The sequence below is a fragment of the Rhinolophus ferrumequinum genome, chromosome 22 (assembly GCF_004115265.2).
Source record: "Rhinolophus ferrumequinum isolate MPI-CBG mRhiFer1 chromosome 22, mRhiFer1_v1.p, whole genome shotgun sequence".
In the NCBI taxonomy this organism is placed as follows: domain Eukaryota; kingdom Metazoa; phylum Chordata; class Mammalia; order Chiroptera; family Rhinolophidae; genus Rhinolophus; species Rhinolophus ferrumequinum.
The window spans coordinates 28,754,260-28,826,348 of NC_046305.1; the positions used below are offsets into that span (position 1 = coordinate 28,754,260).

Genomic DNA, 72,089 nt, shown 5'->3' on the forward strand with positions numbered 1-72,089 from the left:
ATTGCAGGAGGCAGAGCTGGGCTGCTGCAGATAGGAGCTCACCAGAAAGAACCTGAGAAATTTTCTTAGATGTGGCTGCAGGAGTAACTGGCCTCTGAATCAGCCATGAAGTCAGAGGCCTGAGGTTTCTGGAACCCACTTCTCCCAGCTCCCAGGACTCAGGATACCTTTCTAGGGCTTTGTTGGGGGGGAGGCAGGGCAGAGAGCCAGTGTCAGGTGTACTCACCATACACCTTGAGTTGCAGGATCTGGGTCCAGGTCCGATCGCCCGTGTCCACCAGCAACACAGAGAAGTTGCCGCTGTCTCCAGACTCCAGTGGTCAGAGGTCCAGACTCAGGTTGCTGTGCAGTTGGGCTCGGCCCAGGAAACGGGAGTGGTACAGAGTCTCCAGGGAACCCTGGAAATATGTGGCCAGGAGCTCCTCTGAAGGCCATAGAGATCTCCAGGTCACTTTGTGGACGTGGAAGCCAGAGAGGCACTCTGCCACTAGCAGCAATGAGCCCCCTACCTGTCCCTGCACTTGGGCACCAGTATTTGCAATGGGAAGGAAAGCTGCAAGAACAGAGCCCCATCATTTTGCCTGCCCTGAGCTCTTCCTTTGTCTTCTGTACGCAGCTGAGCTGCTATGAAGCAAATTAGAGCCCCCCTCCCCACACTCCCTCCATCCAAGTTGAGGGTGCACTGTGCCAGGGGCTGGGAATAAAACAGTAAGAAAGATAATTTGGTACCTGTACTCATGGAGCTCACAGAAAAAGCCAGCTTCTTAAGCAAGCAATTAAAATATACTAAGTACCATGATGGGGAAAAAGGGGTGCCCTAGTAGAACATAGGCAGGCAGGGTGATAGGGTGACTTCACCTGCCCTTGAGGGGCTTAGAGAAGACATGGTTAATCTGAAGCCCAAAGGAGGAATGGAATCAGCCAGGCCAAGCAAAAAGCTGCCTGGAGCGGGAATGGGAAGTGTTACAAGCAGAGGGAACAGTGCCTATAAAGGCCTGGAGGGTGAGAAAGCATGGTGCACAGGGAACTGAAAGTAGTTCTCGCAGGCGGAGTAAGAAATTGCTACTGCAGAGTTGGAGGGAGCCAGATCATGCAGGGCCCTGAAAGTGACATTGGAGTTTGGGCTTTATCCTTAAAGCAATGGGGACCTTTGGATAGGTTTTAAGTAAGAGAGTAACAAGATTAGATGCATGTTAGAAAGATCAGTCCAGCAAAGGGGCAGAGGATGCATTGTAGGTGGGGCAAGACTGAGGCTGCTTCTATTAATCCAAAGGAGAGTGATGGAAACTTGTGTGGAGGGGGAGTAACTGGGATGGGGAGAGGTGGCAGGAACCGAGAGAGATTAAGATGCATGATCAGTGGGATCTGGTAACAGACTGGATCTGAGGAGTGAAGGAGAAAGGAGTCAAGGATGGCTACCAGGTCCTTGGGACCTACTGGGTGGCATTCCCTGTGATCCAGAACAGAAAGAGAAACAGAATTTTGGGGGGGGGGGGAAGATGGCAGGATGCTGAGTTTTGCTGAAAACATATTGGGTTTGAGGTTATGTGGGTGACATCTCTGCTTGAAGTGTCCCCTCCCTCCTTCTCTGGCAAATTTCTGCTCATCCTTGAAGCATTAAGTTCCCCTGACCTCCCCCATTCATCTTCAGAGGTTACACACTTGTTCTCTGTTTTCTCACAGGGGCCTGGGATCACTGCTGTGAATGCCTTACTCTATTGTTAGCGCCTGTTTAAGAGTCAGCATCTCCCACTAGGCTGTGAGTTTCTCTTTTCATCTTTGCACTCCCTTTGCCCACCACCATTCAGGAGGAGGATATAGGAGAAGCTCAGTAAATTTTACTGAATGAATGGCAGAATTTACTGACTTACCGTGTGCCTGGCACAGTGGTGGTCACAGGTATACAGAGCAAAATAAAAGCAGACATGGAACATACTCAAGTGCTGGGAGTTTGGTTAAGGAGACGTGTTCTGGATGGTCACTTAGCCAGCCACTGATAACTCCAGCCCCTCATCTGCTTCATTGCCCTCCCTAGCCCAAATCAACTCAGGCCTGACTGGAGATGGCTTCAGGGTAAATGCAGAGTGGAGATACAACATAGAGAGGAAATAGCACTGGATGTCAGTCAAGGCTATGTTCTATTCTGTCCTGCTCTGCCCCAATGAGCTATATCATCTTTATCTATCACCCTCCCTGTATGGACTTCCAATGTCCCATTAGTAAAACAAAGGGATGCCCCAAATCAGTTGCACTCATCTCATTTACCATTAAGAGCCTTTTAGAAAAATTATTTTTGCTTCCCATGTCCAAAGATTTGAAAAATTTGTGAATCGAACAGATTCCTTTTTTTGAGAGATTTCCTTCACATGTTTAGGAATGTTGAAATCTGCAGAGCCTTTGGAGCCCTGAAGGCCAGGGACCCAGAAGAGACACTGGACAAAGTCATCTCAGAGTCACTGTGAGTCTGATGTAAACAAAGGTGTCTTTGTCTTTGCCACACCCCACCACTCCTATCCCCTGGTTTTGTAGTGTTGACGCCTGTCACACTGAGCACTTGTTAATCATGGAAGGGAAATCAGACACAGGCAGGATGGAGGGACCGCCTAGTGCTGAAGAGACCGGATGGGTCTGCATCCCAACATCACACCATTATCAGCTACGCCACATCCACATGTGCTATATTTAACTTTCTCTTGCCTCTTCTCTCTACTCAGTATCCACCTCCCCTTACACAGACTTCAGGAAGGATGTCAGCTTTCCCACAGGCTGTTGGAAAAACATCCTTAGATTGTAAGAGCCCTACTCTGCCCTGCCCTTTCCTTCTCTCCCCAGACTGTATTTAGAATTCCCATGTGTTAACATTGCCAGATCCTTACCATTCTCACTACCATCTCTTTCCAAACCACTGTTTTAACTGCCCTGGGCCACAAAACAGCTTGAGTCTCATGGACATGGATACTCCCAGTGCTGCTGCCTCCTTCCACCCAGGACACCCTGCATCTCTTTGCCTCTGCCTAGCTTTCAAAGTTGCTCCAAAACTTGCTTCAGTCTTTCCTACCCCTCCTCAGCTCCTGGGTTCTCACTTGGTATGGGGAGCCCTGCCTAGATGTCTAGTGAGAGGCACGAGGTGAGGTTTCAGTTTTCTGAGGACAGGCCACTCACCTGCTCCACTTACCTGCCCAGAGATACAGACTCCACAGGGACCACATGGTCATCCTTCTCTGGAGAGGCAGGCAAACTCCCTGGACAACCTAAATCTTAAACATCCCATGTCAAGTGGATGCATGGAAGGAGCTGTGGTCCTTCTGGACAGTCCCATGTTCAGAATGAGGAATCTTGACTCCGAACAAGATGCCCTGAAAGTGAAAATATTCAGACTAAAGTGGAAGTTGGCTGCAGGCCTTTCTGGCTTTTTCAGGAGCTATTTCTTGTAAGTCAGCCTCTTTCACATGCCTTTGGTTGGCCATGAAATCACAGGCAACAAGGGCCTCCACACAAGCCCACATCCTCCCCTCTGACTCTCGCCAGGTGTTCCTGCATCCCACCCACACACCATAGCTGTCTGTCTTTCCAGTTGCAGCCACAGAGAGCCCTCTAAATTGCAGTTTCCATTGTCATTTCTTCTCTGCTTTTTTTTTTTTTGACATATAATATTATATTACTCTCAGGTATACAACATAGTGATTAGACATATGCATACCTTACAAAGGGATTATCCATAAATCTAGATCCCATCTGACTCCTGATACATAGTTATTACAATATTATTGACAATATTCCCTATGCTGTACTTTACATCCCTGTGACAATTATTATATGTGGAAATTTGTACTTCTTTCTTTTTTTATTAAATTTATTGGGGTGACATTGTTAATAAAATTATATAGGTTTCAAGTGTATAGTTCTATAACACATCATCCATCATCCAGACCACTTGACATCTGACTATGGTGGTGAGCATTTTGTGTTCACTACCCAAAGTCAAATCTCCTACTGTCACCATATATTTGACCCTCTTTACCCTCTTCTACCTCACTCTCTGTTTAAAATTCCTCCATGGCTTTCTGCTGCCCTCGGGATAAAGACTAAACTCTTGGCTCAGCACAAAAGGCTGAGTCCTATTCCAGCCTGCTTCTCCAGGCTGATCTCCCATGTCCATTGTACAGCCATACCGAGCCAGAACTGCCTCTTTTTACAACTATCAATTTTACACTGTAGGTGTTGCACTTGTTCCTCCACCAGGCATGCTGGTCCATTTACTCTTCTGGACTTGGAATGGTCATGTAGCCAACCAGTCTCCCATGCATGCCTTCCCTACCACAGGCAGAGTGAGGAACCTCCTCTTCTTAGTACATTGTTTCGTAACAGTTTTCCATCTCACAGACTATTGGCTCGCAAGGTCTTCTACTAATTTTTATGCTCCCTTTGGTGTTCTGCACATCATGGACAACATTCGTCAAATGAGTGCATGAATTCTAGACATGGTTACATATTTTGCTTCCTGGAAGCCCTACAACTCTTCTCCCAGAGGATCTTGTTATTGCCCCCTTACAGAAGGAGAATTTGAAAACCAGAGCAAGGACAGCACCTCGTGGAGATCATGGTGTGGCAGAGCTGGGACTTGAGCTTCAACCTTCAGAGTGTGGTCCATTTTGCCACAGTCGCACCCTGCTCACCCCTTTTCTCACTTTGAGTTACTTGGTTTCTGGAGTCAGGAAAGGCTTTGTGAGAAGATGAGGAAAATCCCCATGTGTCCCTAGTGTGGCTTGCAGTGCCTAGTCTGGCACAGCTTCTGATCAGTTAGATATGCTGACTGGTGAGAAGGAGGACTCTACAATGGGGTTCCTGAACTTCAGGGACCCATAATCACATGTGGAAACAAGATCCGCCTGGAAAGTGAAGGCCCAGAGTAGAAAGGCACACCTTTGTGCTGATGGCACCACAGGCTGTCCATGTTGCTGTAGGGCATGGGGAAGAGGGCTCTGTGGATGTGGCTAGGGAATGCTTCTTTAAAAGATGGCGTTTGAGGGGCTGGCCTAGTGGCTCAGCTGGTTGGAGCGCCGTGCTCCTAACGCCACCGGAGGTTGGCGTGAGCTGCTGCGGGCTGCTGTGTGCTGCCATGGGCTACTGTGTGCTGCCACGAGCAGCCAGTGGCCAGCGTGAGTGGCCGGCAGCCACCGTGAGTGGCTGGCAGCCAGAGTGAGCACCGGCGAGAGCTGCTGTGAGCTGCTGTGAGCTGCCGACCAATTGCCTCAGTCAGGGGAAGCACAAGGCTCATAAAACCTGCATGGGCCAGGGAGCTGTGTCCTACACAACTAGACTGAGAAACAACAGCTTGAACCAGAGTTGTGGGGGAGAGGAGGTAGAAGGGGGAAAAAACAGATGCTGTTTGAGCTAAACTTTGAAGATGGGCGTGATTTGGATAGGCTGAGAAAATGGTTTGGGGTGGGCTCTGAGCATGAGAGGAGACCTGAGTGTTTAAGGCTTGGCAGTGGGAAGTCCTGAGTGGGCTGCAGGGACAGCGAAAGAACTCGGGAAGGATGCTTCAGGACTGAAGTGAATAAGAATGCAGAGGGAGATTGGGGGTCAGATTTTGGAGGCCTTGAATACTGGGTTAAGTATTAGGCTTTATTCTGGAGACCAGGGGCTCTCAACCTTGTAGAATACTTGGATTGTCAGGGATTCTGGTTCAATGGGGCTGCGAGGGAGCCCAGGAACTAGTAGTTTAACAAGCTCTTCACCCCAGGTGATTCTGCAGCTGGTGGGGTCAAGGGAAGGCTCTGAGCAGTACTGCTTGGAGGGAGGCAGCTGCTGCCATTTTAAGCTGGGATTGACTGGCTGGTGGGAAGCCCCCATGCAGGGCAGGTTCGGGGACAAAGAAGAGGCAGGGAAGCCTGGGGAGCAGCTGTTGTGATAGTCCTGACTGAAATAGGAAGGAAATCTCTAGAGAGAAAGGGGCAGAGCAGGAGTCCTGACAGAAGCTGCCTGGCTCTGGTGCAGAGAGGCCAAGGGAGGGCAATCATTATGGCTCCATTGCCATTTCCATCACTCATATGTCAAATATTTATTGAGCATCTACTTATGAGCCATGTGCTGGGGACACAGAGATGAAAGGCATAGCCCTTCCCATCAAGGAGTCTGCAGTTTTGATGAGAAGAGGGGATATGTAACCCAGTAATTACAATCAGTGTGGCACGAGTGGCACATGTAAGGGTTCAGGATGGGGTCTAGTGCATAGTCAGCGCTCAAAATATATTAACCATTGGTACTAAATGGCCAGAGAGAGAGAAGAGGGGAGAGCCGGATAGAGGCAAGTAAGGCATGTTGCCGTGTGAGCAGCTCCTGCTCCCACTCTTTCCTCCCAGGCTGGGGGCTCTGTGAGGTGGAGATTAGGGCCCTTTATTTCTGCCCCCTTATATTGCTAAGGACAGGCTTTCTCTGAGGTGGTACCCTCCAAGTGTGTGTCAAAGTGAACTGAATGAATCTGAGTTGTTAGCTTTGGGACTGGGAGGCCATGAGAAGGCTGGAAGTATGTATGCTGCATTTCTTGGGGGGAGAGAGTGGGCAGCCACACTCTCTCTTAGCAGAATGAATGTGGGGACAGAGCCCCCAAAAGCAGTTTCCAGGCTCTCGGCCTCACATAGAAAGGTGCTGGCTCAGGTAGTAAATGGCCATCGACTGTGATCAAATGGCCAGCAGCTGTGGCTAGTTGGCCGTCAGCTGTAACCAGTGAGCCATTGGCCACAAATATAACTGCTGTGGTTACGCTAGCAGAAAATGGGGGCTAGCAAGAAGGTGGTGGCTGAGTCTGCAAGCGGCACCATGAAGGTTGAGAATTGTGTTGCTCCTGTTTCCTGTTTCTCCAACCCAGCCGCCAGCGAGAGTATAGAGATATGACTCCCCTATTTATGACTCCGTGGGTCTTCCTTTTTGGCCTCACCATGTCCTGCGTTCTTGTGTGGGGAGTGGGACCAGAGACCCCGCCGGACACCCCGCACGATACTTGGCGTAGTCGGCAGGATCCCCTGCACTACACATGGCGCAGCAAGCAGGGTCCCCCGCACGACAAATGGCGCAGCGAGCAGGGTACGGTGCTGGCCAAAGCTCTCCAAAGGACGGTGGAGCAGTTTGTGCATATGAACACTCAGTTGCAGGAAGACCAGGAGGAGCAGCTGCCTGAGAGCTGGAACCCCGTGGAGGGGTGGAAAGACATGGACGGTTCCCCAACCAGCAGAGGGTGGAGAAAGCGAGGGTCCTTGCGGCCCTGTGAGCTGGGAAGTGCTTGCTGAGGCAGCCCGGATGCAGGACTTGTAGTCCCAGGAGGAATGGCTTGCTGAGTCCTCCATGGGAGCTGAGGGTGAGGTCAAGGTCATCCTTCACCCCCAGGACAGCCCTGGTGAATGACTATGGACTATGGGGAATTGCCTTCCATCACTAATTTAATGGACCACTTGACTGTTTGGGAACATACCACAATGTAGTGGAACTGGCGGATGTTTGCTTTTGTGTCTTGACCGGCCACCATTGAGAATATGTAAGCACCTTGACTGTGAGCCACTGTTGTTCCAGCACGGTACCCTGAGAGGCCCAGAGAGAGTAGCAGTGCCCTGAGAGCCCTGGCTGTGTCCAGGAAGTCTGGCTGTGCCCAGAGAGAGTGGCAGTGCCCTGAGAGCCCTGGCTGTGTCCAGGAAGTCTGGCTGAGCCCAGAGAGAGTGGCAGTGCCCTGAGAGCCCTGGCTGTGTCCAGGAAGTCTGGCTGTGTCCAGAGAGAGTGGCAGTGCCCTGAGAGCCCTGGCTGTGCCCAGGAAGTCTGGCTGTGTCCAGAGAGAGTGGCAGTGCCCTGAGAGCCCTGGCTGTGTCCAGGAAGTCTGGCTGTGTCCAGAGAGAGTGGCAGTGCCCTGAGAGCCCTGGCTGAGCCCAGGAAGTCTGGCTGTGTCCAGAGAGAGTGGCAGTGCCCTGAGAGCCCTGGCTGTGCCTAGGAAGTCTGGCTGTGTCCAGAGAGAGTGGCAGTGCCCTGAGAGCCCTGGCTGTGTCCAGGAAGTCTGGCTGTGTCCAGAGAGAGTGGCAGTGCCCTGAGAGCCCTGGCTGTGTCCAGGAAGTCTGGCTGTGCCCAGAAGTACTGGTGGTGTCCTGAGAAACCCTGGCTGTGCCCGGGGAGACTAGTGGTACCCTAAGAAGTCCAGGAAATCTGGCTGTGCCCAGAAGTACTGGTGGTGCCCTGAGAAACCCTGGCTGTGCCCGGGGAGACTAGTGGTGCCCTAAGAAGTCCAGGAAGTCTGGCTGTGCCCAGAAGTACTGGTGGTGCCCTGAGAAACCCTGGCTGTGACCAGAGAGCTTGGCTGTGTCCAGGAAATAGCATTCACCTCCAGGCTCCTCGCACAGGGCCCCTCACGGAAGACGCTTGTCGCGTAGATTGTGAGGTGAGACCCTGTAGGGGTGGAGTGTGGGGACAGAGCCCCAAAAAGCAGTTTCCAGGCTCTCGGCCTCACATAGAAAGGTGCTGGCTCAGGTAGTAAATGGCCATCGACTGTGATCAAATGGCCATCAGCTGTGGCTAGTTGGCCGTCAGCTGTAACCAGTGAGCCATTGGCCACAAATATAACTGCTGTGGTTACGCTAGCAGAAAATGGGGGCTAGCAAGAAGGTGGTGGCTGAGTCTGCAAGCGGCACCGTGAGGATTGAGAATTGTGTTGCTCCTGTTTCCTGTTTCTCCAACCCAGCTGCCAGTGAGAGTATAGAGATATGGCTCCCCTACTTATGACTCCGTGGGTGTTCCTTTTTGGCCTCACCATGTCCTGCGTTCTTGTGTGGGGAGTGGGACCAGAGACCCCGCCGGACGCCCTGCACGACAATGCATGTCCAGAGTGGTCCACTCAAGAAAGAAATGGGTTGCAGTCTTCCTTGCTCTTTTCCTTGAGGGGAATTTCATGGAAGCTGAGGAAGGGGGAGGAGGTGGTCAGGGAGAATGGAAAAGCATCCCACCTCCCCAAACGAAAAAACTTCAGTGTGTGACAACTGGAGAAAATGGGCTAAGGAAGGTGCAGGAAGGGTTAAGGCAGGTTTCCCCCCCATTGCTAATCACTCATTCAAGCTGCAGTAATTATTGGAGGGGTGGAAGTGTTTGCACTGGAGTAAATTAGCTGGTGAGTTCAAAGGGGCCCCTCCTGCATTCCTTATTTAAGAGAGCAGCTGGCAGCCCCGCTGCTCCCCAGCCTCCCATCTGCCAGGGGGAAGGGCCTGCACAGCCTTCAGCCCATTTTCACTGAGGGCTGCCGGTGAGGAGCAGGTGTTAACTGTGCCAAATAGCCTCCTGAGCTCACAATAATCCCCAAAGCTGCTTGGTGCAGAGATTCAGGGCCCAGCGAAATTTGGGTGGGGTGTGAAAGATGTGCCCTGTGATGCCCTGTCCCTGCCTGATCACACTTGACCTCGCTCCTTGGACTGGCTTGAGGGCAGAATGGGGCCACACTTCTCCCAGGGGGAGAGGTAGAGAAGGGACAAAAAGGTGGGGTGCTTGAGGAGAGAATGGAGCCAGGCAGGGAAGGAGTCAGAGGCAGAGTCCCAGACAAAAAGGAGGTGCACTCAGCAGGCTTTTCAGGAGCCCAGGGTGAGGGAGCCAAGGGTGAGGGTGGGCTTCTGGGCACCACTTCAAGGAACTGGTGTGAGATGGGGGCTGAGAGGGCAGGAAGAACCCCACCTAAGCCCTGTTTTCTTCACCTAGATGGTTCCCACAGAGTGGACTAGCTGCCTGCATGATCTGCCAGCCAACATCATGCCACCAGACACTGGCCAGGCAGTCCTGGGCAAAGTAGCTCTTGCCCATCCCCTCCCTTACTAGCCAGCATGCAGCAGTGCTGTGAGGTGGCAGAAAGATTGGGTTTGAGGCAGTGCCTGCACTTGTGGATTGAATGTACCTAACCTCATCTGAGACGGCACTCTCACTCATACATGGCCCTGAGGGTGATGACTCCTTATATTTGTGCCTAAGGTGACTCCCTTACCTCCTCCTCCTCCTGGCTCTGTTGGGTATAGGTAAAGGGAATGGAATCTTTGGTGGACCAGTGGCATGATGCATACAACTGGAGAGGGAGAAACTGAGGAAAGGAGAGTAAGCCCTTTGGTAGGTAGTAAGCTCCTGGTAGGAGCCTGGGTGGGAGGGGTCTGAGGCTCACATAGGGTCTGCTTTTCAGGCAAAGGCATACCCTCCCAGAGAGTTGAAGGAAGGCTGCGTAAAAAAAAGAAACAAAACCGAGATTGTGCTTTGAGAGGGGAGAGCTGGAAACTCATTCATTCCTTCACTCATTCACCTAACATTTGCTGGCTTCCCATCTTGTGCACACTAACGCTTTAAACATTTATAGAGGCTCTTGCATGTGTAAACCCCATAAGGGCAGGAGTTCATGCTGATGATGACAGTGATCAAGACACTGACAATAAAAGGAAGAGTCACTGTTGATCTGTACCCCACGTGGGAAAGAATTCTGGAAACACATACAACATAGGCTGTTCTTTTTTTTTTTTAATTTTTATTAGGGAATACTGGGGAACAGCATGTTTTTTTCCAGGACCCATCAGCCCCATGTCAAGTTGTTGTATTCAATCTAGTTGTGGAGAGCGAAGCTCACTGGCACATGTGGGAATTGAACCGGCGACCTTGGTATTATAGGCATTGCACTCCAACCACTGAGCCAACCGGCACTCCAGGCTGTTCTTTAAAAGAGCTTGAGAGAAGAATCTGTCTGAACAAAGGTACAGCAAGTGATGGAGGCTGGAGAAGCAGACTTGCTGACCACTCCAGGTCCTGTCAACAGCAGCTTCTTCCAGCAGTGCAGAAGGAGATAGAAACGTGTGCAGGGTAGAAAATTTCCCACTATTGGAAGAAAAAGCCTGGGTTTTTCCCATCATGTGAACTCTGTCTATAGTTAGAGTCATCACAGTAGATACAAAGATGAAAGACACAGACGTGTTTAGTGGATGCTCGTTTAAATAAAAATGTAGAAGGCCCTATGTCCTAGCCAAACCTAATACAAACAAACAAAACAACAACAATAACAACAAAAAACCCTGGAATTGAAAGAAATCCCAATATGTGAAACCTGCCTAGTTCATGGAAAGAATCGTGCTCCATTTTCATTGTTCACATCTAAATTATATAGCCACATACAAGACAAGGACCAAGTATCTAATGATATCTTACAATGAAGTTGTCCAATGAATGGAGCAGAGCCCAGTTGAGGCTGGTGTGTTAAGTCCTTGACTACCCAAGAGGGCAGCACAAGGCTCCCAGCTGTCTGTCCACTTTCTCCCTAAAGGGGCAGCTGTGGGCTGCCTCTCCACCCTAAATCCAGCAATGGAGTTTTTCCCTCTCTTTTTACACCATAGGTGATGTGACCTCTTATAGTCCACATCCCTCTTATAGCCCAGGTCCCTAGAGCAGACACAGCCAACTCACCCCTGCTGAATAAGAGTTTGCATTTAGTTCTGACTTGGAGAAAAAGAACGTTTCATAATGCAGAGTCTTGAGACTGTATGGAGGTGGCTCATGGGCAGTCTTGTGGTCAGTAGTGCTGTGGTAGTTGGGGTGTTGGTGGGGGGCGGGCAGCATCCTTCCTCATTGTCTGCAGGGCCTGTCTTTGAAGAACTGTGAAAGTACCATTCCCCCTTCTGCCCCTGTTCACCAGTGTCCTCTAGGGACAGAAGTAGGTTCCTGCTTTGAGGACTGGAAGTAGAACATCTGGGCTGGCTGTGCTGACGCCAGGTAAACCATTGAGCATCTGGGCTGAAGACCATGGGTCTCCTCTGAAAGCTCTACTCTCCCTATGTTCTTTATGGGGATTTTCTTTTTCTTCAGTTTTTTAAATAATTGTTCATTTTGAAAAATTTCAGCTCATTCTTCTCTAAACTAAAGGAAAAGGATGTTTTCAGCTGTGCAAATAGAGCTGGGAGGTAGGGAGGGGTTCTGGGGAGAAAGCAAAGTGTCTGAGAGGCCAGGCCAGTAGTGTGTGTGTGTGTGTGTGTGTGTGTAGTATAGGATTTGTTGAAGAAACTCAAAAGGAGTCTGGAGGCTTTATGAGAAATAAATGATAAAGATTTATTCAAGAGTCTTAAGAGTTTGCAAATGGGAATAGAGCTAGGCAAAAATCCAGAAGTGTTCCAAAGAAGAAAGAAAAGTTAAAAGTTCTCACAGTAAAGAGTGCATTCTTAAGAATAATCAGTCCTGCATTCTTAGCCATAGGATTGGTCCAGGATGGGTATTGGTCAGATGTCAAGTGGTCTGGATGATGGATGCCAGGTGGTCTGGGTACATGAGTCCTTCAGGACATAATCAGAGGGTTACCTGCAGGTCCAGTGTATGTCCAGGTATTGGCATATAACTAACTGATGTACATCCAGGCATTAACACAGGATTGGATAGTTCAAAAGTTTAAGTTCCCAGGTTGTTAAAACAAGAGTAGAATTGTTTACTCATGCCTCAACCTACTTGATTTTAGTAATTTAGCAGCTTCACTATAGTCACTCCTTTTTATTTCTTCACTCTATTCCGCATTTCCCCCTTTCGATCAAGATTTTTCTATCAGAAAACATCATAGATCAAACAAAACATTTTAAGTCCCTCAATGCCAAGGTGGCAATGCCTTCCTTGGGTCCATCATGTCCCTTGGAGGGAGGACATGGGCTAGAGACATGTGTGCCATATGCGAGTTTATAGTCAGCTCAATATTTGTGCCAATTTTTAGGTTGAAGCATCAGGAAAGGACTAATTAAGACATTGTTATTATACATCAGTTTCAGAAACCAGTCTCAGTCCTCAGAATAGGGTAAATTCAGTTAAACAGTTGCCTCTCATTTCAGGAAGTGGGGGTGCTGGTGGGCTCCTAAAGTTAGGCTTATGCTGCAAGCAATCAAGTATTTAATAAGAGGCATCTCTATGGAAACTAAAGAAAAACAATTGTTAATGATTAAAGCAGATTATAATCCCAGTTTCTGAGTTCTGAAGGCAATCAGTCAAGATGTCTGGCTTGAAGCATCTTCAGATGGAGTGAAGGCAGACAGTTACAGTCTGATAGATTCCCCTGGCCTGCAGTTTGAATGTCTGGTGATCTTTCTGTAGCAGGCACGAAGACTGTCCATAGATGAGCGGTTGTGTTAATTTCTCTAAAGTTTATATCAAGCTGTCTAACTTTAGCTTGCATTGCCTTGGAAAAGGGCAGTTTTAGTACTCAATGATTCTAAATCAAAAGATGGGAGAAAACTTGGAAATGTTACTTTGGAGAGTCATAGCCAGACAGTGGAGGAAACTAGAAGAATTCAGGACCCAGTTCAATTTATAGGTGGGAACAAAACCTCAAAAGATAATAAACAGCACTAGAATCTAATATCCACAAAGGTATATTACTGAAACATAATTTTCCTCTCTAAAATCACCCTCAATTTTGCCAAAGTTAGCAAGTTAAAACTAGTTTGTTTGCAAAATAAGTCTAATTTCAATAAACTTGGCCTGTTATTTACATAGAAGCAGCAAGTATAGTAATTAACCATATAGGCTTTTTAAAATATGCTTTTCTGGAATTTTTCATAAGGAATTTTCAGATTGAACTTTAAAAGGCCTCTTGAGACTAGAAAAGCCAAGGCAAGGACTTGCCATGAGACGTTGCCTGCAATACCTATAGATTTGAGTGTGTTCCTTTCTTCTCAAGGTCCCTCAGATATCCTATATCTGCCAGGAAGTGACCTTCCTTACTTACCTGGTAAGGCTGCTGGAATCCTGTAAAAAGGTACAAGGCTGATATTTCCAGGGGTCTTATTGGTTCCATAAGTCAATCTTAATTCTTTAAAGCTGTTTGGTCATATCTGAGTCTATGCATATTTCTCCCAAATAACGACATTCCAGTAAAAGCCTTGGTAATATAACCAGTTTTCAATTGTGGCCTGTTACAAGGAGAACAGATTCTTATTGGAATTAGGCAAATGAAAATATTGCCGTGAAAATAAGAATGCTCACTAAGAGTTTCCAAATTCTAGAGGGAACAGGTAGGGAGAAAAAGGCAAATGTCTGAATTTTGCTTACAGAGGTATAATTTACCAAATTGTTTTAAATCATAGTAGTTTAAGAGAAAAAGTTTCCTTATATCTGGAAAAACAAATGATTAAAGAACCAGTAGTATTTCAAATAAAAAATCATAAAAATTATAATTATCCTCATTATTTAGTCATGTTATTAATTTTTGTTGATCATTTGTTAGCAGTTTTATGAATTTAGTTTTTCCTAAGTGCTGCAAATTTTCATCTAGTTTAATAGAATGATTGAAAGTTGATTAGAGGGGTGGACAGGTGGCTCAGTTGGTTAGAGTGCAAGCTCTGGGCAATGGGGCTACTGGTTCGATTCCCACATGGGCCAGCGAGCTGCGCCCTCCACACCTAGAATGGAGTCAATGAGCTGCTGCTCAGCTCCCAGATGGCCAGATAGCTCAGTTGGTTGGAGCGAATGCTTTCAACCACAAGGTTGCGGAAAAACGCCCCCTGCGACTAATAACGGAAATTGGACCTGGAGCTGAGCTGCGCCCTCCACAACTAAGATTGAAAGGACAACAACTTGACTTGGAAAAGTCCCAGAAGTACACACTGTTCCCCAATAAAGTTCTGTACCCCTTCCCCAATTAAAAAAAAAAAAAAGAAAGTTGATCAGAAACCTGTATTTTAGAGTAAGTGTGAGATTTCTGTTCATGAATCTCTCAGAGGATGATACAAATGTATTTGCAAAAAGTATGAGTAAGACAGTGATCTCTGTAATCACAAAGACTTCAAATGACAAGGTTAAAGATTACAAAGCATTTAACAAAGAAGTTTGCTTTTCTTGCGACACAAAACATTTTATGATAACAACTAGAATTGCAAATGAAAACATATCAAGACATCGTAGATTCTTATAATTTTTAAATAATTTTTAGAACATTTATTTTAAAAACAATAATATATCCATACAAATACAACATAATTATTGTTTCTTACTTGACAATGCTTCCCATGTAATTTTAGCATATAAAAATGGCCTAATTAGTGTATTAGGTTGGTACAAAAGTAATTGCGGTTTAAAAGGTTAAAAATAATTGCAAAAACTGCAATCACTCTTGCACCAACCTAATAATATCCCTTTTTTACAAAGAGAGATTTCTTGTTTTGAGATCCTTATGAAAAACATCTGAAAGTTATTTTCAGGTTAAGAAAAAGGCTCTATTTAATTTTTGAATTTTGGAAACACCAAAAGTTTTAAAACATTTGGTCACATAGGACCATAGTTCTCCGTGATTAGTTATCTAATTATTGTGACAATAATTATTCAATTGTTATCTAATTAATTATTGTGACAATAAAGACTTCGTAGGCAAATACAAAAAGTTAAATAGTTGTGTGGGGACAGAGTCCCGGAGAGCAGTTTCCAGACTCTGGGCCTCCATGGGGAGGTGCTGGCTCGTGTAGTGAATGGCCATCAGCTGTGATTGGTTGGCCGTCGGCTGTGACCGGTTAGCCAATTGGCTACTGATGTAACTGTGGGCTGCGTTGATTGGTTGGTTGGTTGGCAGGCAGAGAAGTGAATGGCAGACAGCAGATCGTGTGGCTACTACTACTGCGTGTGTCTCGCCCAGCCTCCAGTGAGACTATAGTGGTATGACTCCCCTATCTATGGCTCCATGGGTGTTCCTTTTTGGCCTAGCCACATCCTGCGTTCTTATGTGGGGAGCAGGAGCTGAGACCCCACAGGCCGCCCCGCACAACACGGCGCAGCAAGCAGGGTCTCTCGCAGGACAAATGGAGCAATGAGTTTTGGTGCCAGCCAAAACCTACCGAAGCATGGTGGAGCAGTTTGTGCGTGTAAAAGTTCAGTTTCAGAAGGCCCGAGAGGAGTTTCGCCGGGGATGGGAGGCGCGGTCTGCCTGGGAGACTCCAGCCTCCAGATGGTACACCTCCCTCCTGGCCACAGAAGGCGTCACCTTCCTTTTAGTAATGTGCTGCTGCTGTAGGCTCTGAGGGTTGCAGACATCTTGCACTGAGGCCTCCACCCAATTGGACGCCTGGCATGGCGAGCAAGATTCCAGCCAGGTAGGAATGGAGTCTGACTCTGGGCAGGAGGACGTGTGGCCCCCACACAGTGTGTGGTGTCCGGTGGCCACTGTTCTCAGGTGTTGGACCCCCAAGGAGGGGTGGGAGGACATCGATTGCTCTCCAGCCAGCGTGGAGAGGGCCCTGCGGGCTCTGGCTGAGTGGTTGCCGGAGGAGGCGAAGGCTACAGCCTGCCGCGCGGGCCGGAAGTTCCTCACCGCCTTGAGTCTCAATACGGAAAATGCGCTTAATGAAATGGCCCAGGTGCCAGACCAGGTGTCCTGGTTGGAAGCGCTGGAAGCTTGGGTCCGCCTGTTGGAAGAGGGGCCCCACAATGGAGACTCTGAGGCAGAGGCGGAGGAAGCCAGTGAAGACAATGTAGCTCCCAACCCCCAAGCCTGGCTGTGGGGACAGAGCCCCAAAAAGCAGTTTCCGGGCTCTCGGCCTCACGTGGAAGGGTGCTGGCTCGGGTAGTAGATGGCCATCGACTGTGATCAAATGGCCATCAGCTATGGCTGGTTGTCTGTCAGCTATAACCGGTGAGCCGTTGGCCATGAATATGACTGCCGTGGCTAGGCTAGCAGAAAAAAGGGGGGAGCTAGCAAGAAGATGGTGGCTGAGCCTGCAAGCGGCACAGTGAGGGTTGAGAATTGTGTTGCTCCTGGTTCCTGTGTCTCCAACCCAGCCGCCAGTGAGAGTATAGTGGTATGACTCCCCTACTTATGGCTCCAGGGGTGTTCCTTTTTGGCCTCACCATGTCCTGCATTCTTGTGTAGCGAGTGGATCCAGAGACCCTGCCTGACATCCTGCATGAAACTGGCCAATCTTGAAGCAAAGGGTAAAACGTGAGCAACCTTTGGGCCCCGGGGTCATTGCTGCAGGCAACCCAGCTGTGACTGAGTTCACAACCTACACCCCTTACACTCCCACTGAGTTGCAGGAGCTGGGGAGGCAGTACAGACAGTGCCCTGAAGAGACAGTCTCGGCTTGGCTACTACGTTTATGGGATGAGAGAGCAGACAACATTCTCTGCTCCCCAGGCGAGATGGAAAAGCTAGCCTTCGTGACAGTGCATCTGTCCCTGTGACAAAGGTTACAGAACTGCCATAGGTTGGCCCAAAACCAGGGCAACCATTCTCTAATGGAGTGGCTCACTGCGTGGTATGCACAGTATGGGGACAGGCTGGCGAGCTGCCAGACACTGTGAGTCAATGGCAGTCATATATGGAACTTACTCAAATCATCCATGAAATGGGTATGACACATGCTATTTTCAACCCTAATATGCAGGGGCCGGATGATGAGCTTTTTACAGCCAGCTTGAGAGATCTGGTTTTGGATACTGCACCTGAGAGTGCTTTTGGATCCTTGGTCGCCATTCTTACGCCCTATGTGGGGCGGCGGATCCACGAAGTTACAACTGCCATGGCCACCCTAGGGGATGTTGAAAGCCAGAGGCAAAGGAAGTTAAGACAGGAGGTCCAAACAGTTGAGACCTGGAAGCCCAAATCAAAAGTAAAGGGGCAAGGTCACAGGCCTCAGAGAGTAACATGCGCACAGATGTGGCATGATCTCGTGGCAGCAGGGGTTGATCGAGGGAAAAATAGACCGACAGCCCAAAGCACTCTTGTTGGAACTTTGGAAAGAGTTGTGTCTGGAACAGCAATTCTGGAGAAGGCTAAAGGAGAAGTCTGGGAAAGCGCAACCTGTGTCCCTCCAGGACTTTATGCAGCCGCCTGAGGCCGACTCCTTTCAGCTTGATTAGGGGTGGGGCCAAGGTACCCGGTCAGAGGGGACGAGCAGGAACCAGAGGAACAACGTGGAACTGTCCATACATTGGTCCCCTTCTAATGTGCAGAGGGTTTTGGCCCTAGTGGACACTGGCACAGACTGCAGTCTTGTTTATGAGAACCCAAAACTGTTCCCCGGACCAGCAGTCTGCATTGATGGCTACGGGGGAAAGACTGTGACTATAAAAGCTGTTTCCTTACCACTGGGTATAGGAAGGCTTCCCCCTCATACCTACAAGGTTTATGTCTCCCCCGTTCCGGAGTATATTCTAGGGGTGGACGTGCTACATGGCCTCAGCTTACAGATGACGGTAGGAGAGTTCCGTCTCCGGATCTGGGTGATGAAAGCGGTGATACCTGGGCATGCTCACCACCCTCCTCAAGTGTTGCCACAGCCCCGGTGCGTGGTTACAGTGTGACAGTACCGCCTGCCAGGAGGGCAGGAGGAGATTGGTCGTACGATATTGAAATTGGAGAAGGCACATATTGTGAGGCCAATGCACAGTCCCTTTAACTCCCCAGTATGGCCTGTCAAGAAGCCAGATGGGACCTGGCGAATGACTGTGGACTATAGGGAGTTAAATAAGGTGACACCACCTTTGCACGCGGCAGCACCTTCAATACACGATTTGATGGATCGTCTGACTGTCCCCCTGGGAACATATCACTATGTAGTGGACTTGGCCAATGCTTTTTTCTATGCTTGTCATATAGATTGTGATGCGAGACCCTGAAGGGGTGGAGTGTGGGGACAGAGTCCAAGAGAGCAGTTTCCAGGCTCTTGGCCTCGCTGGGGAGGTGCTGGCTCGGGTGGTGAACGACCATCGACTGTGATTGGTTGGCCATCAGCTGTAGTCGGTTAGCCAATTGGCTACTGATGTAACTGCGGTGCTGCATTGATTGGTTGGTTGGTTGGCAGGCAGAGAAGTGAATGGCAGACTGCGGATCGTGTGGCTACTACTGCGTGTGTCTCCCCCGGCCGCCAGAGAGAATATAATGGTATGACTCCCCTATCTATGGCTCCATGGGTGTTCCTTTTTGGCCTAGCCACATCCTGCGTTCTTATGTGGGGAGCGGGACCAGAGGCCCCGCAGGCTGCCCCGCTTAACAAATGGTGCAGCGAGCAGGGTCTCCCGCAGGACAAGTTGTAAGCAAAATTTAGCTCTTTTAAAATTAAGAAGACTTAGCTTATCTAAGCAGTCAAAGACTTGATGATACAGAGCACAGGAAATAATTTTAATAAAACACAAAATCTTCACTTTCCCTTTATGATATGATATCCCTTATTGATATGCTCTTATTAAGAGCATATCAATAGTACAATAAGACTTTGTCCTTTCAACAGGAAGAGAAAGCCAAATATAATTTTATATCAGTATACTTTTGATATCAAAAGAAAGTTAATTTAAATAATCTATTCCAATCTTAGCTTGGCCATACATAAAATTTCTTTTTCAAGATTTATTTTCCATAAATCTTTTGCAACTTCCACAAACTATTGCAACTTTCATAAAACCTACAATTTTCACATACTGGCTTTTGTCCTATTTATCTTTAGAACAAAATTACTTTTTTTTATAAAATAGAACCTCATATCCTTTATATCTTTCCTTATGTAAAAAAACATTTTATTTCCCTTTTCCTAAACAAAAATGCACCTCCTTTTTTTCATACATTCTTTTACCAAAAACATATATTAATTCCTTCTATATTAATTAGAATTCTCAACCCTTAGAAGCCTTAATTTCCAGTGAAAACTAAAATTAAGTAATTATGAGTTATCATATCAACATTTATAAAGACTGGCAAACTCATGGATACATTTCATAACTTCTAGAAACATAGGCTCTTTTACTGGAAAATATATTTCATAACTTTTAGAAACATATATATCCTCAACAAAGCACATAACATATTCATTAACAGATCCAAATTTATCGTTTAGTTTCTCTGTAATAAGAAGTCAAAAATAGATAGACTTATTTAATAATTAATGTTTCAGTGGTTTATCTTATTTGGAAATTGCTTTCGCATTAGAATTAACCCCTGGTCATTTGCAGAAGGTGAAAGCATTCATGAGACTCTACAAAGTGGGTGTAGGGACAGGGCCAGGAGAGCAGTTTCCAGGCTCTCGACCTCACGTAGAAAGGTTCGGTTATTGTTTTGTATATAACTACCGTAGCTACATTAGCAAGCCCGGTTAGCAAGCATGGATTGCGGATGGTGCAGATCATGTGGATCCTCCTTACTATGTCTCGCCCAACCACCAGTGTGGTATGAACCCCCTATCCACAGCTCCATTGTTGTTCTGTTTTTGGTCTCACTCTATCCTGTGTTCACCTGCTGGGAACAGGAGGACATTAGACCCTGCATTACACTTGGCACAGCGAACAGGGTTCTCCCTGTCAGGTAACGGAGTCATCTGCCCCTGGCCAGGAGGACATGTGGCCTCCACACAGTGTGTGGTGCCCAGTGGCCACTGTTCTCTTGAGCCGGACCCCCATGGAGGGGTGGGGGAATGTGGATGGTTCTCCAACCAGCATAGGAAAAGCCGTGCAGCTGACGGAGAGCTGGACCCCGTGAAGGGGTGGAAGGACGTGGACGGTTCTCTGACCAGCATAGGCCGGAGAAAGTGAAGGTCCTTGCGGGCCATGTGGTCTGGGAAGTGCTTGCTGAGGCGGCCCAGGTGCAGGACTTGCAGTTACAGAAGGAAACGCTTGCTGAGTCCTTGGTGGAGGATGCGGGTGAGGTCAAGGTCGTCCCTCACCCCCAGGTTGGGGAAGATTGGAGCCCTCACCCTACAGAGAAGGACAGCTCCCTCCCCCCACCCTTACCTGCAGATGCCTGGTATACTGATGGCTCTAGCCGGTGAGCCGCTGCCGTTTGGACGGCTATTGGAGGTCAGCCCAAAATAGAAACATGTGGTTTGATACCGGGGTCTGGCAGTGTGGCAACACCTCTGGGATATAAGGCAGGGAAAGGAAGACCCCTTGTTGGGGTACTGGCGGACATTTACTTCCTGTGTCTTGCCCGGCTGCCAGTGACACTGTGGTGCAGGAAGATCCCTTGTTGGGGTACTGGTGGATGTTTGCTTCCTGTGTCTCTCCCGGCTGCCAGCAGGAATATGTAAGCACCTTGGCTATGAGCCACTATTTTTCCAGCACAGTACCCTGAGAAAACCTGGCTGTGCCCAGAAAGACTGGCTGTGCCCAGAAAATCTGGCTGTGCCCAAGATATTGCATCCATCTCTAGGTTCCTCGCATAGGGCCCCTTGCGGAAGATGCCTGTGTAGATTGTGAGGCGAGAGCCTGGACAGGTGGAGTGTAGGGACAGGGCCAGGAGAGCACTTTCAAGGCTCTCAATCTCACGTGGAAAGGTGCTAGCTTGGTTATTAGATGGCCATCAGCTGTAACCAGTTGGCCATTAGCTACTCTTCTTTTGTATATAACTACTGCAGCTACGTTAGTAAACATGGATTGTGGATTGCAGATGGTGCAGATCGTGTGGATCCTACTTACTGTCTCGGCCAGCCACCAGCGAGAATATGGTGAAGTGAACCTCCTATCCATAGCTCCATTGCTGTTCCTTTTTGGCCTCACCATATCCTGTATTCACCTGCCAGGAGCGGGAGCAGAAAACCCTGCATTACAGTGGGAGAGCAAGAAAGTTTTATTAAAGTTCAGGCAGAGAGAATGCCCCTGGCAGTGTCTAAAGATGATGGCTGCCATGGGTTGTAAGGAGAGAAACACCGGCAGAAGAGTTGCCAGGCTAGTCTCAGAGTGGACAGCTGCACCTAATTTCAGGTTAGCTTTTTCGTATATAGGAAAGGGGGAGTTGGTCAGGTAGGTTTGAGGGCTGACATCGCTTCATGGGGTCTGGTCTGTTTGAAGATGATGTTATCTCCGGACTCCTAACTCAGACCCATCCACCAAGGCCTGGGACGATGTTATGCATCACCAGTAAATATTGCAAAGGAATTGTAAATTGGATTCCGGTGTTGGGGACCTGAGGATTAAGAAATTGCTCTTTTCAGGTTAGGATTCTGTTAATTAAATGGATTCACGAGGTATGGGTAGCCTTGAGAAAGGGAATAAAACAGTTCTTAAGTTAATCAGTCAAGGGAGAAACAAAGAGGAAACAGCTGAATATCAAGATGGATGAAACTGCAAACAAAGTCTAATTATAGGTAGCTAGGTAGTGAACTATGCAGTGAGTTAAACTGTAAACTAGCTAAGTCTAAATGTGTTATTGATTTACCAAATTTCACCCTTACAGAAATTGTAGATGTAAGAAACATCCAAACCTGTACAGAATTTTTATGAGTTTATTTGAGCCAAACTGACAATTGTCGGGAAGCAAAATCTCAATGAATTGAGAAAATGCTCCCAAGAAAGGCAATTTGAAGCTTATCTTATACATTAGAAATCCAAGGACACATACTGAGGGTTACATGAAATCCATTGGTGGTAGATTAAGGGGGCCGGAGAAAGCAAAGCAGGAAAAATCTCTGGAGTTGTATTGATACAGGTTAGCTAGCTACCCTAGGTAGACAGAGAGGTCCCTGGTGGAACAAACAAAAGACAGTCATATCCTAAAACTCCAGGTTTTGAAATCACTCCTTCCTTCTAGGACATAATGTAACAAGGCCTTGAGGTTAATCATAAAATTCCTTTTGGCCTGACAAACGGAGCAGATCTGATAGATACAGAGTGGGTTACTTTGCTGATTCCTTCAGGATGGGCAAGCAGAACAAACCTGGTAAATGAATTTCATTAGAAGGCGCCAGTTCTCTTCTTCAAACAGTTCCCTTCTTCAAACAGCTCCCCTTCCCCAAGTAGGAAAGGGAAGGTATAAAAGCAAGAGCTTTTGCCTCAGTCACAGGGCCACCCCCATTCGGGACCCCCTCCTGCTCGGGAGCTCTGACTTTTTGCTTTCAATAAACTATCCTCTTTTTAAAACTCTTTGCCTCTCCTGGGTTCGTGTTTCCATTCTTCGGTCTCACGAGACAAGATCCGGCCTACACCCAGAAACTGCTGGCAGATCCAACATCATCTACATCATTTGGGAACTCACAGGAAAAATATTCCTCCATCAGTATAAAAAGTAAAATGGAGAGACACATACTTCTTTTAAATTGGTGAGTACAGGATAGTCAATAATTAACATTTACAGCACATAGAGATGGTATTTGGGGAACAAGATAACAATGAGGGGTTCTGTGGTCTGGTGCAGTGCGTTGTCCTGAGGGGTCTAGAAAAGGAGATTACTCTGACATTTTGCATATCTTAGATACAAAAAAATGATATAGGCAGGCTCACTTAAGGTAAAGATTGACCTTTGTCAAGAAAGTTGTGGGGACAGAGTCCCAGAGAGCAGTTTCCAGGGTCTCAGTCTCACGTGGAAAGGTGCTACCTCAGGTAGTAGATGGCCGTCAGCTGTGGCTAGTTAGCCGTCAGCTGTAACCAGTTAGCCAATTAGCCACTGATATAACTGCTGCGGCTATGTTGGTTGGTCAGTCGGTCAGTTGGCAGGCAGAGAAGCAGACAGCAGGTTGCAGGTAGTGTGACTCCAGCCTCCAGTGAGACTAGTGGTATGACTCCCCTACCTATGGTTCCGTGGGTGTTCCTTTTTGGCCTAGCCATATCCTGTGTTCTTATGTGGGGAGCGGGAGCAGAGACCCCGCAGGCCGCCTCAGATGACAAATGGCGCAGCGAGCAGGGTCTCCTGCACGACAAAAGTCCTAGGACTTGACTATTGCCATGACCTGCTTTTAATTAGAAATTTTTAAGTTCAGACCGTCCTATGTGACGGTCTTGTGTTCAGACGGCCTTGTGTTCAGACGTCCTTTTCAGTGTCTGAGTTTGTAGGACCTGCAGTGCTGGTCTCTCCTGAGCTTGTCAGTTTTAGTATGTGATCTACAAAATGATCTAGATAGGCAATAAATTTAACTGGATCCATCATTTAACTTAACTTGGCAAAACTCTAAGGTTTCAAGTTACCAAAAGATTTTGGGAAAGTAAGTAGACATTCCATAAAACATAAATATTGCTGAAAAGTTCACCTAAAAACTTTTTAATCCCATCTACATCTATTTTTCACTTGTTCTCAATAAATACATTTAGGTTACTTCTGACAATTTCATCATACTGAGTTATTTTTCTTGCTGACAAATTTTGCAGCAGAGAAACATGAACTTACTTGACTGATAAACCCAGGTAGAATAACTCTAAAGACATGCCTGTCAAACCAAACTCAAACTAGCTTTAATATCAAGTATTTTCCCAGATTATGTGCTCCTGAAAAGCATTTGTGTTGGTTTATACAAGTGTTTAATTCCTTTAAGCCAATTAAACAGAGCTCTTTACAAACCAGTTGTAATAATATCCTCTGAAGGTAGACATACAAACACATATATAGACAGACACAACCAGAGACTTGATACTTTCATTTTTAAAATTTCAGCCTCGAGACAAAGACAATAAGGCAAAACCCCACTAATATAAAGCAGTTGGAATAAGTTAAGTATATTTGTTTAGATGGCTAAGGTTATTTTTATTTGTGGAGAAGACAATTAAGATTTACATTTGTCAGTAAAGTTACATAGGTTTCAAGTGTACAATTCTGTAATACCTCATCTATACATCACATTGTGAAAAGAAAAAGTTTATATTTGTCCTTGGGAAGGAGACTTGGAGCCAAAGTAACAATTTGTGTTTTTTTTTTTTTTTTTTAAACGGCTCCTTTTCTTTTTTTTTTCAGTCTGAGGAATTAAGGATGGTAAAGAGAGGTGGGCTTTGAACGGCTTCTAGAGTTGCATTTCTGATTTTGCAAAGATTTACTTGTAAGATTAGGACAGTTACTCTCAATTCCCCAAAGAATTGGGTTGTAACTTAAGAGACATCATAGATTGATCTACCTGTCCAGCAACATCATTCTTAATTTGCTTCTTTCTCTTGGGGTACATAGTTTTATGTTAGCTTAGGGGAGAAGGCTATTTTTAAAAAATTCCTATCAGGTTTTGAAACTGTAGCTTCCAATTTTGCCAAATTTATGTTCAAAAAGTTATTAAGTCTTTTCAAATATCTTGTCAACCTTTTCAGGCAGGAGGAACAGTAAGAAATTTTAAAGCACCTGACCAGATGGCCAAAGTTTCTTTTAGGATCCTTTTAGAGCTGTTTTTTTTTTTTTTTTTTTTTTTTTTTTTTTTTTTTTTTTTTTTTTTTTAAAGGCAATTTGCCTTTTGGCAGCTTCTGCACGTCAATCAAAACACTCATTCCATTATCCTAGAGAGGTTTGGGATTCTCTCTTTAAGGAAAAGCCCTTGACGTGGACTTTTAGAGTTTTAAATTATTTTGGCTAAATTGGTCCATTTTATTAAAAAAAAATAGACACAAGAGAAAGGACCAAAATGTTTGTCTGTGTGCATATATAGCTAGAATTCTTGAGAAGGGAAATTCTGGGGAACTTTTACAGGGTCCTATATTAAAGATAAACTCCCCTGAAAACTATCACGGCCAGATAAAATGACAAAAGAGATATTAAGGCTGTCTTTGAATCATTTAATTTCTTAGCATCCTCTAAATACCAATTGCAAAATGCCTCCTATTTAGCTTGTTTAACATTTCTAAGATTTTTTAATTGTGCACTTAAATACAGAGGATGCCAAAAAAAGTATACACATTTTAAGAAAGAAAAAAACTGTATTAGAATTGTAATACTTAATATATGAAGTTCTGATAATTAAGTTTGCGAATTTACCACTGTGCGCTTATATTGGCAGCACTGTAAAAACAGCTTGGTTTGGTTTCATAACCTTGGTATAGCAGTGTCTCACAGTTGTGTTTGTGTTGACGTGCGGCAGTGTCTTGCTAAGTGGAGTTCATTATTATTGTTTGTTTTTGTGTGTCTTCGCGAAGATGTCTGAGCTTGAATTAGAGCAATGAAGAAACATTAAATTTCTTGTTAAACTTGGCAAGAGCAGAAGTGAAATCAGGGACCTGTTAGTCCAAGTTTATGGTGATAATGCCATGAAGAAAATGGCAGTGTACAAATGGATTAAACGTTTTTCTGAGGGGAGAGAACACATCACTGATGAGGAGAGGTCAGGGCTACCAGTAACGAGCAGAACTGATGAAAGTTTTGCAAACATTCATTGAATTGTGTGTCAAAATTGTCAGCTGACTGTGAGAAGCACAGCAGACCACATAAATATTGGTAGAGAAACAGGAAAATCTTAACTGAAAATCTTGGCATGAGAAAGGTGTGTGCAAAAATGGCCCAAAGGTGCTCACCGATGAACAAAAGCAAAGGGAGTTTTTGGCCAGTAAACAAATAACTGTATTGGAACACCCTCCCTACTCACCTGATCTGGCTCCCGAAAATAAAGAAAATAGTGAAAGGAAGACATTTTAATGACATTCAGGACATCAAGGGTAATATGACAACAGCTCTGATGACTATTCCAGAAAAAGAGTTCCAAAATTGCTTTGAAGGGTGGACTAGGCACTGGCATTGGTGCATAGCTTCCCAAGGGGAGTACTTCAAAGGTGACTGTAGTGTATTCAGCAATGAGGTATGTAGCACTTTTTCAAGGATGAGTTCACAAACTTAATTGTCAGACCTCGTATTCCGATAACAAAAGATGAATACAAGTCATGTGTATACATTTTTTGGCACCCCCAGTATACTAATTTTGAAATCTTGAAAGAACCCCAAAGTGGCCACTGTATCTCAAATTGTCCTTCTTATCAGACGTCCATTGAGACAAATATTTAGCAGAGGAAGGATCATAAATTCAGCTGGCATTCCAGAATGGGATGTAACAGATTTAGGGAGCACCCCATTACAAAAACTGGTATCAGAGGTGACAAGGATGAAAGCTCTGAACCTTAACTGAAGGAGGCAGGTTCAGAGCCAAGAGAATTTACCACTGGAATCTCATAGCTACTTCTTGGTTGACCAGTGAGGACCCTGCACTTCTAGATGAACTGGCATCCTAGCAGAGTCAAAGAGGCAAAGGATTTGGGGCTCTGGTATATTCTGGACATGGACTAGACTGGTGATGAGAGAGATGTGGAGAAAGAGGAAGGGGTTGGGGAAGGGTTAGGGTGAGAGAAAGGAAGGAAAAAAAGGGAGTAAAAGAGAAATGAGAAAAAATGCAAGAATGGGTTGTCTTACTAGTTCTTTAGGCCTCTCTGTCTTATCCTCTGTCTTTACTTGTCCATGTGTCTGACGCTTCAAAAGACCAAAACTCAAAACATCAGAATTTGGAGTAAGGAAATGTTTATTGATTGAGAAGGTGCTAACCAAGAAGATGGTTAGCACCTTCACAATCTTATCACCTCCATCTTAAGACAGTACAGAGTTTAGGCTTCTTTTATGTCAAGGGAAGGGGAAATGGGAAGGGTAAGAGGTGATTGATCACCACAGACACCTGGGTGCCAGCAGGGGTCTGAAGAAGATTGTGCTAGTTAATATGAATCCATTCATGAAGTTCCTACAAATCTTTGATAAACAATATATAAAACTCAAGCTGCAAGCAGAATTGTTCTAATGATTAGCATGTCTATATGAAAGACTAAGCAGAAGCTATTAGCCTGAAGGCCATGGGGAAAAAAGCATGTTTGAACAAGATGGAGTCAGAGACACCAAGCATTTCACTCTGTTATATACTCAGAGCAGAACCACAGGCAGTTAAGTTCCCAAAGGGAAGTAGATAAATGTACTTCGTACTTCACTTCGATGACGTATGTACTTTGGAGGTAGACCAGACTTTTAAAACTTTAATGTGCATACAAATCTCCTGGAGGTCTTATTGAAATGTGGATTCTGAATCAGCAGGACTAGGATTGGGTCTGAGTGTCTGCATTTGAATAAGTTCAAGGAAAAATCCTAGATGTTTGCAGCTCCTTTTTCGCTAGGAGTTCTCTGAAAGTGCTGACTTCTTCCCAGGAGAGTTGCGTGGGTCTGGTGCAATCCAGCATTGGCAACTCAGACTCACTCTCTGATTCCTGAGCAGGGGCCTGAAAGGCTGGGGCCAGGGTCTTTCTGGCAAGTATAAGTAATCCTTCATTGACCAGTTTCAGACATCAAATATGGATGCCATGAACAATCCAAACCAAACTATCAGGCACTGCAAATGATTGCCATTGATGAAAATATGAAACAAATCGATATATCTCTCAACATATCTCTATTAACAAAATAGATTCTAAAATCATGTATCTTTTTAAATATGTAAGGGATAACTGAGTTTTCTGATGTACTCCTCAAATGGGGGCTTTGGGCAAGCTTCAGTTCCATCAACTCTGAAAACCTGGAAGAGGTCTGAACAGAAATGGGGTTGCATGTGAAGGCAGCATTCTCAGTGCTAACCTTGGTTTCACCGAACCTCTGAGAGTCCCCTCAGCCCTGACCTTAGCAGCAGCTTGAAAATTGAAAATGCTTTACAGGAGCAGCCCATAGTCAGCCCTCCAGGATATGCAGATTGATGATCTTTCCTTTCAGGGTCAAGCCAAGCACATCCAAAGGGACCAAGGACCATAATAGAAAGGGACTCTGACACTGTGTGGTAAGAACACATCTATGGCTGCTGTGTCCAGTTCACTGCTTGAATCTGGTGTGTATATGGGGATCTCCCTTTCCACACCTTTGCCTGGTCTTCTGCTAAGAGTAGGACCCAGAGTTCATTCAGGTGCTCCATGAGTCTCCTCAGAATCCTGACTAGGATGAAGGGCTCAGGGGCTCCCCGACTGCTGGGCTTGGGAACTGGAGGACCCACAGAATGGGCTGGGATTCCGTTGGCCTCCTGAGGAGCACTGGAGGCTGTGGATGAGTATGTGTGCTGACGGGATGCCGTCACCAGCAGAGGACCTCCTTGCACTCATCAAGTGGATTTTCGTGGGTCCTGCTTCTTATATTCAGCCCCTTGGCTGGAACCTCACCAAGCTGTGGGCATTTCGCTTCAGCGCAGATGACAGAAATGTCCTGTGGGAGAGTTGGGTTGGGATGAGGAAGCAGAGGATGAGAAAACAGCAGGGGTTTTCTCATTTTCCCCTAGGATGATTCTGTAGTCCTGGCTGTGGGGAAGGAGAAACACACTCAAGTCAGGACACTGGTGCACCGGCACATCTCCTCCCATATCCTTGTCACTGTCTTCCTCAGAGAGTATAGACCAGCCCAGGGATCACTGTCCCCCCTTTTACTCTGCAGGATCCCCAACCCTTAATCTCCAACAGAAGGGCCTAGGAATTGGGAGACCTGGTTTCAACCACACAGCTGCTGTGTGACCTTAGGCCAGTTACTTGGCTTCTTAATCACAGCTTCCTCAACCAAAAAGGGCATAGTGGTGGTAACAGAGACTACCTCACAAGGATTATACAGAAGGTGCCCAAAAAAATGTATACACATTTTAAGAAAGGAAAAAACTGTATTAAAATTACAGTGATGGTAACCACTTTGAGCACCTCTTGTATTTGCAGAAGTCAAAAGTGACTTGTATTCATCTTTTGTTACCGGTATATATTGAGTATTACAATTTTAATAGTTTTTTCCTTTCTTAAAATGTGTATACTTTTTTTTGGCACCCTCTGTATTGAGAATGGAGAGCTATGAACTTGTCAAAGGCACTTTAAAAATAACTACATTAAATATCTACTTACTGTGTACCAGGCACTCTTTTAGGTGTGAGGATTGTATTTACTATATTAATCTCATCAGTCCTGCAAAGTAGGGGCTATCAGTTCCTCCTCACATGGGGATGAGAAAACTGAGGCTTGGCAAAGTTATTAACTCTACAGTCACTTCCATAAGAAGTGGAACCACAGAAAAATACTGAATTTTTGCAGATGTGGAACATTCGCCCAACGATAAAAGATCCAGTGCCACTTTCCTATGCATTTTGAAACACAATGACTCTCCTTACTCTGGGTTTCAGGTCCCTTCAGCCACACATCAGGAAAAGCAGCTAAGAGCGTGAGTTGGGAATAGATCACCCCCACTACAAATCATGCCTTTACCTTTGCTGACCTGCTAGTAGTAAAACAGTATATTTCCTTATTTTGCTGTTGAAAACCATATATTCTGAGGTTAGTTTCTTTTTCCCTTTCTTATGTTTAAGTCCTTATTGTAATTCTTCTCAGGGAGGAACTGGGTTCGTGTGTTCTTTCCCATCTGCCCTGCCACTACTTTGGGCAGTAACTGGTCGTGTCCTAGGGAAACCACCCCTGAATCAAAACACAGCTTGGCTGTCTACTTTTATAGGAGGGAGAAGAAACCCTAGGTTGATTCAAATCCATTTTACAGACCAGGAATGGAAATCTCAGAGCAGGTGAGACATGAAAAAGCTCCCTGTTTTTGAACACCTATTACATACCACATGATCTTTAAGATTTCTAGAACCCAGGTTCTATTCCTATTAATTTATAATAGTCTTGCAAAGTAAGCATTATCTCCACTTTATAGATCAGGGAAGTTAAATAACTTGTCCAGTCACACAGTGAGTACACCGAGTCAGACTCGGTTTTGAACTCAGTTCTGACTGATTCAGAAACCCATAGTCGTCCCTATCTCTGCTAGAGAGAGGACTAGTCGTTCCCCTATCCCTGTCATCCTAACTCTCTAAGTATGGCTGGAGCTTGTGGTCTTCTTGACTTCTTCTTATAGCTGAGAATGTCCTGTTTTGACTTAGACTCTGGGGCAAAGGTAAATTGTATCATTCTTTTCTCTCCTTTGTTCCTTGACAGTGCTCAGAAAAGGGCAAAAATTCCCTAGTTAGAATGATAACAGTGGTGGTGGAGACAATATTGAAGTGTGATTATGGTAGTCATAATGGTGTTTATGGTGATGGTGGCAGTGAAGGAGGAGGAGGAGGTGGTGGTGGTGATGGTGGTGGTGGTGGTGATGATGGTAATTATGGTCATGGCAAATGGTAACAATGAAGGTAGTGGTAGTGACACCTCACCCCAGGCCCCAAACTTCCCCTTTACATTAGCAAAGATATCAAGTTTGGCATACGATCACTCACTTTCTCTCTTCTTTGGGGTTGTATGCACCAGAGTACATGACACCTTCATCTTTCTCATTGTGGTAATCAACTGAAAGAGGGAATGAGACTGAAATAGGACTTGCATGACTGTCCCACCTCAAGATATAAGTATCCCAGAGCCACTTATGGAGGGAAGCTAGTCAGGGGCTCTGTAACAGTAATAACGTAATAACTGGCAGTGGGAGGTGGTCATTGGTTTGGGATATCCACCTTGGCAGGAGATGCCTGGCCCCTCTAGCAAATTCTAATAGCTTCTCAAGCCTGACACTATTTAAACTAGAGGATGGCAAATGTTTTCTGTAAAATGGATAGTTAATATTTTAGGCTTGTAAGCCATAGTCTCTTTTGCAACCACCTGGCTCTGTAGTGTGAAACCAGCTAGACTGTCGGAGCCTACCGACGAGACGAACGGTCCTGAAGTGGGGAGCGAGGATTGAGAAAAAAGAAGACAAGAGACAAAGATGGGATCGGGAGGGCAAGCAGTTCTCATTAGACTGTAGCTCCTGCTTTATTTTACAGCTCTCTTTTATGTGCACAAAGACAGGAAGGTTACTTCAGAAGACTGAGACAGTAAATATAAAGTAATCTTGTAGTGTCTAATGTTAGGCCTTGACTGTCCTCCAAGCTTTAGATAAATCCCTGTTCCCAGGACAGATGGCTTCTACTTGTTTCTTTAGTTTAGATAAGTGCCCCTTGGGAATTCTCTATTTGTGCCTCCTGATTAACCAAGTCACTGCTTAGACTTCTTCTGTTCATTTTAACTCTTTATGTATCAGCACTGCATTAGCTCCCCTCACTAGACACATAATAACATAAACAATTTTCTTTACAAAAATGCGTATTGGCCAGGCTTCGCCCATAGCCATAGTTTTCCAACCCTTAGTTTAACTCCCTCCCTTCCCCCAACCCTCTATCCTGGAGGCCAGCTCCCTTCCTGCTTCCCTTTCCCACCACAACTCCTCAAACTCTTCCCAGAAGCCACCTGCTTCCTTCCCCAATGACTGATTCCTGACACTCTGGCTCACACAGTTTCCTTCTTTCTCCTTTTAAGAGGCCCTTCCCTGCCATCATGGGCAGATCATGGTCGTGGTGGAAGTCCTTGCCATTGGCATACAGTGGGTGCTGCTCTCCACCTGGGCAAGGGATGGATTCAGGAGTGAAAAGGGCCTTAGGAAATACAAAGGCACAATTCACTGAGCACTTTCAGAGATGAGACTGGATGGTGGGGACAGAGAGGCTGAGAGAAAGAATGTCAGTGTAGGCTGCTGGAGGGCTAAGGCTGGTTTATGAGGGTTAATTCGCAGGTGTGGACATAGTTAATTTTTATGTGATGTTTCCTTTGAAAAATACCCTAGAGGGTAGAATGGCTCCAAGGGAATCACAAACTGGGAAGAAGCAGGGTCAGAAATGATGGGGCACACCCTTCATGGAGAGGGCCCAGGCCCACCAATCAGGCTGCTTTTCAGAAGAAGGAAAAGCTAATAACTCTGACTGTACATTATGTGCCAGATGCTGGGCTGGGGAGTTCAAATTCATAGCAAAGCTCCTAACCCAGTGACCAGCACATGGCTGGATGTCTAAAAAGCCTCTCCTTCTAATTCTTTGATATCTATTATTCTTCACAACTATCTTGCAAAGGCTGGTACAAGTATCTTCATTTTATAGATGAAGTGACTGGGGCTCGTAGAGGTGAATTCTCCCAGGTCACAGAGTAAATGGTGGGGACAGAATTATAATGTAGAATTTGTATGCTTTTTCTCTACTAGCATGGAGCTCCTGTGATAGCAGATGATTCTAGAACTTTAAATATTAGCTCCCAGAACAAGAATTGGGTCACATGTGGATTTTAGAGCACCTGGTCCATGCCCAATGCCCAAGAAACATTCATTAGCTCTAACTGCATGAAAGCATCAGAATCACTGGGTAGAATCTGTGGAAATGGCTCCTCCTGGAGAACCAAGAGGGCATTTATGGAGACTCAGAGAGGTCCCTGATTATTAAACATTCCTAATGCTCAATTTTTTGGTCTGTTTCTGAGTCTCCATTCAAAGAGCTCTGTGAATTCGATGGAAGTCTGTTTTGTGGGAGGTATAACAACAGGTAGTAAAATGAACCCTTTTAAACAAAGAAACCAGAACTTGTATACCTAGGTAAGTGCTACTCTGAAGTGGACATCTTACATGACCACATCCTGATGATACCATCATTGGTCATAATGTTTTGAAAAGTACCTTCAGATATACAGTCTGTTGAATATCTTCAGTGTTGGCATATTTTTATTTGTTGAGGAATGGATATGCCATCTAGAAATGGTTATGGGTCTTTCAGAGCTAGGTATCAAGAACGAAGCTGTTAATCTGACTGTGGGTGTGTGTGTGTGCCCGCGCAGCTATGGGATTAGGCCTGAGGGTGTTTTTCTGAGTGACAGTCTAAGAAATGCTGTGATCCTGAGATTTTGAGATAAGAGGACGACCACCAGGAGTCTTGTTTTCATGAGAGATAGGTTTCTAAATAAAATGGAGCCTAGATGTTCCCTGTGGTGGTGGGTGGGATTGGGCGGGAGGGAGGCAGAATCTCCACATGAAGAGGGATGTTCTTTATTCCCTGTGAAAGGCATCTTCCTCTGGAGGATCTTTCACCAGTGACTGGTCCTTCACCATCTAGTCTGGGGCTGGGAAGGATCTAACTGTGCTGTGGTGTTTTGCCTGTAATGCTCTGATCCAGGGGTGGGTGGACAGAAATACTAGGCCAGGTTGGCCATTGGAAGGAGGCTTTATTACAGTGCAGGGATGGTAGAACTCACAGATCTTTAGTTTATGGTCCCATATCCTGCTTCTTTCCCATTTTAGAGTCATGAAATCTAGACTCAAGACTAGAGGGAAGGGTAGTGGGGATGGGAGGTTGGATGGACAAATAGTACTAAATTAAAAAGAGGAGAGAAAGTTGGAGTCTAGCCCAAGTCCTAACTGGGATGCCTGGTGAGACGGGGGACTGGTCTAGGGCTGGAGAGAGACCCTTTCAGGTATTCTGGCTGATGGGCAGGAAGGAATACTTGGATTGCATGACTGAGTGGTCTTCCTCAAGAGTAGTCTGGCCCAGATCCTGGAAAACTCACCACAAATTCCTTAACAGAGGGAGCTTGAATAGGTAAATCTAGGTCTGCGGTCTATGAGAGCAATTACTTTCGCCCTTGACAAGTGGGAAATAAGAATGTTGCCTCTGGAAGGAGGAAGTGGATAGATTTGAACCTTTGTAGATGGATTTGAGGGCCTAGGAATAAGCTGACACCAAATAGCTTTGACACTGGTCATTCTCTTATGTGTATCCTGAAGTGAACAAGGGTTAGAGTTGTAATAAACGTGTAGCCACCCAAAGTGATTTCTTTGAAAGTCAACTTTCATGCTTAATTACTATGTCATGCCCAAGACAGGAAGAAGGAGTCTAGAATATCAAAATCAATAGATTACCCAGAAATGCCATTTATCTGATTATTTCCCTTCTTTTTCTCTAAAGAATCCTCTACATCCAAATTTTAAATACATTTTTATTTTCAGTGACTCTGATTGGAGGAATTAGGGAATGAATAACAGATGAAAAGGCAGCCTCGGTAACCTGCTTAGACTGCAATGAAAACTACTGAGCACCCAGTAAGTGCCAATCTAATAATTAGATATTAGATAAATGTTATCTCATCAACTTAAACCCTCACAATAACCCTGGGAAGGCAATATTTAGTGAATCTTAGAGACTGGCTCAAGGTCACAGCATTAGTAAATAGCAGTGTTGGGATCAAGCCATTGCTCAGTCCTCTCCACCATGTTTCCTTCTGATGAGTTAAAATCCACTGAACACTAACCTAGGGCACAGCACTGCACAAGAGTGTGTGTGCGTGAGCATGCACATGCACACTGGAATTCTCATTCCTTCTTTCTCCTCTGTTAAGCAGATGAGTTCTGCTGAGTTTAATTACAGAGAGAGTTGGAGGCCTTGGGTTTTTTCAGTTGTATTGTCTGAAGTATGGTCCTGTTTGTGCCTCTATTCATGCCTCAGTGTGCAGTAATGTGTCTGTGTGCATCTCTGGGTGACTGTTTTGGAAGCTGTAAGTGTCCCTTCATGGGCCCTGTTGTATGACATATGACCAGGCTCTGGCTTTCCAAAGGCTGGGCAGTGCCTGGCATGGACTCAGCAACCAAGAAAGCCAAAAAGAATTACTGACTGTTTTTTCTCCAGGGTCTGAAATAACTCAGAAGTGCAGCAGCAGTGACCATCACAACAAGCAGACTCACAGGCAGCCAAGGAACCAGCCAGTTGCTGCTGGTAAGGGGGGGACAACACCTGAGGTCCTGGGGGTGAGCAGGGGTGACCATGAATGTTGAGGATGAAATTCAGAAATGAATTCCAAACAGGCATACAAGAGGCAGAATGGCTGGCATTAGGGGGAACCACGTGGCCTGGACAAGCCTTGTAGATGGGAATTAGGGATGACTCATAGGATGCCAACACGGAAGGGCAATACCATGGAGGACCACATTGCCCCTACCCTATTGTACATCCCATTCTCCATGGACCTTATTGTTTCCCCACCAGGTTCAGTGGACAGATACTCCAAACAGGGTCCATGCTCAGCCATGCAGTGCCTACTATGGGCCCAGCATTGTGCTCACATGGTGGGAGGTACATAGAGAAGTGAAGTCTGATCCCAGACAGCATGTGGAGCTCAGAGCCGGCTAGGGTACAAGACGTACCATCCAGAGAGAGTATCTCAGCCTGGCTTCTCTCTCTGGAGATGCTGTTTTCAGCCTCACAGATGTAGTTTCCAGCATCCTTTTCTGATGTCACCAGGAAGATGAGGAGGCTGCTCCACCACAGGGAACCGAGTGATCTCCCCATCAAGGTAGAATTTTACAGGATAGGAGGGGAGCCCCTCTGGGACTCACAGAGGAGCTCCACCATGTCTCCCACAGTGAGGCTGGAGAGCCTGGGGCTCAGGGTGAGCAGACGATAGGACACATGACCTGGGATAGCACCCAGGCTGAAAGGTCAGCTGGGGCACCCGGGCTCCTGGCTCCTCCCTTAAGGGCTCCTACTCATACTCCTAGAGGGCCCCACTGCCCAATGCCCAGACCACTGGGGAGTGTCTCCCTTCCTCCCCCACTCACCCCACACTCTGATCTCCAGCTGGTGGCCCTGCCATCCTCAGGGATCACCTCACACCAGTAAAGCCCAGAGTCTCTCTCTCTCTCTGGCTGCTGGGATGCACAGCTCTGGGTGGAGGTCTCTGTCCTGGAAGATGTGGCCCTCCTCGTGGAAGGAGAAGAGGAGCTGTGAGGTCGACCTCTGGGGGTGCAGCTTCGTCTGGCATCTCAGGGTCAGCGGGCTCCCCTCATGGGGCTTGGGATAGGGGACAGCACTCAGCACAGGAGGCAGGAACAGCTCTGGGGAGAGGCAGGCCCAGGGTTCAGGAGGGAAGTCCTGGATAGTGAGGCCCCAGGAGGCTGAGGGAGACACTGTTATTGTCCCCCAGGAACTGGTCTCTCATCCTACCCACTGGCTCTGAGACGATTCGCACACAACCCCCGTCTCTGGAATCCCAGAAAGCCAGAGCCAGAGGGCCATAGAGGTCATCTAGTCCCCAGAGGGGAGGGGTCAGGCCCAGGGTCTCCATGGGAAGGGCATGGTGAGCAGCAGGGCTGATTCAGGGCTCTTCCCTCTTCTCCAGATGTACCCTGGCTCCATATATGCCCCATGGGGACAGGGCATGTAGGCAGCATCATGGACATGTCAGGGTCCTGTGAATTGGCCCACCATCAGGGGCAGCCAGAGGGAGGGGTGCTGCCCAGAGAGCTGCTGACCTCTAGAGACCAGATCCCAGAGTAGCACCTTACTCCCCCCAATGCCCCAGCTGGTGACTCACCTTGGACTTGAACCATGGCCGTTCCTGAGGCTTGTCTGTCCATTTGTGGGAAGTACATCACCTCCCAGTGTAGCTGTACTGGCCACTGCTCCTCATGGTTGCTGTCCCCATGAACAGAGGCTGGTTGTCCTTAGAGAAATGCAGGACTTTCCCATCTTTACAGAACTTCACATAGGACAGGGTTACATTCTTCTTTCCGTGGCACCGCAGAGTCAGGATATGTCCTTCAAACACGGGGTCTGGCCAGGCTTGGAGCAACAGCCAGACTGTGAGACATGGGAACAGAGTCACCATGAAGCAGGTCCCATCAGTCAATTTTCTCCCTCTGTCCCAGCCCAGAGCCTCCCACTGGGGATGGAGGTTCCTGGATGGCACTTCACATCTGTTGCTGTCCCTCGGTTCTTCATGCCCAGCTAGGACAAAGCCAGACCTCGACTTCCTTCACTCCCTCTCCTTTTCCTCTTCTTTCTATTCCCTTCTTCTCTTTATTCCTCTCCCTCCCCTCCCCTCCCCTTCTCTCCCTGCATCTTCTCTCTGGCCTTCTCTCCCACCCTCCTTGTCTCCTTTTATATTGTAGTTTTCTCCACTACCTGACCAAGCTTGGGTTCAAGTTGGATTCTCTCCACCCATTGCTCTGCCTCATTCCTCCTGCCCCAATTCTCACTCCCCTAGATTGGCTTCTTAGGCCCTGGCTGCCCCATTGCAACTCCTTGTGCAGCCTGCCGAAAGGTGCTGGAGGGGTGGGTGTTGGAAGTGCCACAGCCTGGGCTTGCTTGCCCAGCCTCCATCTCCATCCTCTGCGAGGGGTTTCATTTCCACCACAGTCATGGGGAAGCATCTATCATTTCTTTCCCAGGCTGTTCTGTCCCCAGCCATACTCCTTTGACAGGGCAGACACTAGTCCCAGATGGCCTCAGGGCCAGGACGGATGGCTAGAGCATAATGATGACTAATCATATAGGGAGCCCTGTCATCAAGGCTCGTAGAGGAGGCCCTGCATATGCCTTTGCCTGGATCTCCTTGGATCCTTAGGACCCACTTCCCTTAACCTGGAATTAGTGATGCTCACAGGGTAACTGAATTATGAGCCTTGCTTCCACGGCTGCTCTTTCTAGCAGCACCAAGTGTTGGTTTGCATTGTGCCTCCCTGGCATCACAGAACATGCGCTTGGAGTTCAAGATGATCATAGATTAGAGTCTTCTCCTACTTGACAGAATGCCTGATGGACGTCAGTGGGACAGGATGGGTGGGAGGGTAGAGAGCTGAGGGATAAAGAAGACTAATCTATAGACAACATGCCTGCTTCTCTGACCATAAAAGGTAGGGAAAGGAGTCCAGGGCTTTGATCAGTGGAGAATACAGCAGCTCCAGAGCCACGGAAAGGAGGAGACACAGGTCAGTGCTACCGTGTTTTCCTGAAAATAAGACCTAACCAGATAATCAACTCTAATGTGTCTTTTGGAGCAAAAATTAATATAAGACCCGGTATTATATTATATTATATTATACCCGGTCTTATATAAGACCGGGTCTTATATTAATTTTTGCTCCAAAAGACACATTAGACCTGATTGTCTGGCTAGGTCTTATTTATGAGGAAACACAGTACTTATAAGGAAGTAGGATGGAGACCCAGAGCCACTCTACTAGGACTTCAGTTACTCTAGAATTTCCTTCGGCCTGAGACCAGTGGAGTCCTGGTTTTCTCCTCTTCCTGGCATTAGCTAAAACTCCAGAAGAAGGGGCCTAGACTGATACTGCTCTAAAGCTGTTTCTGTGAGACCTAATTGTCGTTTTATTCCCCATCCATTAACTTTTAGCCCAGAAACACACTTGGAGATAGAAGAGGCATAGACAAGACTCACCAGTTTTCTCAACACAGGGATCTGCAAGAGAACAAAGTGACAGAATTAGGTTAAATAGCAGAAAGAACCTTCTGACAAGGAGGCTTGTCACCTCAGGAATAGCAGCTAACATCCATTCAATCAAGCAACCTGCCAGCCACCTAATCATCCAACCACCCAACATTCCAGCCACTCAATCACCTAACCACTCAGCAACCCAGCCACCTAACCCCCCAGCCACCCAACCACCCAGCCACCCAGCTACCCAGCTACCCAGCCACTTAGCCACCCAGCCACCTAACTGCCCAACCACCCAACCACCCAACCTTCCAGTCACCTGATCACCCAGTGACCAGTCACCTAAACACCAAGCCACCAGACACTCAGCCACTTAGCCACTCAACTTTTATGGTGGACACACTGCCTGGAATCCTTTTCCCTATCTCAATTCAATTGTCACCTCCTTAGATGTGTCTTCCTGAGACTCTCCAATCAAAAGAATTCTCCTCAATCACTATTACCATGTCCCATTGTATTATCAGAATATTTATCACGATATGAAATTATATTATTCATTAAAGTACCTGTCTCCTCAGACTAGAATGTAAGCTCCATCAGAGCAGGGACTCTGCCTGTCTTGCTCATAGCCACATATTACCTGTGTGGAGAATACAGTCTGTGTTCAGTCGGCATCTGTTGAATAGATACATGACTGCTTTCCCTTGTGCCAAGTCATGCAGGGCAGGGAACAAAAGGTAGAAGACACAGGACTAGACTCTTTCCCTAGTGTGCATGAGGGTCCTATCTACACCTACAGAAGAACTCAGATAGCAAAGGCAGGACCTTATTCCTGTGGTCCAATATCCACAGAGCTCTTAGGAATAGAGTATGGAAGTGACCAGATGAAGGAGGTGAAGTTTCTCTGGAGGAGTGATCATTCAGGGATGTGGGACATGGACAGGCAGCTCGAATCAATGAGACAACTATGAATAAGCCAGTGTGTCACATACTGTACTCGCACCTTGTATACACTGCACTAATGCTTTTACATGAAGGAGTATTTGAGGAGAATACATGGTCTGGGAAGAGAGGCCAAGCCACAAATAATGACAGATGAGGTTAGACAGATATAAATAGTGCAAGGCATGGAGGATCCTAAATTGAGGGGCGCAGTTAGATATGAAACAGAGGAGAGTGTTCTGGACTTTAGGGCAAGGGATGAAACAATGAATGGTATAGGACTGAGTGCAGCCAGACCAGCCAATCCTCATTAATTCACTTGTGTTTTTCATTGCTGACATGTCCTAGGTGCTGTGCAGAACACTGAGAAATGCAAGAATGGCCTTGGGAGGAGTGGGTGGAGACCCCCTCAGAATAGATTTTTGGCATGTTCATTCAGATGCCGTCATTCTTGCTGTCCACACTGTGAAAGATATAGATGAAGGCTTTTCAGCTTTATTCTTTACTCAGCTCAGGGTTAGCTCAGCCACAGGTCCTCAGTGGGTGCAGAATTATGAGTCTCTTTCTTACCATCTCTCTCCATCCCTCCATCTCCCCCCTGGTTCCCATCTAAACACATGTTTTTCTGTGAGTTTGGCATAGTGGATAGCATTCAGCGTTTAGAATTAGATGACCTGGACTGTACTCATGAATCCATCTCTTTCTGTGTGAGCTTGAACAAATTGTTTAAATTCTGAGAGCCTCCAATTTCTGGTTCTGACTGTGCAATGGAAATGATAATAGTCATTTCCTCCTTACAGAATAGTTGTGTGGATTATATTAACCCACTGCCTTAAATGGTTACTACATTACGTGCAAGCACAAAGAAGGCCTGATCTCAGAGTAACTAAGACCTTACTGTGTAGTGATGCCTCCCTTCCTTTCCGCTCTCCACAGGACACAATTTTGCAGCTACAAAGTGGTGAACAAACAGGGTTGAGGGTACTGAAGCCCATAACAAGAAAGAAGGCATCCAGAGAGCACAGAGACACTTCAAATGAGCTCATGTCCATAGACCCCAGCAACTTGCTGTCCAGGCACTGGAAGACCTTGGAGTAGTGACTGCAGAACCACTATCGGCAATCAAGACAGCAGCCAACTGGGACATACAGAGTAGGCGACAGCTGCTCACAGCAGTTCCTATAAAGAAGACCCGGAGGCCACAGTTACTGTTTCCCCGAAAATAAGACCTAGCCAGATGGTCCGGCTAGGTTTTATTTTCTGGGAAACATTGTAGCTATAGGTTGACAAGATGAGGTGACAGTATATAAGATGAGGTGATAGTATGATGAGGTAGCCCAGAGCTATTGTCAAACTAAGTTATACAACAGAGTCACAGACAATGGAGGCAGTAGTCGCAATGAACTCTGTGCTAGTAAGACCAATTGCAGGAGGGGGTAGGAGGTCCAGCTCCTGACCCATTGACAAAATTCATCAAGACCAAGGAGACAAGGACAATGAACAGGAGTCCAGGAACAATTTCCTATTACAGGGATTGGGAGATATTTATTTGAGAAAGATGAGACAGAATCAGGACACAGAATAGTCTTCAAATACATCATGGATGAAGCTTAAAAGAAAGGAGAGACTTATTCTCAGTTACTTCATAAGAGAGAAGAGAGACTAATTCGTGGAAATTAGAGAGTCAGGGAGGCAGGTTTCAGCTCAACATTAAAAACTATTTCATAATTGAGCTACACCACATAGCAATATGCTGCTTGCCAAGCGGTGGCTGCCACGTTGCTGGGAGGTGGGTGGTTATGTGGAAGTCCTGTGACATCTGTCATGGATGCCGTGTGTGTATGGGGGGTGGGTTCCAGTACTAGGACTGAACTTAGCTAATGCAGGGCTCAGAATAAAATTAAGGTTCATCTCTAAACTTTAAATACATTTTTAGTGTATATCCAGCCATGTGCCAGCACATTCAATGTCGGGGCCCCTAGCCTCTTGAATCCTTGATAGCCAATAATAGTAATAGGCACCATTTATTGTGTGACGATGTCCTGCCAGCCACTTTAAATAAATGAATTTTGTTTTCCAGTTTCACCTGATTGGAAACAATTACATCCAGATTAGGGGTAGTGAAGTACAAAGGAAAAAGTATGGGGTTTCACATCAAGTGGACTTGAGTTTGCATCTCTGTTTTGCTCTTGTTAGAAGGGTAATTCTAGGCAAGGTTATTTATGATCTATTTCAAGTTATTTGTGTGTCATTTTTTTATTAAAATTTATTTGGGTGACAATGGTCAACAAAACCACACAGGTTTCAAGTGTACAATTCTGTATTACATCATCTATAGATTGCATTATGTGTTCACCACCCAGAGTCAGTTCTCCTTCCATCACCATATATTTGACCCCCTTTACCCTCTTCTACCATCTCCCCTCCCCCCTTACCCTCTGGTGACCACTAAACTGTTGTCTGTGTCTATGAGTTCCTTTATTTGTTTGTCTTGTTCCTTTGTTGCCTTCAGTTTCATATCCCATATATGAGTGAAGTCATATGGTTCTCGACTTTTTCTGTCTGACTTATTTCACTTAGAATAATTGTCTCAAGATCCATGCATGTTGTCACAAATGGCAGTATTTCATCTTTTCTTATGGCTGAGTAGTATTCCATTGTGCATATATACCACATGTTCTTTATCCAATCATCTATCAAAGGACACTTTGGTTGTTTCCACGTCTTGGTCACTGTAAATAATGCTGCAATGAACATCGGAGTACATACGTCTTTACAGGTAAATGTTTTCAGATTTTTTTGGTAGATACCCAGGAGAGGGATTGCTCGGTCATACGGTAATTCTATTCTTTATTTTTTGAGGAATCTCTATACTGTTTTCCATAGCAGCTGTACCAATCTACATTTCCACTAACAGTGTATGAGGGTTCCTTTTTCTCCACAGCTTCTCCAACACTTGTTATTATTTGTCTTGTTGATCATAGCCATTCTAACAGGCTATGAGGTGATATCTCATTGTGGTTTTGATTTGCATTTCCCTAATAGCTAGTGAAATTGAACATTTTTTCATATATCTGTTGGCTATTTGTATGTCTTCTTGGTAGAAATTTCTGTTCATGTCCTCTTAGGCAAGTTTTTAACCTTTTTAAACCTCAGTTTTCTCAACTGTTTGAAAGGGATAAAAAACAAACAAACAAAAAAAACCTGTCCTGTAAGGCTCTGAAGGTTGGATGAGATGATGTACGCACTACAAAGTAGGTATTCAGTGTTTTTGTTGTTGTTATTGTTGTTGTTTTTCTGTCTTTCTGTCCACATTCAAGAGGAAATAGCAGCTTTGCACTTACAGTCACTCTGTTCCTACACATCCAGCTATGGGGTCTATATCTTAGGCTGGTTTTCTGGGGTTCTGAGCGTGAGGTATAACCCAGTCACGCCTGGGTTCTCCATTACACTGTCCACTATTCAGCCAGTCACTGATTCTCTCTTTCTTCTCTTCCTTTGCTCTCTCCCACCCAGATCCTCAGTTCCAAGATGGTAAGCTCTTGGACTATATCTAGTCAAGTCCAAGGGCTGTTCCTGTTACAAGGTAGCAATTTGCCCTTGGGAAACTTTCATCTGGAGTATATCCAGGCACTGGGCAATCCTGTCTCTGTCCTTAACTGTGAGTATAAATTTTTTCGCTTGTCCAAATGGCCTTTCATAGAGCACACAGGGTAACACAGTGATGTTGGGGAAGAAAAAGCACTGAGTGGAACAGGTATTTTCCTCACAGGGGTCAAATTCCCATAAACTCTGTTCAGAAAGAGATTGTATTTAGGAATGGTTTTGCTTTTCTGGTTCAAGGAAAACAAGCAAACAAACTACTAGGACCAGTTTAAAACAAAAAGTAAGTCAACTCAGAAACTGTAAAGCAAAGTGAAATATATGCCCAGACTTATTCCTTTTAAGTGTAGCAGGGTGACAGAAGCTGAGACTGAGCTGAGTCTAGGAGTGTCCAGGGATCCTCCCTGCCCACAATCTTCTACCTATAGACCAGTCCCTTCAGTCACTGGACTGGGTGACTGACTCCAGGGTAAATGGGTCAAGAAGAGATATATGGATCAGGGAGAATGGATTCGAACCTTCAAACCAGACCCAAGGACAAGTCAGATCAGGAACAGAACCTCCCCACCCCCGCCCCACCCTCCACATGATGTAGGTAGAAAAGAAACTGTCAATTTGAAAAGGACTTTGGACACTCAGAGCATAAACCTCTTGAGCAGGTGAGAAGCCCAGTCATGGTTGACTGATTCTAAGAAAATGCTGAGGCTTCATGAGAATACGTATCCTTATTGAGCAAAAAAAGCATGGAACTGCTTTTCCCCACTTCCCTGATCTTTTTCCCCTCTCCAGCAGTATCCTCTTTTCCTTCTATAACCTTGCTTTCCTTTCTTTCCTTCTGAGACAGCTCTGATATGCACTTTTTTTTTTTTTAGTTTCAGGTGTACAAAACAATGCAATACCATGTTTCCCCAAAAACAAGACCTACCTGGACAATCAGCTCTAATGCGTCTTTTGGAGCAAAAATTAATATCAGACCGGGTCTTATATTAATTTTTGCTCCAAAAGATGCATTAGAACTGATTGTGCGGCTAGGTCTTACTTTCGGGGAAACACGGTAGTTAGACATTTTACCCCTTACAAACTGATAACCCTCCTCCCCAATCTATTGCCCCTCTGACATCGTATATATCTATTACAATCCCATTGACTCTATTCCCTATGCTGTACTCCATATCCTGTGAATATATATATATATATATATATATATATATATATATTAAATTATAGTTGACATACAATATTATTCAGCTTCAGCTTCAGGTGTACAGTGCAATGGTCAAGCATCTACACCGTCCATGAAGTGGTCTCCCTAATAAGACATGTGCCCATCTGACATCCTACAAAAGCTTTATAATGTTATTGATTATATTCCCTAAACTGTCTTTCATATCCCCATGGCAATATTGTAGTTACCAATTTATGTTGTCTAAAAATCCCATCCCCTTCTCCCTCATCCCCACCCACCTCCCTTCTAACAACCACCTGATAGGTATTTTAACGTAAACATGTTGTTGGGCCTCAGGATGTGATTTTCAGCCTCCCTAATTTAGCTCGATACACCAAAGGGCTGCTCTTCCAAGGACCCAGGAAAATGGACAGGAAACAACTGGGAGTCCCCTACATCCCCATTGCCATTTCTCTCAGGCTTGTCCACAAACACACACTTGTCCCAAACTCCAGCCATAAACTCACATGAACTGAGAAAGATGAGATCAGAAACTTTGTATCTCAGGAATGACTTACAATTTTTCCTACCAGGAGGAAGTGCCGACAGTCAATGACTTACCAAAGAGCAGCACAGCCATCCAGAGAAGCATGGGGCCTGGCTTGGCACGTAGCACAGAGCAGGTCAGACTGAATGTAACCAGAGGCAAAGTTGGGGGAGAGCATCTAGGCCGCAGGACCATGGGGCATGGGTGATCCTTCTGATGTGGGCAGTGTTACTGCTTGAGAATCTATATTTAGAGGAAGTGGGGAAGAAACTTTAAAAGCTCAAATTGGTATTTCCTCGTTAGTTGAAAGAGTATTATTACTTGAATGAATTTTCTTTACCGTGAAGCATGAAGGAGTCAGGTAAATCACTAGTAAGCTTCGAAAAGCTCATTCTAGAAACCTGAGAGGGACATGGCTATGGAAAGATCCAGAAACGGCCAGAATTTTCTTGGTTTCAGCATCAGGTACCACAGCACTGGAAACAATAAGATCATCTATTCCCCAGCCCTGAGTGACCTCCAGTTATCAAATTTTTCCTGCCTTCCAAGGAGAAGTGTGCCTGTTCACTGTAATGCAGTGGAGAAGTGGCATACTGAAAATGGTCCCTGGAGTATCAGTTCAGGAGAGAATCAGGATGATGAGGTTGGAGTAGAATGGGGCTAGAAGTTCTGACTCTGAGACTTTAAGACTGTCAGGTTATTATTTTGAGAAGGACTGTTTATTAAAAGACACCATTAAGAGAGTGATTAGGCAAGCCACAGGGTGATGAGATATTTTCAATACATATGGCTGACAAAGGACACATATCCAATATATAAGAATTTCTACAAGTCAGTAAGAAAAAGACAGACAACACACTAGAAAAATGGCAAAATAATTGAGTAGGTACTTTACAAAAGCAGGTGCCCAAGTGCCAAATAAACATAGGAAAAGGAACTTGACTTTATAAATCACCATGGAAATGCAAATTTAAACTACAATGAGATACCACTACACCTGCCATAAGAATCACCAAAACTAAAGATGGACAATTCAGAATGAGGATGCAAAGCAACCAGAGCCCTTGTATACCTCCAGTGGGAGCATGAATTGGTGCAGCCACGTTGGAAAACTGCATGGCAGAAGCTACTAAAACTAAATATGTGGATACCTGATGACCCAGCATTTTCACTCCTAGGTTGAAATTGAATAGAAATGCCTATGTGTGGGCACCAAAAGATATCCAAGAACGTTCACAACACCATTGCTTGTTATGGTCCCCCAACTGAGAAGGAAGCCATACCCCCCATCTTCTTTGAGGACAGAACATGTGAGTTAAAGGTGAAGCATGGGGAGCTGGGTAAAATGCCAGCAAGCTCTTTCTAACAGTAATGTTTGCCTTGGAAGTCTTTAGGTGAGAAGTTCCACACAGTCTGGAAAGAATTTGATGTGCTTATTGCCTAAGGCAGAACCGGAGAGGGTGAATTTTTTATTTTCTTGCCCTAGATTCTCTGATTCACTGGAAGAAGGAAACCAGTCAGACACCTCCTCCAGGCCCTTCTTTTGTGACTCAGTTGACTGGGAGAAAGGTAAAATAGTGAGGACGTAAGGTAGGAATTGGATAGCTTGTCCACTTACCTGAACATGCCAATATTTATATTTTCCTCTATTGTTCTCTTTCCAACAGATCTCCAGAGTTGAGTTGTCTCCAACTTTGTTCAGCTGCAGGTTCAGAGGGTGGGATGGCAGCCCTGCAGAGCTGCAGTTGAGGTAGCAGACAGGGGCAACTGCAGATGGTCTAGCTTGCAAGAGCTTGTGGTGCTTTGCACACAGAACACTTGAAGCCTCTGCCCCTGGCTACTTCTGCGTATACTGGGTTAAAGCAGCTTGAGTATGTGAACTCTTTTTGACTTACCACTCTACCCCTGCACAGTGAGATGTTGCTGCACCTTCAGAGGTGTTAATGAGATTGGCTCTCTGAGCTGAACCAGCTGCATACTCTTCCCCTGGGGATGAAGGTGACCCTAGTGGAGTGGGGCAACTGCCAGGTTGGGAATCTGCCAGGACCCAGGTTGACCTTGAACCAAGACTGGGATAGGTTAGGAGAGGAATCAAAACCCATAATACTAATACTCTAAGGGAAACAAGGGATTAAAAGGAGGTAGGGAGGATAATAGAGTGGGGATTTCCATCCGAAAGGGGCTTAAAGCCCAGGTGCCCTCATTACTCAGGGTCAATTGGCAGGAGAGTAGCTATCAGGGACTATAGGTGTTGGGATGGGAAGACTCAGTCCCATTCTTGGAAGGTAAGAAGGGAGAGCAGAGTAGCTGGGGTTGGGGACAACTCTGGGTATAGAGACAACATGGTGGGCTCCAGAACCACCGACTTGAGCTTAAACCCTCGCTCTGGACTCTAATCTGCTGAGAGCTAAGCTAATTTCCTACCCTCTCTGCACCTCAGGGTCCTTATCTCTAACATGGATACATGATTACCCCTGAATCAGAGGGTTGTTATGGAAGTTAAATGGGATAAAAACATGCCATCTAATAGTACTTTCGGTGATGTTGAAATGTTCTCTGGACTGTCATGTAGCTACTAGCCACATGTAGCTATCGAGCACTTGAATCAGCTAGTGAGACTGAGGAACTAAAATTTTAATCGTTGTTAATTTTACTTACTTTAAGTAGCTGATTGGATATTGCAGGCTTTGAACAATACCTGGCAAGTAGGAAGTAACTGTGGTTTTTGAGAAAGTCAGGAGGCCTTAAACCACCAGTGTTCCTTACAACCTTAGCTTTTACCAGTAATTGCCAGAGAGGTGAAGTGATCTGTGCAAAGGTTCTCAACCAAAAAGCCTCCTAGGATTGGAGCCACATCCTTAGCCAGAACTGGAGGCCCAAGGAAAGACCTGAGGCCATTCTCTGAGTTAGGTCCAAAAGAAAGAATAAACTAGGAAACATATCAAAAGTCTAGAATTTAGGACGGAAGCTGAAAAGACCAGGAGTCAGTGAAGATGCAGCCAGGCTGGGAAAGAAGCTCTGGGCCTGGCCTGCAGGGGACAGGAAATGCTATGAGACATCTAGTCACCACCTCTTTCCCTCTTCTCCTTCCCTAGCTTCCTTGTGGAAAACAACTGGAGAGAATTTTGGAAGGGCCAGAGGAAAAAGTTTGTGTTAGGACTGCAGCGACCTCTTGTGGCTAATGGGCAACAATTACCCTAAGGAGGGACTTAAAATGTACCGAAATGTCATTCTCTACCCACCCACCCACCCATCCCTCAAGTTTTTTTTTTTTTTTTTGTTTTTTTTTTTTTTTTTTTAGCTCTTTTCTCAATGCTCAGTTCATCCCTGCTTCTGGGAGCTCAGGAAGAGACAGGCATATAGCCTTTGCACTTCTTAAAACATTTTTCATGCCTCCATTCTATTTTATCACACTGTATTGTATTTGTTTTATTGTTTTTCTCTACTTCAAGTTTGTGATCTCCTCAAAGGCAAAGGCCAACTCTAATTCATCTTTGTGTCTCCAGGCCTAGCACTACATGAGCTCCACGATTCACCCAAGTATAATGTTAGGATTTCTGGAGTCAGAAAAATCTAGATTCTAATCCAGGCCCTGCTGCTTACGGGGTGGGGGACCTGGGGCAGTGGCTTAATCTCACTAGCCTTGTGTTTTAACTCTGTAACATGGTAATAATGATATCCAATTTCTAGTATTGTGGAGAGGATTATACTTTTGCACACATAATATCGTGTACACTTGTCCCTCTACCTGAAATTGGATTCTATCCTTATGTCTTCTTAGGAAACTTGTACTACCAGTGCTATACTGACCTTTCTCTACTGTGAATTCAGTTTCAACTGGATCTTTCCCATAGGTGCTTTTGAAAGATGCTCTAGTATCTTTCATCTTAAAACCAAATCAAACTTTCTCTTAACTCCATACTCACTGCAAGACTCCATTCACAGACAATCTACTTGAAAGTGGTCTATGGCTGCCCTCACCAGTTGGTGTTCTGAAACACACTGGTATGCCTCAAATGTTTATAGGTGCTATAAGATATTGATATTCTCTACTTTCAGGGCAGCTGGGTGGGGCCACATCTCCAGCTGGAAGCAGCCTTGCTCAATTACCCAATGTTCCATTTAAATATAATTTTCTATATGTGCCACAGGGCAAAAGGGTTTGGGAAGCACTGGCATGTATTTTCCGCCTCTTTGTCTGCATTTGCCCCCTCTCACCCATTCCTCAACACACTCCAATTTGGCTTTAGCCTCCTTCACTCACATCTCCAGCATATCCACCCAAAAAACAGGTTTGGTCCTCATTCTGTTTGAATGATGCTCATATTGTTACTTTTGATTATTCCCTCCTTCCTTAAACACCTGGACACCAGGACACGTCTCCTGGTTCTCCTCCCCACTCTCTGGCTGTTCCTTCCCACTCTCTGCAGGCTCAGTTGCCCTCCTCTAGTGGCTTTGAAGAAGTTATTCAGACCCTGGCCCCAGGCCCTTTTTTCTTTTCACGCTATATTTTCTTACTGAATATTCTCATGTGTGCCAGTGGTTTAAATGATCACCTCTAATGCAGCGTGTCCCAAATTTGTCTTTCTAGTGCAGGCCATATGCACTGTTTCTGATATGAAACTGCTCACCTAAGAACTCCGTGTCGGAGTCGTGTCACAGAAATGGAGGCATAAGGAGTGCTTCTTGAAATCTCCCCTGGAAGTTTCAATAAATTGAACAGGAATAATTCAATAAAGGATTCCCTGTAAAACACACAGGTATGTCTGAGACCTGCACATTGAATCACCTGAAGGTAGGCAAATCAGGTGAGCTGGAAAGTAGGGAAGGGAGAAGTGCAGAGAAGCAGGCTGCAGACCAGAGCTCACTGTAGTCCAGAGCTCACTGCAATCATGGGAGAGGGAAGAATTCAGGCTCCAGGCACACCCTCTGTGGCCCACAGTCCTGCCTGAGGGATCAGCATATAATACGGCTGACCCAGTGCTGGCGGCAAAGAACTTGGAACAAAGACTGAATACAGAAGGGTGAGAATAGTGGTTTAAGCCCTCACTGCCAGGCAGAAAACAGAAAACAAAGACATGGAGGCTGGCTGCCTCCCCCCGCACCACCCTCCTAGAGTTTGTTCCACTCCCACCCTCCCAGTGTTAGAAGCAGGTTCCAGAAGAAATGGTGTCAGATTAAAGAATGGAATATCTACAGCCCTGAGAACTGCAGCTGCAGTCCTGCAGCCACAGACTCACAGTGCAACAAATGCCTGCGAAAGGGAAGAAACGGTAGGGACAAAACAGCTGTGGGTTGGTAGTCACCGTTGTTCAGAGCTGCCTCTCATAGCCCATTTGCCCCCACCTTTCTGGATGGATCTCTGTGGGGGCAACCAGAGCAACTGAGACACACAGGCTCTGAATCGGGCTACAGGGGCATCATTAGGATTTCAGGAGCTCAGAACACTATCACCCTCCACATCCTCCCATAGAAGTGGTACCCTGAGACTCTGGCAACCTCCTCACAGGGGAGAAGCCATCTTCCAGGAAACTCCCCATCACGTGAGAAACTGGAAGAGTGTAAGAGAAAATAAAATGCTGTAGCATGAGAGAAAATAAAATGCTGCAGTGGGAGAGAAAATAAAACATTCCAGCAACACCTACAGGAAAGCAAAAGAAAGACCTCTTCATATCAAACTGCTGCAGAACCCATTCCTGTAGATGCCCAAGGAAAAAAAAATAATAATTCATTAACTGCATGAATAACCAAGGCAAAAAGGCAGCTCAGAAAGAAAATGAAAATTCTCCAGAAAATGAACTTGAAGACATAGAAATATGTGACTTAAATGACAGAGAATTCAAGATTGCAGTTCTGAAAAAACTCAACAAGGTGTAAGAAAACACCGATGGGCAGTTTAATGAACTCAGAAACACAATCAAAAAACAAAATGAACATTTTACCAAAGAGATTAAAAAAATGTCCCCCCCTTTTTTCTGCCTTCCCCCTCCCACTCTGGTTCAAGCCATTGTTTTTCAGTCTAGTTGTGTAGGACACAGCTTCCTGGCACATGCTGCTATTATGAGCCTTGTGCTCCCCCCGCCCCCAGGCAGTCAGTCTCCAGTTGTCTGTCGGCCGGCCGCTCACAGCAGCTCACGGCAGCTCTCACTGATTGCTGGCCACTCACGGCAGCACACAGCAGCCCACAGCAGCTCATGCCAACCTCCGGCTGCTCATGGCAGCCCAGCTCCAGGGGGAGCCGCTGTTCACAATCTTAGCTGTAGAGGGCACAGCACAATGGCCCATGTGGGAATTGAACAAGGGACTTCAGCATCTCAGCGTTAGGAGCATGGTGCTCCAACCACCTGTCACCGGGCCGGTCCAAGATTAAATTTTAAAAAGAATTCTGGAGATTAAGAACTCAATAAAAGAAATGAAGAATGAAATAGCCAGCTTAGGTAATAGAGCTGACCAGATGGAGAAAAGAATTAATGATATTGAAAATAGAAATCTGGCAATGACATAGATAGAAGAAAGAGACTTGAGAGTTAAAAGAAATGACAGAACTCTACAAGAAATTTCTGACTACATCAGAAAGAGCAACATAAGAATAATGGGTTTACCAGAAGGAAAAGAGAGGGAGAAGGGAACAGAGAGTATACTTAACAAATAGTCGATGAGAACTTCCCAAACTTGTGAAAAGAACTAGGTCCTCTAATCCAAGAAGCAAATAGAACACCTAATTACCCCAATTTCAACAGGTCTTCTCCAAGGCATATTGTAATGAGCTGTCAAAAATTAATGACAAAGAAAGAATTCTCAAGGCAGCCAGGAAAAAGAAGACGGTAACCTACAAAGGAAAGCCCAGTAGATTATCATCAGAGTTTTCAGCAGAAACTCTACACACCAGGAGGGAGTGGAATCAAATATTTAAACTATTGAAAGAGGGAAATTATGAGCCAAGAATAATATATCCAGCAAAGATATCCTTTAGATGTGAAGGAGGAATAAAGACCTTTCCAGACATATAGAAGCTGAGGGAATTTTCTAACACAAGACCTACATTACAAGAAATACTGAAGGAGGCTATTTGACCTGAAATAAAAAAAAAATCAAACAAATACAAAACTATGAGCAGTATTATGAACAGAACAGACAGAAACAGGAAATGGCAACCCCTACACAAAATAGGGTACTATACAGTTAAACATTACATAAAGTGTAAAGAAGAAAAAAAACAAAAAAAGAGGAAAAAGAAGAAAACTATAACTTGCTACTGCAACTCAGAAATCAACTCACAGCTGAAGTAGGGATAACTTGTAAAAACAAAAACATAAAAGGGGAGAGAGTAAAGGCCTGAACCTGTAAAGGGGAATAGAGATAAGAAGCATGCTGAAGAAAAAGGACTATGGTACATAGAAACTTTCTTTTACATAAACTTAATGGTAACCACTCAAAAAAAAAAAAATCCAGAACTAAGGTATGTAACATAAAAAAAGAAGAAACAGAGGGAAAAATCATAGAATACCACCACACTGAAATAACAGATGGCAACAAAAAGGCAGAGAAACAATGAAGACACTGAGTCACCAGAAAAGAAAAGATAGAGTGATAGGAAATCCTCACGTATCAATAATCACCCTAAATGTAAGTGGACTGAACTCACCAATAAAAAGGCACAGGGTAGCATATTGGATCAGAAACCAAAACCCAAACATGCTGCCTCCAAGAGACGCATCTTAGCTACAAAGACAAGTATAGACTCAAAGTGAAAGGATGGAAATTGATACTTCAAGCAAATGGTATCCAGAAAAAAACAAATGTAGCTATACTTATATCAGATGAGACAGAACTCCAGGATAAAAAAGGTAACAACAGATAAAGATGGACATTTCATAATGAAAAAGGGAACAACAAAACAAGAAGACATACACTCATCAATATATATGCCCCCAATCAGGGAGCACCAGAATATACAAAGCAACTACTAAGAGAATTAAAGGGAAAAAAAATGATCAAAACACAATTATAGTAGGGGAGTTAAATACATCATTGACCACTATGGATAGATCACTTAAACAGAAAATAAATAGGGAAATATAAGCCCTAAGTGACACATTAGACCAATTATAGAGCACTTCATCCTAGAACATCAGACTATATGAGTACATTCTTTTCTAGTGTACATGGAACATTCTCAAAAATAGACCATATATTGGGACATAAAACTAGCCTCAGCAAATTTTAGAAGATTGAAATCGTACCAAGTATATTCTCCGATGGCAAGGCTTTGAAATTGGGTATCAACTACAAAAAGAAAGCAGGAAAAACCACAAATACATGGAGATTAAACAACATGCTTTTAAATAATGACTGGGTCAAAGAATAAATAAGAGGGGAAATCAAAGTTACATAGAAACAAATGAGAATGAAAATATATCCTATCAAAATTATTGCGATACAGCAAAAGAAGTAATAAGAGGGAAATTTATATCATTACAGGTCTATCACAAGAAAGAAGAAAAATCCCAGATAAACAACCTAACATAACATCCTAAAGAACTAGAAAAAGAACAACAAATGAAATCCAAAGTCAACAGAAGGAAGGAAATAATAAAAATCAGAGCAGAATTAAATGAAATAGGGAACAAAGAGACAATAGAAAAAAATAATGCAACAAAAAGCTGCTTCTTTGAAAAGATTAATAAAATTGACAAACCCTTGGCTGGACTCACTAAAATAAAAATGGAAAAGACACAAATAAAGAAAATCAGAAATGAAAGAGGGGAAGTTACCACAGATGACACAGGATCATCCAGGAATACTATGAAGGATGATATGCCACCAAATTCAATAACCTAGAAGAAATGGACATGTTCTTAAAGACATGTAGCCTTCCTAGGCTGAATCATGAAGAACTGGAATATCTAAATAGACTGATCAAAGTAAAGAAATTGAATCAGTCATCTGAAACCTTCCCAAAAGCAAAAGTCTAGAACAAGATGGCTTTACTAGTGAATACTACCAAACATTCAAAGAGGATCTAATACCTCTCCTACTCAAACTCTTCCAAAAATAATTGAAGAAGAGGCGATACATCCTAACTCATTTTATAAGGCCAAATTTACCCTGATACCAAAACCTGGATGACACACAAAAAAGAAAATTATAGACCAATATTTCAGATGAACACAGATGCAAAAATCCTAAACAAAATTCTAGTAAATCAAATACAACAATGCATTAAAAAGATTATACATCGGGAGTGACGTCATAGGAATGGCGGCAGCAGGGTGCACTTTCTGAGTTCTCCTCCGGATCTTATTACAAACTGGACCTATAACCCATCAAAGAACTCTTTGCTCATCACACAGAACAGCTAAGAGACTCGTGGATTACTTGAAGCTAAGGATTACTTGAAGGTGCGTTAATTGGGCGAGCAGGGGAAGGAAGGAAGGGAGCGGAGTGAAAACGCGCAGGCCCGCGGGGTCTCTGCCGGCAGCGGCGGCGAAAACCGCGGTGGCACCCGCAGTTCCGGGCATGCACGGGATCCTAGGGCGGAGCGGAGAGCACAGAGACCAGGAGTTGGGCTCTTTCCCTGCGTCCCACGGCTGATTTCTCCCGCCGGGAGGGCGGCCAGTGGGCCCTAAGGCGGACAAAGAACACAGACTCCATACCTGGGCCCCTCCCCCACCCCGCTCTTCCAATCCTACCCCCGCCCTTCCAGAGACTTAAACTGGCCCCTGAACTGAGGAGTAGTGTCAGATTACAGAGGAGCCGTAGTAGTGCTCAGGCTCTGGGAAGCCTGACAGGCAGCCCTGACCCAGGGAGACTGGGAAGAGTGTGATTTTGGCTGGGCTAGGAGAGAAGAGACTCCTCCACCCCCAGCCCCCACCCTTTCTGGCCTGCCTAGGGCGGGGCAAGTGCAACTGCAGAGACACTCCCAGAGATCAGCAGTAAGGCAGGTGCAGCTCTGGGCTTTCAGCAGCTCAGAAATCTCCCGCCCGCACCCACCCCCATATACACACACACTGAAGAAGTGCCCTAAGACTCAGGAGTACTGGACACGGGGCTGGTGGTGCTACTCTCAGTGTGCATATGTGCAGGCAAGGGCAGAAACTGCACTGACTTTGTAAAAACTATCATCCAGACCCCTCAGGCCCACACATTTAAATCTACAGTCCCAAAGTCACTCTGGGCACCAGGTGACCGGCTCTGCCTGCGCAAAAAGCAGGGGGCTCTTTGGTACAGCAGAGGACAACCTGGACATTACTTGGTGGGCTTAAGCCAAGACTGTCACTGCTTTTTGTTTTGCTTTGTTTTGTTTTGTTTTGCTTTGTCTTTATATCTTTGATATCTTTGCTTGGGTCGAGTGGGGGTCATCGGGTGTTTTTACATGTGAATGTATTTGATTTTTTTCTTTGTTGTTGTTGTTGCTGTTGTGCTTGGTGATTTGCTTTGTTCTGAAACTGCCCTACCAGGGCCCAGCTTCAGAGGCACAAGATTCAACATATCCAGAGGCCAACTCCAGGCCAAACCAGAGTACTACCGGGTTTGACCTACAAGTCACACACCCAGAGGGAATTCTCTGCAGGCACTAGAGCCCACAGAGGCCAAACCACATTTAAGTGGTCAACCCTCACGCAGCAGAGCGCCCTGCGGGGGGCAGAGCCAAGTCTCACAACAGGTCAGCCCAGGAGTTAACCCCACCTACTCACAAGCAAAAAGCAATTAAAGATCTTCTTGAACAGGACAATATACACAACACAAGAGTCACCTTTGGAGCACACGCAGAGGAGAGGAACGACATAGTGCAAGTCAAATATAAAGGACACATACTACATAAGATAACATAGCAAGAACTAAGAACTCTAGGGGATCTACCTAATACATCAAAACAAACACAGAGAGTCAGCCAGAATGGGGAAACAAAGATACACGTCCCAAATAAAAGAACAGAAGAAACCTCCACAACTGGAACCAAATGAAGCAGATGTAACCAACCTTTCAGAGACAGAGTTCAGAACACTGGTGATAAGAATGTTTAAGGAGCTTAGAGAAGACATAAAGAAGGATGTAGAAATCATAACGAACAACCAGTTAGAACTAAAGAACACAATTACCGAAATTAAGAACTCACTTGAAGGAATTACCAGCAGGTTAGATGAAGCAGAGGATCGAATCAGCGACTTAGAAGACAAGGTAGCAGAGATCACCCACAGAAAGAAACAGAAAGAAAAAAGAATAAAAAACAATGAGGATGGCTTAAGAGACCTCTGGGATAACATCAAGCGCAACAACATGCGCATCATAGGAATACCAGAAGGTGAAGAGAGGAAGCAAGGGATTGAGAACATATTTGAAGTAATAATGTCTGAAAACTTCCCCAACCTGATGAAGGAAACCAACATACAAGCCCAGAAGTACAGAGAGTTCCAAACAGGATAAACCCAAACAGGTCCACACCAAGACACATTATAGTTAAAATGGCAAAGCTTAAAGACAAAGAGAGAATCCTAAAAGCAGCAAGAGAAAGACAGAGGGTTACATACAAGGGAACTCCCATAAGACTATCAAATGATTTTTCTACAGAAACATTGAAGGCCAGGAGGGAGTGGCAGGAGATACTCAAAGTGATGGAAAACAAAGGCCTACAACCTAGATTGCTTTATCCAGCAAGGCTATCATTTAAAGTTGATGGAGAGATAAAGAGCTTTCCAGAAAAAAATAAGCTAAAGGAATTTATTACCACCAAGCCAGCATTGCAAGAAATACTAAAAGGACTTCTGTAAATAGAAGAAAGATCAAAACAACCTAACTACAAATTTAAAAATGGCAATAACTATGTACCTATCAATAATCACTTTAAATGTAAATGGATTAAATGCTCCAATCAAGAGACATAGGGTGGCTGACTGACTAAGAAAGCAAGACCCTTGTATATGCTGTATACAAGAGACTCACCTCAGAACAAAAGACACACACAGGCTGAAAGGGAAGGGTTGGAGTAAGATATTTCATGCAAATGGAAACGAGAAAAAATCTGGAGTTGCACTATTTATATCTGACAAAATAGACTTTAAAATGAAGAACATACTAAAAGATAAAGATGGGCACTATATAATAATAAAGGGATCGATCCGACAAGAGGACATAACCCTAGTAAACATCTATGCACCCAACATAGGAGCACCTAAATATATAAAACAGGTACTGACTGACATAAAGGCAGAGATCAACAGTAACACTATTATAGTCGGGGACTTCAACACACCTCTGACAACAAGGGACAGGTCTTCCAGACAGAAAATCAATATGGAAACAACAGCCTTAAATGATACATTGGACCACTTGGATTTAATCGATATTTTCAGAACATTTCACCCCAATGCTGCAAAATACACGTTTTTCCTCAAGCGCACATGGAACATTTTCCAAGATAGACCATATGTTAAGCCACAAAACAAGTCTTGATAAATTTAAGAAAATTGAAATCATACCAATTGTCTTCTCTGATCACAATGCTATGAAATTAGAAATGAACTACAGGAAAAAAACTGGAAGACACACCAATTCATGGAGGCTGAATAACTTATTACTAAATAATGAATGGGTCAAGCAGGAGATCAAGGAAAAAATCAAAACATATCTCGAGACAAACGAAAATGAAAACACGACGACCCAAAATCTATGGGATGCCGCGAAAGCAGTCCTAAGAGGGAAATTCATAGCTTTGCAGGCCTACCTAAAGAAACAAGAAACATCACTAATCAACAGTTTATCTTCACACTTAAGGGATCTGGAAAAAGAACAGCAAAATAAGCCCAAAGGGAGCACAAGGAAGGAGATAATAAAGATCAGAGCAGAAATAAATGAAATAGAAACCAGAAAAACAATGCAAAAGATCAATGAATCCAAGACTTGGTTCTTAGAGAAGATAAACAAAATCGACAAACCTTTAGCCAGACTCATTAAAAAAAAGAGAGAGAGGACCCAAATTAACAAAATCAGAAATGAAAGAGGAGAAGTGACAACGGACACTGCAGAAATACAAAAAGTTTTAAGAAGTTACTATGAGCAACTATATGCCAACAAATTTGACAATCTGGAAGAAATGGACAATTATCTAGAGGCGTACAGCCTTCCAAGGCTAACTCAAGAAGAAACAGAAAACCTGAATAGACTGATTACCACCACGGAAATTGAATCAGTAATCAACAATCTCCCAACAAAGAAAAGCCCTGGACCAGATGGCTTTACAGGTGAATTTTACAAAACGTTCAAAAAAGAATTATCACCTATTCTACTCAAGCTCTTCCAAAAAATCCAGAAGGAGGGAAGACTCCCAAACACTTTTTACGAAGCCACTATCAACCTGATCCCAAAAGCAGACAAAGACACCACAAAAAAAGAAAACTACAGGCCGATATCTGTAATGAACATACATGCAAAAATCCTCAACAAAATATTAGCGAACAGAATTCAGCAATACATTAAAAAGATCATACACCATGATCAAGTGGGATTCATCCCTGGTATGCAAGGTTGGTTCAACATCCGCAAATCAATTAATGTGATACACCACATTAAGAAAATGAAAAATAAAAATCACATGATCATATCAATAGATGCAGAAAAAGCATTTGATAAAATCCAACAGCCATTTATGATAAAAACCCTTAAGAAAGTCGGAATAGAGGGATCATATCTCAACATAATAAAGGCCATATATGACAAACCCACAGCTAACATCATACTCAATGGGGAAAAGCTAAAACCATTCCCCCTAAGATCAGGAACAAGGCAAGGTTGCCCACTATCTCCGCTTCTATTCAACTTAGTGCTGGAAGTTCTAGCCACAGCAATCAGACAAGAAAAAGAAATAAAAGGCATCCAAATTGGTAAGGAGGAAGTAAAATTATCATTATATGCAGATGATATGATACTATATATAGAGAACCCTAAAGACTCCACCAAGAAGCTATTACAGCTGATAGATGAATTTAGTAAAGTAGCAGGATACAAAATTAACATTCAGAAATCAGTTGCATTTGTATATACCAATAATAAAACATCAGAAGGAGAAATTAAAAACACAATCCCATTTACATACAATTGCTCCAAAGACTATAAAATACCTGGGAATAAATTTAACCAAAGAAGTAAAAGATTTGTATTTAGAAAATTATAAGACACTGAAGAAAGGAATGAAGGAAGATATAAATAGATGGAAACACATATCATGTTCATGGATAGGAAGAATTAATATAGTTAAAATCTCCATACTGCCTAAGGCAATATACATATTCAATGCAATTCCTATCAAACTACCAACGACGTTTTTCACAGAAATAGAACATATAATCCTAAAATTTATATGGGACCATAAAAGACCCCGAATAGCAAAGGCAATCTTGAGAAATAAGAACAAAGTGGGAGGTATAACAATACCTGACTTCAAATTATACTACAAGGCTACAGTAATCAAAACAGCATGGTACTGGCATAAAAACAGACACATAGATCAATGGAACAGAATAGAGAGTCCAGAAATAAATCCATGTCTATATGGCCATTTAATCTACGACAATGGAAGCAAGAATGTACGATGGGGTAAAGACAGTCCATTCAATAAATGGTGCTGGGAAACCTGGACAGACACATGCAAAAAAATGAAGCTGGACCACCTCCTTACACCATATACAAAAATAAATTCAAAATGGCTTAAAGACTTAAATGTAAGATCTGAAACCATAAAATACCTAGAAGAAAATATAGGAAGAAACTTCACAGACATTACCCGGAGTAAGATTTTTACTGATATATCCCTTCGCACGAGGGAAGTAAGAGAAAAAATAAACATGTGGGATTATATCAAACTAAAAAGTTTTTTCACAGCCAAGGAAACCATCAATAAAACAAAAAGGGATCCTACTGAATGGGAAAATATATTTGCCAATGATATATCTGATAAGGGATTAATATCACAAATCTATGAAAAACTCACTCAACTCAACTCCAAGAAAACAAACGACCCAATTAAAAAATGGGCAGAGGACTTGAAGAGACATTTTTCTAAAAAGGACATACAGATGGCAAACAGACATATGAAGAAATGCTCAACCTCACTAACCATCAGAGAAATGCAAATAAAAAGCACAATGAGATACCACCTCACCCCAGTCAAAATGGCTATCATCAATAAATCAACAAACAACAAGTGCTGGCGCGGATGTGGAGAAAAGGGAACGCTTGTGCACTGTTGGTGCGATTGCAGATTGGTGCAGCCACTATGGAAAACCGTATGGAGGTATCTCAAAAATCTGAAAATGGAACTACCCTATGATCCAGTAATTCCACTCCTAGGTATCTATCCAGAGAAATCCAAAACTCCAATTCAAAAATCTTTATGCACTCCTATGTTTATTGCAGCACTATACACAATAGCTAAGACATGGAAACAATCAAAATGCCCATAGGTAGATGACTGGATTAAGAAACTGTGGTACATTTACACAATGGAGTATTACGCAGCCATAAAGAAGAAAGAAATCTTACCATTTGCAACAACATGGATGGACCTAGAGAACATTATGTTAAGTGAAATAAGTCAGACAGAGAAAGATAAGTACCATATGATCTCACTTATATGTGGAATGTAAAGAAAAGAATAAGTGAATGAACTAATCAGAAACAGTTTTGGAGACAAAGAGGAAAAACTGACGGTTGCTAGATGGGCAGGGGGGGTGGGGGTAAGGGGGAAGGTGAGGGGATTAGAAAACAATCAGTAACCACAAGATGGCCACGGGGTTTGAAAATTAATCTGGGGAACGTAATTTAGTGGTTACCAGAGGGTAAGGGGGTTGGGGGGTGGGAGATGAGGGTAAGGGGGATCAAATATATGGTGATGGAAGGAGAACTGACTCTGGGTGGTGAACACACAATGTGGTTTACTGATGATGTGATACAGAATTGCACACCTGAAATCTATGTAATTTTGCTAACAATTGTCACCCCAATAACATAAATAAATAAATAAATAAATAAATAAATAAATAAATAAATAAAAAGATTATACATCACGCTCAAGTGGGTATCATCCCAGGGGCACAAGGATAGTCCAACAAACGCAAATTGGTCAATGTAATACATTGATTACAATGTAATTACAATGTAATACATAATTACAATACAATGTAATAAACAAAATAAAGGAGAAAAATAATATGATTATACCAATAGATGCAGAAAAAGTATTTGACAAGATACAACATCCATTTGTGATTAAAACACTTAATAAAATGGGTATAGATGGAAAATACCTTAACATAATAAAGGCCATATATGGCAGCCCTTAGCTAATATCATAGTTAATGGTGAAAAACTGAAGCCTTTTGCTCTACATTCAGGAACAAGACAGGGTTGTCCCCTATCACCACTGTTATTCAACATAGTATTGGTAGTCCTAGCTTGAGTAATTAGGCAAGAGAAAGAAATAAAAGGCTTCCAAATTGGGAATGAAGAAGTTAAATTGTCATTCTTTGCGGATGACTTGATGCTATATATAGAAAAACCCTAAAGACTCGACCAAAAAGCTATTAGAAACAGTAAACGAATACAGTAAAATTGCTGGCTACAAAAATCAATGCATAAAAATCATTGTATGACTATATACTAACAATGAAATTTCAGAAAAAGAAATGAAAAAAAACAATTTTGCAATTGAAATAAAAAGAATAAAATACCTAGGAATAAACTTAACAAAAGATATGAAGGACTATACACTGAAAACTATAAGACATTTTTTAAAGAAATTGAAGAAGACACAAAGAAATGGAAAGACATTCTGTGCTCATGGATTGGAAGAATCAACATAGTTAAAATGGCCATATTACCTAAAGCAATATACAGAATTAATACAATCCCCATCAAAATTCCAGTGGCATTTTATTTATTTATTTTTAAATTTTTTTGTTAATTGGGGAATATTGGAGAAGAGTGTGTCTTTCCAGGACTCATCAGCTCCAAGCCAAGTCATTGTTTTCAATCTAGTTGTGCAGAGTGCAGCTCCCTGGCCCATGTGGGAATTGAACTGACAACATTGGTGTTAAGAGCACTGCGCTCTAACCAACTGAGCCAACCGGCTGCCCCTCCGGTGGCATTTTTTAAAGAAGTAAAGCAAAAAATCATCAGATTTCTATGGAACCACAAAAGACCCCAAAGAGCCAAAGCTATTTGGCGAAGATATTTTTTCTTATCCTAAGAAAAAAGAGTAAGACTGGAGGTACCACACTCCCTGACTTCAGGTTGTACTACAGGGCAACAATACTAAAAACAATATGGTATTGGCAGCAAACAGACACACAGACCAATGGAATAGAATTGAAAACTCAGAAATAAACCCACATAAATATGGACAGATAATTTTCAACAAAAGAGCCAAAAACATACAATGGAGAAAAGAACGCCTCTACACTAAATGGTGCTAGGAGAATTGGAAAGCCACATGCAAAAGAATAAAACTAAACTATCTGTCACCATGTACCAAAATTATCTCAAAATGGATCAAAGACCTAAACATAAGACCTGAAACAATAAAATGCGTTGGAGAAAGCATAGGTACTAAACTTATGGACCTTGGGTTCAAAGAGGATATTATGAATTTGACCTCAAAGGCAAGGGAAGTAAAAGCTAAAGTAAACTAATGAGACTATATCAAACTAAAAAGCTTCTGCACAGCAAAAGAAACCATCAACAAAACAAAGAAGCAGCCAACCAAATGGGAGAAGATATTTGCAAATAATGCCTCCAATAAGGGACTAATGTCCAAAATATATAAGGAACTCATACAACCCAACAACCAAAAGACAAACAATCCAATTAAAAAAAGGGCAGAGGACATGAATAGAAACTTCTCCCAACAAGACATATAAATAGCCAACAGATATATGAAAAAACGTTCAACTTCACCAGCTATTAGGAAAATGCAAATCAAAACCACAATGGGATATCACCTCACACCTGTTAGAATGGCTATCATCAACAAGACAAATAATAACAAGTGTTGGAGAGGCTGTGGAGGTAAAGGAACACTGTTGGTGGGAATGTAAATTGGTACAGTCTCTAAGGAAAACTGTATGGAGTTCTCAAAAAATTAAGAATAGAATTACCACATGACCTAGCAATCCCTCTTCTGGGTAAATGTCCAAAAATCTGGAAACACTTATTTGTAAAAACATACGTATGTACTCCAGTGTTCATTGCAGCTTTTTTTTTTTTAATTTATTGGGGTGACAATTGTTAGTAAAATTACATAGACTTCAGGTGTACAATTCTGTATTACATCATCTATAAATCCCATTGTGTGTTCACCACCCAGAATCAGTTCTCCTTCCATCACCATATAGTTGATCCCCCTTACCCTCGTCTCCCACCCCCGAACCCCCTTATCCTCTGGTAACCACTAAACTATTGTCTGTGTCTATGAGTTCTTGTTTCTCATATGTTTGTCTTGTTCGTTTGTTGTTTTTGGTTTATATACCACATATCAGTGAAATCACATGGTTCTCTGCTTTTTCTGTCTGACTTATTTCGCTTAGCATTATACTCTCAAGATCCATCCATGTTGTCACAAATGTTCCTATATCATCTTTTCTTACCGCCGAATAATATTCCATTGTATATATATACCACAAGTTCTTTATCCATTCACCTATCAAAGGACATTTTGGTTGTTTCCATGTCTTGGCCACCGTAAACAAAGCTGCAATGAACATTGGAGCACACGTGTCTTTTTGTGTAGATGTTTTCAGATTTTTTGGGTAGATACCAAGGAGAGGGATTGCTGGGTCATATGGTAATTCTATTTGTAATTTTTTGAGGAACCTCCACACTGCCTTCCATAACGGAGCATTTTTTACTGTAGCCAAGAAATAAGCAAAGTGTCCTTCGATAGATGATTGGATAAAGAACATGTGGTATATACGAATATACACAATAGAATACTACTCTGCCATAAGAAAAGATGAAATATTGCCATTTTCGACAACATGCATGGATCTTGAGATTATTATGCTAAGTGAAATAAGTCAGACAGAAAAAGTCGAGAACCATATGATTTTACTCAAATGTGGGATATGAAACTGAAGACAACAAAGGAACAAGACAAACAAATAAAGGAACTCATAGACACAGACAACAGTTTAGTGGTCATCAGAGGGTAAGTGGGGAGGGGAGATGGTAGAAGAGGGTAAAGGGGATCAAATATATGGTGATGGAAGGAGAACTGACTCTGGGTAGTGAATACCTAATGCAATCTATAGGTGATGTATTATAGAATTGTACACTTGAAACCTATGTAGGTTTGTTGACCATTGTCACCCCAATAAACTTTAATAATAAAAAAAGAACTCTGCGTGGGGGTCTCATAGGCTCCTTAAACTTAATATGTCAAGACTGACCCCAGCCTCTGCCTCCCAACGTGGACCTCTTCTGGTGTTTCCTGTGTCAGTGGGCTGTGCCCCTTACCACCCTGCCTTGTCAGTCAGAAACCTGGGAGTCATGATTCTGATTTGCCCCAAAGTGCAAATTAGCCCAATAAAATGTTCCCATTAATAAGACCCCTTTGGATAACAGGTATTGTGTATGTGTGTGTGCATGTGCACACGTGCGTTATATTCTGTTGTCTGTGACCACCATCCTTCACAGGCTGGGTTAAGGGACACACATCCTATCTTAACCCTTAGCACATCCATCTTGCATTAATTCCCACATAGGACTGCAAGCTTCCTGAGGGAATGGCCATAATTGTCTTGTTCTTTGCTGTACCTTCAGTGCCTGGTACAGAGTATGTGTTCAACAAATATGTGTGGGATGGAGACTGAGAGAAAGAGGAGGCCCTCCTCTGTTGGTCTTGCTTATGCACAGTAACAGTCAGTGGAATGGCTGCTGAACTGTACTCTTATCGGCCCTCCTTCAGGTCCTCTCATCCTCCCATTTTCTTATTCACAAATCAGTGGGTTTTAGGATGAATACCTCCACCTGACTCAGTTGACTCCGAGTTAGCCTAGCATCAAAATAATTCAGTACCTTTACTGCACTTGGAGATCGTCTTTGGACGATACCTTGCAGGACCTGCCATTGAATCTATGCCATTCCTTTGAATCACAACTCCAGCCCATCTCTGTTTCCTTACTTTTGATTTTATAAACACCCATTACATTCGTTCTTCCTTACATGTATCATCCTACATAGCATGTTAATATTTTTTCAATTGTGGTTCAGATAGGACAGCCTTGACTGAAAACCTGTGGTCACCAAAGCAGCCTTTGAAATTAGGGAATGGCTCCCTAGAAGGGGTTGGAAACGAATGGAGGTGCATTCTTCCCTGGAAACTGAGTAAGAAAAGCATATATAATTAAAGCAATACATTGGATTTTTTGGGGGGTTCTCTGTTTACCACTGTCAAACATAGTCTATTTTATGCATTTATACTGGATGCATAAAATAGGTCAGATTTAATTTTCTTCAGTTTACTTATTTTTCACTTCTAGTTAGTTCCCTTGGTAGGCATGGAACCTAGATGAAAATAGAAAGACCATAAAACCTGTGTATTTAGAGGAACTGGTGGTATAGGATTTAGCACGCTGGACTCTGGGAGTTGGATGCCCATGAGCAAGTAAAAACAAAAAAGGGATAATGAGATATTTGGGAAAGATCATGGCATTTGGAATCAGACAGACCTGAGTCAGAACTCTGCTCAGCCACATTTATTTATATGGCTTGGGTTTCATTCTTATTCCTCTCCTCAAAAGTTCTCCCTGCATTCATTCCATCCACTCCTCCCACCACCAATTTCTGTCTCTATGGGATTACTTTCATCTGCACATGGAGATATACAAATAGAATCCAAAACAAACCTTTCCCTCTGCCTTATTCCTTTCAGCTCCCTCCACCCCATGTTTCTCCTCCTTTTATTGCCAAGTTTCTAAAAATAGTCACCCACATTCATCATCTCCTCTTCTGCAATCCCTTCCCACTCTGCAATCTTGGATGGTCTGGTTTCAGCCCCCACCATGTCACTGAACTGCTTTTGTCAAAGTCACAATGACTCCCGTGTTGCTGGCTCCAACAGACCCATTTTCTGCCCTCTGATTATTTGGCCTATTCAATAGTTGAACACTGCTTCCCTCTTGAAACACTGTTCTTTCTTGGCATCTATGACATCCTCTCTCCTTGATAGGGTAGATAGATAGACAGAAAGTAGCAGGGGAAGGAGAGCCTAACCCCGGTTAGAAAGCCCCTTGCTGCAGCTCCTACATAGGTCAAGACCTCTTGCCGCTGCCCTCACTTAGGGTACCAATGCCTTACTAGCCCAGCAGGATTCCAGGCTCACACATGCCCCTAAGTCAAAGGGATATATTGTTAGGGGAGAGACAGAGAGAGAGAGAGAGAGAGAGAGAGAGAGAGGCACCATCTTGCTTATCAAAATGTACATCCTGCTTCTCAGGGCCATTGTAATGATCTCAGACAATCTTGGGAGCAAGAAGGGAATACGAGGCATGCCAGCTAGGAAAAGGAAAGGAGAGGTACTGGCAAGAGAGGGGGGAGACAATTCTACCCATAGAAATAAAAACTCTCACACAATTTAAGGAGGGGCCGCTTCCCTCTCTTCGGTCAGCCTGCTCCATATCTCGGAGTGCACTCACTTTTACTAATAAACTTCTTGCTGTTCTGTGCTTTACAAACTCTGTCTTTTGACTGAATTCTTTCCTTCAAGAAGACAAAGAGCCAAGGTACAATGTCATTCCCATTAACATCTTGATTTTCCTCTGATCCCTCTGCCACTTCAACTTAGTCTGTTTGCTGGATCTTTCTCTTCCTGAAACTGAATGTCAGGGTCCTCAGAGTTCAGCCTTGGTTTCTCTTCATTTTTCTCCCCTCTCTTCCCCTTCCTGCCCTTTCTATCTCTTCACTATTTACACTGTCTTTCTAGTCCTATGTGCAGTGACCTCAAATTTGTATTCCTGACCTGACCTGACCATTCTGGTGGATTTCAGACCTGAATATATAACTGCAGGCTCTCCTCCTCCACTTGGGTAGTTCACAAACATCTCAAACTTAACATATCCAAAATAAAACCCTCCATCCCTCTCCTTGCCAGGAATGAACAAACCACCCACCCACCAACCCTTTCTACTGTCTCGCCCTCCTGCCCATCAGTTTTCTCATGTCAGGGAGCACCACCATCAGTTACTCAAATAGACATGTTAGAGTCATCCCTCACAAGTGATCTATTGGTATTTCTCCAAAATATATCTCAAATCCACCCTATTCTCCCCATCTTTATTGACACCATTATAGTGGAGCTCCCCAATATCTTTTGCCTACATTATTGCACAAGCCTCTTCATTCTTTTCCTGGTCTCTGCTCTTGCCTTCCCACACATTTCACACACAGCAGAAAGAAGTGACCTACTCAAATATAAACAGACCCAATGTAAATACTCCTCTGCTTAAATCTTCCAAAGTCTCCATTGCACTGAGAATAAAACACACCCTGTTTTACAAATGCCCAGTAGGTGGGGCTCCGTGTCCCTCTCTGGCCTTATTTGAGGCCACCCCTTCTCTTACTGTGATGGGGTGAGCCTTCAGTTCTGCTGACAACCACAGCTCCTCCCTCCTCAAGGCCTTCATGTGCTCTTGCCTTTGTCTCCATGACTTTGCCGGTGTCCACCAACTCGCCCTCCACTGTGTGTGTGTGTGTGTGTGTGTGTGTGTGTGTGTAAAATGATATTAAACATTCAGAAAAATATAACAGATAACATAAGAAACATCTGGGTATCTAACGCCCAGTTCTATTTAATTCTAAAATGTCATGTATAATTTTTGTTTTTCTTAAAGATACCAAGTAGCAAAGAATCAGCTGAAGCACCCCTCCCCACATTTCCTCAATTTTATTCTCCCTCTCTTCCTAGAAGTAATCTTTGAATTTGGGATTTATCACTCCCATGCCTGTTTTTATATTTTCATTACATATGTGTGTATCCATCAACAATATATAGTATTGTTTGGCATATTTAAATTTTATGTAAATTGTATTATATTATGGGAGGATTCTGCAACTCACCCTGCTCCTCAGCATAGTTTGTGAGATGAATCCATGCTGACACATGTGGCTCTGGCTGTCATTTCCACGGTGGTATAGTATTTCACTGGATACAGAAAACTAACTATATTTTCCTAGTAACGTACAGTATAATGGGCCCATCTTGAATTTTTGGCCATTATAAACACTGCTGCAAAGAACATTTGTACACAGGGCCTTGGGCACATATTTGAGAGCTTCTCTAGGGTAAAACCTTAAAAGCAGGATTTCTGAATAGAGTACGTGCCTCTTCAATTTTACGAGATAGTACTAGATTGCTCTCAAAGAGGTGGAACCGTTTCCACTAGTACTGAAGTACTCATATGCAATCACCTACAGAGCTGCCAAGCTTGGTCTGGCCTGCAGGGAACGTCATGTAGAGCACCGTAATGTATGGTGCAGCGAGAGCTGGCAGATAGGCCTTGTTGGGAATGGGATCCCAGAGACACATTTAGGGCACGTTCCAGCCACTAGTTCCTGGGATATGTGGTCTTAACCCTCTTCTCACCCAACTCTTTTCTAAAATTTGAAAGCAATGAAAAACAAAAACTTCCCCATTTGAACTAAAACTAAAAAGAACCCAGGTTGTTTAAACAAACATTTATATTCTTAACATCCAGAATATGCAATGGTAATATTTTAATATGCATATTTGCTTCAGATATTTTCTTTTTAAGAAATAAAAAATTCCAGTTATGCTGGAAGTTCTCCCTATTTTTTCACCAACTTCCCTTCTAGGATGCAACTAAGACCCTGAGCTTGGTGGGTATCCAAACCATTTATTTTTATAACACATGTATGTATCCATGAACAATTTATAGTATTTATTCACACAAATGGTGTTCTGTACCTACTATTCTGCAAATTTCTTCCCTACACACCAAATGGTGTTTCTAAAATATATCTATGGTGATTCCTATATATGACGTGTGATCAAAAACTACGGCAAATGTTTTAAAAAATTTTATTAGCAGTAAAAGACACATTGCCATTAACCCCCCTCAAAACACTCCCCCTCACTTTGCACACACTTACCATTCTTGCTACTTTCTGAAGCAGTTCTGGAAGTTCTCTTTCGTGAGTGTCTTCGGTTGTGCTGTCAGGGCTGCCTCAATATCCAGAACTGATTCAAAACGTTTACCTTTCAAGGTCATTTTGACTTTGGGAAAGAGTCAGAAGTCACACAGTGCCAGATCTGGTGAATAAGGTGGATGAGGACACACCATAATGTTTTTATTTGACAGAAATTGCCATACCAGAAGCGATGTGTGACACAGAGCATTGTCATGATGGAGGATGAAACTGTTTGTCCATTTCGTGTTAATGCATTGTTCGTATTCATGATTTATGGCACACTTTAAAACACACCTCTCAACCATGGCTCACACCCAACTGACTGCACCGAACAAGTTGAAACTTGTCACACACTGTTACTAAGGTTCAACTCTACACTTCCCGTATTGAAGATCCCTGCCTTTCCGTTGGATGATACTCAGCAGCAGCATTCACCGTGTTTTTTGATCACACCTCGTATCTAGTTTAGGGTTTATCCATTCGCCTAACAACACATTCTTAGATTGTTTTTAGTTTTTGACTACTTAAACAATGCTACATATACACTCCACAAGGGTACAGATTTTTGTGATTTGTTCACGTTCAATTTTAAGCCCCTAGAAGTGTGCCTGACACATACTAGGTACTTAATAAATTTGTATTGAGTTATTAGGTTGGTGCAAAAGTAGCTGCAATTTATAAGGTTAAAAATAATTGCAAAAACTGCAATTACCTTTGTACCAACCTAATAATGAATAAATGAACAGCCTCATATGTGTTTATAGGTTTCCATGCATAGTTTGTCCAAAATATACACACAGAAGTGAAGTGGCTGGACTTTTTTGGGTGAGCTCACCATATTATTCTCCAAAGCTACTGTACTTATTTGCATATCCCCCAGCAATCTGAGAGTTCCTGTTTCCCCTTAGCCTTGCCAACTTTGGTATTTTGAGAGAGAGACAGAGAGACTCCAACCTGATGTATATAAATTTGTATCTTATTATTGTTTTACTTTGCATTTCCCTAATTCCTTTCTGACCCCACCCCACACCCCAGTTGACTTCCTTTGTGGTATGTGGGTTCTGTGTTATCAAATGAGCAGAAGGGGGTTGGGTGGGTTGAGAGTCACTGTCAAGCTCTCAAGGATGCAGCCTGCGTGGGCCTGGAGCTCTCCATGTATTTCTGGCCTCCTTCCCTTACTTGGAGGGTTTTGAGCAGAAGTGCCAGGCCTGATCCAGTACCCTTAGGACTGAAGAGTGAAGTGTGGAGACCCAGGGTTACCCTCCCTGCCCAGCCCCACTTTGAGCTCTGAAGGCTGCTCTGAGAGGCAGGAGAGGGCTGTCTGGGTGCCCATGCTGGTATGGTCTCTAGGTGAAGAGTGCCAGTCAGGAGAGCTCTGGAGCTCAGTTTTGACTCCTCTGAGGACCATGTGTGTTCCCATGGTGGGAGCTGTCTTTGGAGCCCTCAGCACTGATCCTCTTTGGCACACACCATGCCCTCCACTTACAGAAGAACATACCATCTGGTCTGTACTTGACAAATCAATAACTATTTGGAGAAAAGAAAACAAGTGTGAGGGTAAGGGAACAGACATAATAGGAGAGAGGGGTGGGGAGTGGAGGTGCAACTGAGGTACAAAGCTTGAACTCACAGGGTACCCCTCGGCCTTGGGACAATAGGGAGAAACACCAGGGCACTGGACTGAATGCAGCACTAGGGTTCACTGTCCTGTGGACCTTTGAACCAGGTCAACTGTGATATGGCAAGAGACCGAAGATTAAAAATGTGATGCCAGTGAATCAGCCAGAGCAGTAGGTGTGTGGGAGCCAACTGCCATAGGAACGACACACATTTCTATGTAGCTCATAGGGATGACTTGATCTCACTTGAGATCTTTTCCCATTTGAAAAGCATTAAAAAGTCATCATCACCTGCAAGCACAGAGGGTAAGCAGTCTGACTTAACAATGCTTTACTTTTGCAAAGCATTGAAGTAATTACATTCCAGCAAGCAGGGAAAGCAAGTTATGTAACTGTTATCTTCTGAAAAGTCTTAAAAATCAGCAGCAATGAGACCTTGTCTTTTTGGGCAGTGTTAAATCATAAAACACCATATTGCTAAGTAATGGGGCTATTCTGTCAGAGTGTAACTTAAGAAAAATGAACCTCGTGGCACGTTGTCTACTCAGAAGCCTGCGGTGATTCCACACTGTTGATCAGATATGATCCTAAACCTATGGCATGGGTTTCTGCTTTCCTTTTCACCACCTTAATCTAATCATGTGTTTTCTGCTTCCCAGTGGATGACGTTTTTACCTCAACCTCATCCATACCACTTGACTCTATCTTTCCCTTCCCCTCACTGCCACCCATTCACCTTGTTCATCTCTTTCCAAGCCTCCCTATGTGGGCCCTGCACCTGACACATAACATTAGTATTGTTAGTAACATCCAACATTTGTATATCCCTTTCAGCTATCTGACTACACCCTCCACATTTCATTGTAATACCATCTTTTTTCATTTTACAAGACACATTCCTCTTATCTCTAATCATTCCAGCATTGCTTAAATATTTATGTATCGCATCATTTCTAATTGTATGTACCCATTTGCATGTATACTTAGCAGTGTAATGTGTTAGTCTCCCCCTCTAGATTAGACATCTCCTAGATTTATTCTTTTCTACCCATTTCTGCATCTATGTGCAGATACCCAGGTAGGTGACAACATGTCATGTGTCAGTTGCCACATGGTTATCGAGCCGCCATGGGCTAGGCATTGTGCTGGGTGTCACCTGCAGTGGCATGGTCCTTAGACTGTAGTAGGAAAGAGAGATATTAAACACCTAAATGAATCATAGGTGAGCAAAGGGCTGCAAAGAATGACAAGATGCTTTAGGATATGTGGGAATATATGTGGGGTGGTTGGAGACTGCAGTTCCTTT

At 44.0% G+C, this 72,089-nt stretch overlaps 1 protein-coding gene and 1 pseudogene across 1 annotated transcript in view; both read right to left on the minus strand.

The window, feature by feature from the left end:
* SLAMF8 (SLAM family member 8) overlaps positions 1-3,308 on the minus strand; it is a 14,311-nt gene extending 11,003 nt beyond the window's left edge. The window contains 2 exon segments of the mRNA XM_033093437.1: positions 227-424; positions 3,176-3,308. Coding sequence (XP_032949328.1) covers positions 227-424; positions 3,176-3,215 — 238 coding nt within the window. The 5' untranslated portion in view covers positions 3,216-3,308.
* Positions 3,309-34,958: 31,650 nt separating this feature from the next.
* LOC117014374 (Fc receptor-like protein 6) lies at positions 34,959-45,177 on the minus strand (annotated as a pseudogene).
* Between the last annotated feature and the right edge of the window lie 26,912 nt (positions 45,178-72,089).